The following is a 71938-nucleotide window of genomic DNA, read 5'->3' on the forward strand; positions in this document are numbered from 1 at the left end:
ATCCTCTGTTTGACTCTCTGGAGCTGTGATGATGACCAAGACCAAGCATTCTGGTCACGACCCTTTAGTCACTGAAGACAGCATGATGCAATTAGTTTGAACCAGTGGCAACAACGTACGGCCCAAGTGGGACCGATCAGTTCAAGTGCTTTATTGATGAATACCAGTTACTTAAGAGTCACTAAACTACACGTCAGGCTTTTAGATGTGACTCTCAACATTGTAAGTTCTTTCAAAACAAAAACTCTGTTCCCACTTGTATCAGAATTACTCAAAGGCTGTAAAGAAAACTTGCTCTCAAGCCATAACACATGAATAAATGAGAGTAAGACTCTGCTGTGTTTGAGCTAAATGCTAATGTCAGTGTCACTACATTCACTTTCTTAGATGAGTGCGTGAGGAACTAACACCCAATATGATTGTACCTTTTTGACCTGATGATGGTGTAGGGTGGAAAGTTACAGGATCATCACAGTTATTACAGTTCATCATGAGGGGGACATGAATGTCTCACCCACATTTCATAGCAATCCATCCAATAGTTGACGAGACATTTCACTCAAAACGACAAATGTTAACAACATGGTGGTGCCAGAGGAAGGGTGAGTCAGAAGAATTAATCTCCCGGGAGCCGTTAACATTTGTACAAAATTTTGTGCCAATTAATTTTGTAGACGTTGACATGTTTCACTGCATGACTGAAAACTTTGATTAGGTGATGCTAAATGAATAGTCAGGGGACTGAACTCCTGACCGACACTGCCATACACACAGCACGCTGGTGTGGCTGGAAAGTGACTATTTTATTGAGGTCATTTTCTATCTGATCTACAAAAACGACACGAATTAGATATTACAAATGCTTTTCCAAGTAATGAAATCCGCTGGAACACCACCACCACAAAGTACAGCCTCAAAACATACCACAGAACTGAGCCAACACACAAGCATCTGAAATAATAATCTCAGCTACTCAACAGGTGGTACACTGCAGAGAGTTACACCATGCAGGTGTTTCTAGTTACTTTTTGGTCACTGAATTAGCTCTTTACTGCTCATTCTTTTGGATGTGACTGTGAAAACGTGATGGGATTTAGAGTACGGGAGGTGTGGGGTAAGCTCGGCCAGACAATTGTGCCGGCGGAGATGAGCTTTATCGCTGTTGTTGTTGTTGTTGTGAGTCCTCCTGATCATTGTCAGAGATGATATGGTAATAAAGTATTTAGTGGCAAATCAATCTCAAAACACACTGTTGCCCACAAAGTTGGAATAATTGTTCAATACCCCCAATTTAGTTAAAGCCTGAATACACAGTTTGCAAAGGTTCATTGTGGTTTAAGTTTCACTGTGATATGTTTGGAAGAGGTTGATCAATAAAGTTGAGAAGATATAAACTTTATTTATCAAGAATAAATCACATTGTCACGATCATTTCATGAGAAGAGGTAAAAAACATTATTATTATTCCAACTTTATGGGAATATCAGTCTTGTAGCCTCATCCGCAGGCCTCGGTCCTAACAGTTGTGGTTCTAGTAATACAAACTATAATTTGGAAGTTTAGATTTTAACGTACCTCATGTTCAAGTAATTGTGAAAATTAAGTAAATATTAATTAAGAACCTATAAAGGAAACTTGGTTATAACTGATGGAGCCAATATCCTGTGTCTGTCATGCAAAGCAGTGGTGGTGTGTGTCTTCAGTGACCACAGACGTGTTGTTGTGTGTAAGTGTATTGTAATGCCGAGTATGACTCTGCAGAGATGGTCTCTGTGTGTGTGTGTGTGTGCTGTGGTGGTCTGAACCCTGAGCTGGCTCCCTCCCAGCAGCTCTGAGGCAGAGGCGAGCCCCACTGCCAGGCCTGGCCCCACTGTGGGAAACAGCCTCTGTGTTATTGTACGCGCAATGAATTGCTGATGACGCATTTGTTTATGCATTCGCTCAAATAATGGGAACATTAAATATTTGGCCCAAATAATAATAATCCATTTCCTTGCCACCACAGAAATATGACTGATCACATGGAAATTAAAAATAAGCAAACAGGCAGTCAAACAATTGTAGTTTGTGGATATGATGAAGATTTGTCTGCACACACCCTTCATGGTGAACATTACCTCAGATTTGTGTACACCATTATGGGGATCCGCCCTTTACATTCGGGCAGCAGCACAATCTTTCAGAAAATCATTATGATGTGAGAATGATTAGAAATTCAGCAATGCTGTTTTGGGTTTCAAACAATATATTGAAGACTCTATAGCTATGTTTGTTGTATCTTCAGTAGAAGTATGGAAATTCTGATCAAAATTCTGAATCTTCGTTTGGCAACACTGTTGATTAAAGGATGAATCAAACTGCGCTGCATGTGGACCCTCAAAGTCAGCATCTCTGGTGGAAACTCCAAACTCCCATGCAAATCCTTCCATCTTATTCGGAGAACTTTCCTCTCACTGCGAATCTGACCACAGAGCTGTTATTCCCTTGTGACAGATATTCCTCTGTCAAGAACTATTAGACTCTCCCACAGTCATTCTCACACGCTCCTCGCCTCACAAATGCAGTGGGAGAAAAGAGTGAAGAAAAAAAAACAAAAAACTGAAAGCCAGGACATGTGAGGATCAAACACAGGAATATAACACTATAAACATCACACGCATACGAAGGCCTCTTTATGGGCCAGCAGCCCTTGACTGACAGACAGCATGGAGGTTGGCATGTAAAACGGAGGGAGGTCAGGTCTATTCACTGACTTTCCTGTTTATATGTGCCGTGATTTGTCTTGGGCTGCGTTCGTCGGCTGAGCAGAAGGAGTGTTTATAAATGGCTGACTGGCAGAGAGGAGAGTGAAGGGTGTGAGAAGTCTAGGGGAGAGGAGAGGAGAGGAGAGGAGAGGAGAGGAGAGGAGAGGAGAGGAGAGGAGAGGAGAGGAGAGGAATTTGTGAAGGTCATGTGTATCTGTGTGCTTGAAGAATAGCAAGATGTGAAGCATGCTGGGAATTGCAAAGATCTGCAAGACGGTAGGGCAGCCGAGCAGACAAAAGTTGTTTGAATTAAAAGTATTTTTTTGACATGTCAGCAAAACTAAATGTGAATCAGCGCTCGTTTTCATCAATGCCTTTCGTGTACAAGAATTCGAACATACTGAGGTCATGAGTCCCAGATGCACAACGCAACCACCACCACAGAAAATGTTTGATCTGACGTCCAAATGACTGATGAAGTTATTCTGAGCTGAATGATTTCAGTTTTGACGGAAATTAAAATTCAATTTAAAATTTATATGTAAATAGTTTTCTTTAAACTCTCTCAGTGGTCTCTCTTGGTTTACAAAAAAAGGGATGGAATTAAAAACAGATTAAATAGTATCATTTTTTCACCAATTTAATTCTAAATTTAAGAAAAATAACATAATGCATTGGAAAAAAACTCTATTTGGTGCACATCACACATTACGTTAGCGTTATAAACTATTTGGCACATAATATTAAAAAATAATCATTCAAAAGTGCCATTCTTTTCATTGATAACGGCTTAGTGGCTGCTTTTGTTGGCCTGAAAGTATTTTTTAAAATTAAATATATTAAGTGTAAACTGTGGAATCAGCCCACAAAATACTCACTCCATACAGGTTGTTATGCATCCACAGTCAAACTATTTCCCACAAACCTTGTTGTGAAAGTAGCAATGCTTAAAACAACTCCGTAACAGATGTAGAGTATTTGTTTTCTTCTCTACAGCTGTTATTTATCAGTAGATGGGAGTGAAAGTCATCCTGCCTGAGTATCTTTCTCATACATCACTACTGATCAGCCTCGATCATTTCGCAGACCAGACTGTGATGAAATATTGTAAGTCGCATACAACATCCGCAGGGACAAGATCATATTCGTAGTTCATGCAGCCTGGAGAAATAACCAACCTGATGCATTGCGAAAAAACAAAGAAGTGCTTGATTCATCATGCTTGGCCCTCTTTACAAAAAAAAAAAACTTTTCCCCACTTTCCCTCCTTGGCTTTTACTGTTAAGTAATAAATGCACTGCAGTTTTTACTCTTCTGCCCCAGAGAGAAAAAAAAAGAAGGGGACTTTAAGAGAAGAGGACTCAGGTTAAGACCTATCTCGCCAGACATTACTAATGAAATCAGTTGTCTGGGGACTTGCAATGTCAGCCTGCCTTCCAGCATTCTTATCATCACCCACAAAACCTCCCCACCAATCAAACTGGATTCTGGAAAGGAAGTTGAAAGTGTCAAAGGCTATTAATTCTGCTGTGGCCCTCTTTGCCTGCCTCAGAATACTAATCGAGGAGTAAGAGAGTGCCAACCCTCTTTTTTTTAATGTCTTTTTTAGTTGTTTTTGTGAGGAAGCAGGACGTCGATTACAAGGAAAGCGAAAATCTTTGAAAGACAAGTGTGGCTACAACTCACTGCCTAGGGGAGTGAGAACCATGTAAAACCCTGTTATTTTAAGATTCAGCCTTAGACCACCAACACAATAAGGTATTCACATTCTTAATAGCAGGTTGTTGGCGCTGGTTAAGCCTTGTTTCCTCTTTAATAGTAATGATATCCTGTTCTGCACACTTTCTTTCAATGGGACTCAGGTAAAGCATGGGTGGGACCTTCCGTTTCATGACATATTTTGTCGAAGTGATGGCTTTTCTTTGTGCCTGTGCATATAAAGGAGCTAAAGTATACTCTTTCATGCACTTCCTACAGACACAGAGCCCTTTAAAGAAACTCTATATATGTTTTACTTGAGACAGTCACACTGTGTCTAAATAGTTATCCTTGCTTGAAGCTACAGTACTTTAGGAGCACATGTGCCCTGCTATTATCATATTACTTTGTCATTTTGCTCCAAAAAGAACTAAAGCCTTACACGCTGGGGTTAGAGTCATTTAGGGCATTTTGTTATCTCAATGTAGCATGCCTTTCATGACATTAAGCATATTGCTGGGCTTTTCTCAAAGCAATTGTTACCATACCACTCACATACTGCAAGCAAGCATATTTGTTAGATATAGCATGTTTTGAACGCGCTCCAAAGTGGGCCCTATCTATGTCAAGAGCAATTTTGCTTTGTTACTTCTACAAAGCCAATGAGGGACTCTGCAAAACATATGTGATGAACAGCCTGCAGTACTTTCTCAACCACAGTATTTAAGAGTTCAATCTACATCACAGAGGGTATCTGCATTATATCTACACTGACCATTTTTTGGCATTTTCATCGATTGTGTGTATACTTTAAAGCCGATACTTTTAAATTAAATTAGTTCCTGCAATGTGAACTGATTTCTAGTACTACCAATCCCACTGAGAATGAACCCTCCTGCAGCTTTTTACTGTTTTCGGCCACTTTCATTTTCGGGAATTGCCAACACCAACTTCACAACTTAATGGGCCATATATATTTGAAAAATGGTAAGTTAAAGAAACCAGATTTATTTTTCTGAAGTTTTTAGACTAAACCGAAGTTAAATCAAGTGATTATTGGACCCACATTTGCCAGGTGGTGAGAAAGATGGGATACACATGTTGCTCGGTGTCTGCTGAATATGTAGGTAACTGATTGCTAACATGCTAGCAAGAACTTACAGTAATAAGAAAACACTTTTTTTTTTTGAAAATCAAATTAGTCCCTGCAAGATGAATCAATTACTATTACTGCCAATTCCACTGAGAATGAACAACCAACTCTACAGCTTTTCACAGTTTTTCGCCAGTTTATTTCGATATTTCAGCTCACCACACTTTAGGATTAGTATTTGAAGAAGTTTAAATAGTATAAGCCATAGGATCCAGTTTTTTTCAGGCATTTTTAGACCATTTTTGACCAAACCATAGCTAAAAGTCAATTATTGGACTCCAGGTCGTCGAGGGATGAGAAGCCTGCATTGTTCTGTGTCTATGGATCTTCTATAACTGACTGCTGATTACATACAAAGGCTCTATTGCTATGAGTTTTTCTGCCCCTTAGTGCATTAGTGTAACATGATGAAATAAAAGGGGAAAAAGGTGACCCTTATCTTTTTTTTAGGTTTTGTTCTGTGAGGTTTCTTCAGCAGTAAAGACCAAATGATGAGGGACCTTGCCGTCAAATGGAGTACATTTGTGTATAACATTTTCCTTTCAGTGAGAGAGCACAAACCACCAGATTTCACTGCCAGTCCTAATTAAAGAAAAACATTTCTGTCTCCAAAATGTTCTCATTGCCATTGTAATTCAGCCGTACCCATTGCCAGATCATAATGCATATTGAAAAAACTGGCAAAACAACAAAGCCCAATGATAGTGAAAGAATACTGTTGATGCTGACTTGGAAAACAAACACACAAATAAATGATGAAACAGGAAATCCATGTGTATGTGTGTTCTTTCAGCAGTTTTTGATCTGAAATCTGACGTCCTCATGCCATTTGAAAGTTGTTTTTTTTCCCCTGCAGTTTCTGTGGTTGTGTTGAAAACAAAAATCATCTGTTTAAGTGGCTGTCCTCCTTTGGGCCATGTGGCCAAATGTAGCCAAGACTAAAGACTCACGGGTTGGTGACTAAGGCAAGACGTAATTCTTGGCATCAAGACACGAGCTCTCTTTACCCTTCCTCCAAATTCCCTCACTCTGGGGTGTGCTGGAGGATCAACAGGATAAGGTGCAAACGGTTTTGTGTGATGTAAAATGTTGGATCTTGGGTTGTGAGCTTTTTTCCTTATTTTTCTTTTTCTCAGTCCTCTTCCCTGATGCTCTCTGCTCTGTCCTGAGTAATAAAAAAACAAAGCGCATATAAACCACACTTGTTCTTCTTTTCTCCCAGCCATCCCTCTTCATTGAGCTTGTTGTCTGGAAGCTGGACAGACTGAGGGTGATGGGAGCGTGCTCACCAGACCTTAGAGCGTCTTAAAATGGCCATATGTGTAAAAGCTTTGTTTGAGCTTGAGACCACTGGCGGGGTGCGTCCATGGTGGCGTAGGCGTTCAAAGACAACCAGGAGGTATATCTATGAAGTCATCTCCAACAGTAAAAATTGAGTTCCATTTGAAAGGAATAACAGGTCAAATGCAGAGGCGAAAGAGTTGGATCGGCATGGTTTACTTCATTTACTCCACACAGTCTGTTCCGATGACCTCATTTCCTCCAGGGCATCCCGCTGGACGTACCCTCTTGGATGCCGATCAACCATTCAGTACTGAATGATAGAGTGTGATCTGAATGGGCAGATCCATGAATGCTTTGCACATCATTGTCCTGCAGACAGGACCATTATCCATGTTACCTGCACCTTCTTCCTTCCAGTCCAGTCCAAGCAGACCTGACCACACTGGACCTGACCAAGTCTTCTGTGCCTGGGTGAGGGATCTGTTTTTCGGCCAGGTTGTTGAGTGAAATGTCCTTAGAGGGTGATATTGGCTCTATGCCACTAGTATGAGGACTTTTGAAGTTTCAGTTCGCTCTTAAAGCTGAAATCTGCAAGTTATTTTAGTTGAAATATCACAAATTGACATCAGCATGGTGGACCGATGTTACACTGGCACATTTACCATGGTGATGATGGCATTTGCCGTCTATGTGATGCTTTAGTCTCATTATTCTGCCTAGTAGCTCACTATTAGCATTCACTTGGAGTCACGTCTCTGGCAACCATATGCTAAGTCCAGTTTTCACCCTCCTCCTCCTCCTCCTCCTCCTAGTTTTTCATCTTAACCAACTCCTGAGAAAGATATCTGGCTTATTATCAACTAAATTTCCTACTCTCATCACCAGCTAGTTGCTAACTTTGTCTGTTTGATGGATTGCGCTGGCTAGATCGTGTACATTGTGTTTATCAGGGCCAGATGTGTCTGAAAACAAGGTTGATGACAACTGAGGTTGTGGGCTGAAAACCAAAGTAAAGTTAAAAGTGCCTCTAAAGCACCGTAGAGCTGAGTGTGACTTCAGATCTGACACCTTTTACATTTGTCATTTGATCCATTGTTAATATTAAAAAACCCCATTTGATTTAGAGGAGTAAGTTAATTTAATATTAACATTGGCATTCAAAGACATATTCCTTATATGTAAAGTTACCCAATCTACTTAAAAGGAGGTGAAGTGGAGGAAGAGGGGGGTTGTTGTCATGTGCTGAGCCAATGGTGTGTGGTGTTTTTTCTGGGCATTGTGGGATTGTTTCCAGAGCTCTTGAATGCTTCGTTGCAGTCCAGTGTATGGAGGTATCATACCACTGTGACAGGCCTTTTGTAAGCCAGTGGAACAGATTAAACCCTGCTCCACCCAAGTTGAAGAGCAATCAAAATAAATTAAAAAAAAAAGGAACAGAAAAAAAAAACAGGTTAACACCTCTGTCTCCTCCTCACTCTCTCTTTCTTTCTGTTTCTCATATCCCTGTATCTCCACTGATCTTCACCACCTGTTACCTGACACACATTGGCCCTCAGCCACAAAGCACTGCTTTTGGGACCAGGACAATAGTTTGCCCTATGAAGAGTTGCTAAATCCATAGGGTGGTGTGGCTGTGAGTTTACAGTCAGCTATTGTTGGCCAACACAATACAGAAGCACATCCCCTCCTTTACAGTATTATGGCAATTGTGCTCTGAACAGCCATTCTGGGGCTATTCCATGTGCCGAGGTGATTTCCGCTTGCAAAGTATCCTTTTTCAGCTTATTGATGTCTCGTTTTGTTATTGGAGGCTTTCACGCAGAAGGTCAGTGGCTTTCTTGGAACAGGTTGTCCTGTGTGTGTGTGTGTGTGTGTGTGTGTGTGTGTGTGTGTGAGTGTGAGAATGTGTCTGGGGAGGAAATTCTACAGAAACATAGGATGTAGTCAGCTTTTCACCTTTATCCTCTTGCCCATTTCTCTTTTACCTCCTTTGTTTTTGTTGTCTGCCTGTGGGAAGATAGTGCATGTGTTTGCAAAGGAGAAACTTTAGGGGCTTATTCCAGCTCTTAATTCTACTCACAAGTAAATATAACACACACACCAAGAGGTTAAAAGGAATCTTAGGAATATTTTAAATATAAGTGAAAGTTACACATTTTTCCCCAGAACTATTTTTAACTGCTTCTCAATCAAGCTTCTATTGTGAGTGAATGTGAACTTCATTTTAAGAAAGTTCATTAAGTCTCACCATGTCATTTAGTGTCTTTGACATGGTGCATGTGTGCTTGTGAGCTGGTGATTGATGGGTGGATTGTCAGGTCAAATAGCTGCATCGTCAATATGTTTGAACACTGAGACCTTTTGACCTGTGATCATCTGTTCCCACCAACCTACTGCTACTGGTGTCACTCATGCCAAGTTGTGCTTAATTGGTATCAAACGCACCACGTCTGAAAGGATAAAGGCCAAATCACACACATTTAAAGGGTGTCTTACAGAAGTTTGGCCATTAGTTATTCTGGTATTCATCAACACCCTTCTTTACGTTTAAGCTGCTCTGATCTGTGTGCTAACCTGCAACAGAACCATCTTCTCACCGCTCTCCTCATCAAACCTGTTTCCAGAAACAGTAGCATTTCTGAGGTTAGTAACTAGCTGGACCTGTGGAGACCAAACCAGAGCTGAAAGGATAGTTAATATTGGATGTATATTCATTAGACTAGATCATAACACAAGAAACATGTATATTTTTTTGGACAATATCTCAGATGTCATCTTGTTCCTCTGCACCCTCAAATGATGTCATGCAGGTCAAAGACTTCAGTCCTCATTGGTTTGGTAACACAAGTGGTAAATGGTGTTGACTGCAAGTGTGTTTTCTGACTACATGTCCCACACTTACTGAAAAGACAAATGTATCGACCCGCTGGTGGAGGCAATCGCAGAACAAGTGCACGAGGACAACACACTTTAATCAACATTTCTGTCAGAGTTTCAGTGTTAGTCCACTGACTGAAGTCCTTCTCCAAGAGGCTCTAAAACCAATGAAACTATCAGAGATAAAAGAGAAGAAGAACATTTCATCTATGTGCTTGCAGAATAAGCATCCTGGATTCTACCATCAACACTGAAAACTAATGTAAGACAACTGAATGGCTATTTCTGAGAAAATGCCAATCATGAATAGTTCCAAAAATGGGGCTTTACATAATGAAAACCTTACTGGTTATAAATTTAATTGGTAGTAATGCAACAGCACTTTTCTACTAATTGCCTTTGAGCAAAACATTTGGGGGGATTTGGGTTTATGTGGAGTTTATGATGATTAATACTAATTCATGTTCGCGAGGTTGGGGGGTTCTAACCTATGTCTTTCTGGTTTCTGGTTCCTAACTTTTACGTAGCTGCAGCAGTGGTAGAAATAGGTAGAACATGCCTCTAACTGCACTTAATGTTGTGAAATGGTCGTTACGTTTTTATTTTCCCACTTCAACATCATTATAAGTAACTTTTGGAATCCATGGGTCAGAGACATGCGACATCAACTGAAAGCCATTCTTGCACAATGAGAAGCTCATTGCCATATGTGTTTGTGGTTATATCTGTTCTTGTAAAATAAGCCATTCATGTCCATATAACTCTTGGATTACAGGCCACACTAAACCAAAGCCTCTCTCTTCAATTAGATCAAAGTTAGCATTTGAATCCGGGGAATGACTTCTAATCTGTGACATGGCTAAATAGTTTTTGGTGTTTACTCGGGCGGTGGCATAAACATACAAGAGCTGGACCATACTGGAAAAATATGTTTGAAAATATTTGGAAATTCATGTGGAATCGCTCATTTGACTAATCTCGCAGGGGCTCACTCAGCTTTTCGGCTCCTCGACTGATTTGGTAGTCAACCTTTCATGTCTGGTTGTTCAAATATTTGAAGCCATTTAGGTTTACAAATATTTTGAAAATATGTTTTGAACAGGCCTATAGCATGCCATCCACTGAAAAGAGTATATTATAGAGAGAATATTGGACTTGGCACGCACACACACATGCACACACACCCTGTCTGAGAACCAGCTGGCCCTGGTAACCTCTGGCAGCATGGCACTATGACTTGGGCCTTGTAGCATTGACCCCCAACCAGCTACAGACAGCCCGGGGAGCCATGGGGACCAGTAATTAAAAATGGGGGGCTTCCCATGAGCCCACTCGTGGTCCCTAATTAAACAGGATCACATTCCTTCAGCTGGGATAGGGGGAGTATTTGGGAGAACCAAATTCATCCGTTTGAGTTTGTTTTCCTACAGAAAAAGTTGATAAGAAGCCGGAAGGCGATTCCATCTTCGTCTCGGCAAACAAAATATTTACAAGTCTTTTAAAGCGTGGACAAGACCATTATCTGCTTCGGCTGCAGTGTTGTTGAATCATTAATAATCTGAATTCATAATTTGGCCATGTATCTGAGCGCAGAGCAAGGCTGACTTAAGCCATGTGGTTTGTTTGGTTAATAAACACAATGGAGGAGAGGTTGTTTTCTCCCTTTAATCTTGCTTTAACAGGGGCTCAATGTCTTGACATTACTGAGCTTCTGAGAGACGCAGCCATCAATTAAGATTTATGGACACTAAGCTTTGGATGACCTCCTAAGTGAGTCAACAGAGGATCTGTCAGTAGAATATAAAGAGATGAGATACTTTCTCTTCTCAGAACAAGACGTCTGTGATGTTGAGAATAATGACTCCTCTGTGGTGCAGTATGAGAAGTCTCTCTTTTTTTATAGAATTTAATCATTACATCATTTCAGTGACATTTTGTCTTTAGCGAGGCTGTAAAAAAATTATGTCATGGTCATCAATTAGTTCTACTTAAACAAGAGCCAAAGCCAGCCATGATTTGTGATAATTTGCATACAAATTAAAAAAGCTTTTTCTTGGCATCTGCCATGATTTCATGGGAAATCACTTGAGAGGTCTAGTCCAAAGGTGAAACTGCAGTGTGGAATATTTTCTGTATAAGATGGAAATGGGCTCAAGATTTAGTAATGCTCACATCCAGCATTTCAAATGAGGCAAAACATCACCAGGGATCGACTGAGTGGCTGAGAAGGTGAAAACTATTGTACCATTTACTCAATTAGAGGCTGGAGTTGCACCAACGTAAACACGAGCTTGATGAAAAAGTGATCACAGATTCTTGACAAAAGAACTTCCAGGGTATGAACTGTATATGGATTTGTTCTGGCTGATGTTCATGGCTAGATGCCACTCAAAAGCACAGGGATCTCTAAATCCTTTTTTCTTATACGACTATAGACTACTATGAAGAGGAGGCCGTTCAGAGAGAGCTGGAATCAGTGGTTATCAGGACAAACTAAATGCTCTGATTTCTAACAGTGACAATGCTAACGTGCTGTTTCACCATGTACACAATGATCACCATCTTAATGAGTACTGTATCTTACCTTTAATGTGGTGGTGTGTTAATATTTACTAAACACAAAGTACATCTGATTCTGATGGGAATGTCGTTTCTTAGGGTATTTTGGTAATAAACCAAAGTCCTGAATAATAAGTCAGAGGAAGTTAATACATGTTATCCACTAGGAAACATGAATGTATGTCAGACAGTTGTTGAGACCTTTCAATGAAATTCAGCACAAAGAATATCAGCACCACTGCTTCCATTGCTGCATGTCCCACAAGCACTTATTCCAAGCATCACAGTAATATGATGTAGTCTGTGCCTCGTCTGCCTTTTTAATGACAACTATCCCAGTTTATAAAATACAAAGGGCCTCATCCTTCTTATGAGAAGCTACACTACACAGATTGAAACTCTTAACAATCGCCCTGCATCTAAGTTTTCCAAATAGTTGTAGTGGATCTGCACTCTTTTGATGAGATTTTACAAAGTAAGGCACATTTCCAAAGCCACTCATTAAGGACACATGCACACACACATTCAAACATGTGTTCACACATAAGTGAATGTAAACACATACACACATGGATAAAGAAGCAGAGGAAATCATCAGGCAAGGACGCCTAACCCAGGGCAGGGACGGTAGACTGTTTATTCATCACCAGGGCGGGTCAAGGAGAACAAACAACCTCAAACACAGGAAAATGTGAATCAGGTGTGTGGGAAGTGAAGATACACAAAGTGCAGCACAACAGACATATGAACTGAGCTGTGGAAACAGTTGTAATTCTATGAGTGGGTGGGAAACAAATTAGGCATCATGTCCTTTGTGTTGTCTTGAAGAATGATGGGAAACAGAATAGAAGAGGAATAAATGGCATTTAAATTTCATTCGGCAACATGGTCAACAGATTCTTCTGTAATATATAAAGAAGTCAGTCTCAGAGGTTTTGTGCACAGACCAGAGGCGTTGTTCGGGTATTTAGTCGACATCAGTGAGTGTGAAGTGACATTGACTTGTGTGTAATGTTGTGTGGCATGACATCAGCTGCGTCTCTAAGAGCTGGCTTTGTGCAGCCCTGATTACAAAAATTAATGCGGAGCATGAGCAGCGTCAACTGATGTGCCAGACTCCCACAGCGTGAAGCCATGTGCCATTTTCCTGGGAGGCCTTCTGCACCCCCTCCAGTCCTACTTCTGATGTTAAAGGGCCTCTTTAACCCCAGTAATCATTTTAAGATGTCAAAAAAGAGCACAGCCTTTCTGGGAAGAGTATCTATCACAATTGATGTCTGTGGCATTCTAATGGATGTTAAGCTGAAATGATAAAGGGGCTAGTTCAAAGCAAAACACCCCCTTGTACCTTGAATTCTTTAAAAGCCCTCCTCAAAGCCTGTGCAAGCATCTCGACTGGGCACCACCCTTAAATAAATTTGGCTCCACTGCCGGCGACTGCCAAGAATGTAATTGATGGGGGCTGACCAGTAATACTTTGAATGCAAACACTTTGGGAGGATTGTGATGGTTCAACAGCATTTCAAGGAAGGGCCCTCAGTCTCTGGGCAGTTTACTGGCTCTCTGCGACCAATGGGAGAGGTGAAGCAGAAGGCTGACATGTAATGCACACTGACAATAGGCCCTGGTTTTCATTTAGACCTGCATTTACTACATTTTCTGCCATTAGGTCTCGGAATAACAGAGAATCAACCTAAAGCCTCTACTGAAGCAGGGGACTGAGCATCCTACTCATTCACATAAAGCACTGCATTCAGATGATGCATGGATGAGGCGAGAGCGTATACTGGCATGCACAAGGGATGGACGGTAAAGCTAACGCAGCTTGAATTTATTAACCCAGAGCACCTTAAAAACGGAACTAAAAGCTCCATCTGTCAGAATGGAATAATTCTCGGCACACATAAACCCTGCAGGTATGCGTTCACACAGGCAGTGACCAGTGTGACAGCCACTCCAAATATTTAGGCTGAACGTCTATATACTGTAATCTACCGTAGGTGCGTGCTCGTGCTCCATCTATGTATGTGCATGAATGTATTAAAACATGTTTGTGTCTGCATCTGTGTCTTCTGCTTCCAGGTCTGTGTGGGTCAGTTTCATGTTGCTATGGTAGCAGAGGGTGGCAGCTGAAGTATTTGGCCGCATCATTTATCTGCCTCCCACCTTTCTCTCCATCCATCAATCAACTGTCTAAACTACAAACCTTAAACTGCCACTCCCAAGCTCTCCCTCCCCTGCACACCTCCTGTGTTACTGTTCAGAAGCCTGAGAGATGGACGTGCACTATTGTTCCTCTTCAGCATATTGATTAAGAAATATTGATGAAGTCTCTGTGGATCAACACAGCAATCTATTTCATATAAATATATTTTGGTAAGTAATATACCGTGTAATGATATGCTGCTTCTAGCTTCTAAAATACAAGGTTTGCATATTTTCTCACAATTTTCTAATTGTAACTTGAAGGTTTTTGAGTTTTTGACTGTTGGTCAATGTGTGACGATATCATTTTGGGCTTATTTTGGGATACTTTTAGTGCGGAGTAATGGGAATAAGGACAAAAACTAGAAGGATTTTTCTGGTTAAAAAAGAGACCAGGCAGTTCATTATGGTAATTGGAACACATGTACGGACACAGATGTGAACGAATTCTGCCAAAAATGTTTATAACGGGTACAAGACAAATCTAAAAACAACCAATGTGGAATTTTTGCAACACTCGGCTTTTATCAGATGAAAACTTTCTTTTCCCTTAACTTAACCCCCTCCTGATTTATAAGCAGAGGGGCTACTCTATGCTTCCAAGCACTGATAGACTCAACATGCCCTTATTTAGAGAGCCAGGGGATGGTGAGTGTGTGTAAATAAGTGATGGAGGGATGAAGGTGGATGGTGGGACAGGGTATGAGGGAGGTATAGATAGTTAAGGTTTATTAGTTTGGCCGCGACCCCATGGCTATCCCGGGCCGTAAGACTGTCCCAAGGGATGTCGGCACTGCAGAACACATGGAGAAAAAGATGGAGTCCTGCGATAAGGCCTTTCACACCCTGCCCCTCCTTGCTATCTTCATCAATAACAACCACGAGGGGGGTAAAAAGGGGCCCGTACTCTCCACCCCCACCTTCTCTCCTCTCCATTGTACACCATCTGCATTCCCCTAATGCCCACGGGATGGAATGGGATGGGATGGGATGGGTTTATTCTTTACTCTCACAATGTTGCGTATGTTTCGCACATGTATGCTACAGAGCTCAGTACACAGAGACACCTTGACGCACACACAAACACAGACACACTAGCAGGCACAATCACACTCTGATCTCAGATTTGATAGATGTAAGAGGCCCTCTGTAAGTGTGTAACATGTGTGCCATATGAAGCTACGGCCCCAAAGAGAGATGACTCAATCACTTTTTGAGTATATACTGACAATCCTTATGTCGCTGTCCATTTAGAATAACTATCCGACATCAGCTTTTTACTGCAGTGATGAGGTTAGGGCCCTCTGTGGACAGCCGAGATGTATTTCCCCACATCTGACTTGCATTTGTTTACATTCATTTATCAAAGCATTTGATGTAGCCTGATTTATTTGCATGAGCATTTTTGTTTGTCCCAGAGGAGATTTTGAACTGAAAGTTTGGAGTTCATCAAGAAAAACTTAAGCCAAGCAACATTTATATGAGATGTCCACTGAGGCTGGTAGAAAACATTGTGTTGGCTTGTCAGTGACGTTAATCTGAAAGGCTTTTAAAATGTTTGGGTTTCTTCTGGATTTCTATATTTTTAAATTGTGTTTTATATGTCAAGACATATAAAAACTTACACTTTGTCATGCTGATGTTTGGATGAGATTTTAAACTGAAGTTAATTTAGAAAGCATTTTGTAATGTGTAGATTCAAGTCATTCAAACTGATCCTCACGTACAATAAATGGAAAGTTGTTATATTAAAAAGTGTCCCATTTCCCAGATCTCAGGCACTTTGAGGTCTTTATATATCGTTTTGTTTTATTGGCAAAAATCTCCTCCCAACCTCAGAAAATGCACATAAACAGTGAAACAGTGATAATAATATTCCAAAGGTAAAGACAGAACCTTTAAGTCAATCCATCAATTGTCTATATCTCTTATCCTTAAGGGTCGTGGGGGGTGTGGAGCCAGTTCCAGCTGACTTTGGGTGAGAGGCAAGGTACACTATGGACTGGTCACCAGTCAACCACAGGGCCGACACACTCACACTCACACCTACGAGCAATTTAGAGTCATCAGTTAACCTAACCTGCAGGTCTTTGGACTGTGGGAGAAGCTGGAGTACCGAGCAGCCAACAAGCAAGAGATTTTGAATCATTTATTCTCATTTACTTACAAAATTAGGTGAGTGTTGTTAGCAAGCAGTTACTTTACTCATCCAGTAAACACGGAGCAATATTACTACTCATTCAGAGCACTTTGTTTCAGGTCGACTGATGAGTCCAATGTTTGTTAGCTAGCTCTTTAGCTGCTAAATGCTAGATTTGTACTTGTTTGCAAACTAGTCTGCTGTTTGGTGCTGGATCGGTGGGTTTATCAGAGTTTTTTCAATGAGTGATTGATGAGGATTGTGAGACTGAACCAAAACATTAAAGCTGCAGAGTTGAAAATGAGTTGAAAGACACTTAAAAAAGTTTAATTTCCTGTGTTTCCTGTTTGCCATCAGAGGTGGTTTCCATCAAATTTAATTCCTTAATGGATCCATTTTTAATTTAGAAATAATGGTTAGGGCAGCTTTATTTTTTTTTTCAGGACAGGATAATATCCCAATAGATAATATCCCAAAGTTGCTTTCAGAGCATGCTACACAACAGCTTCAGGTGCCTGTAGGAGGTACGGCACAGAGCAGTGGATCTGCTGTAGGCCATGCAGTGCTGGAGGGGCAGGAAGGGATGATGCTGCCGATGATAACTCAATTCTTCCATGGAAAAGCCTGAGTCACAGGGTGAACATCCTCTGTTACATGTGTCTGTTGGAGTGGGCTGCACATTCAGGGTTATTAGATTATGGCTGTACCTGCTCGCCTTGCATCCCCCAGATGAAAGTGGTTAGGACAGTCCAATTTGGAAATTATGCTTGATGTTTCTAATCAGGCACTCGGCTAGAACAAAGAGAAAGAGACTCACCCAGGCCCATGGGGATAGAACGCACGGATGTGGCCATGGGTATGTGTGTGTGTTTGTATGCACGTGAAATCTGGATGAGCCCCAGTCCTTTACCGAAATTAGTTTATTAGTTCAATCACTCGACTTGTACAGATATACAACATTACTCCCCAGTGCATTCCTATTTTTCCCAACAATAATTACGATTCTTAAGATAAATATGGCATTTATTAACTATCTACAGATTCCACTTAAAGCATGACTGAATATCATGGTTATGGTTGTTGTTAAGTTGTCCGTAAGGACCTCTCCACAGGTTTACATTACTAAAATGCTCTAATGAAATAGAAACTATCATATTCAACCACAAACATTTTGCATAAATTGCATTGCTATGAGCTGCAGTACTTTTATGGACTAAAGTTCAACCATGGTGTGCCACAGTTTTCTTTTGACCCGAGTTCAAGTGAGAGAAAGGAGTGATTTAAAAAAACCCACAAAACCCAACTGTTGCTTTAACCATCTAAGAGATTTTGACCACAAGCCAGTGTGCTGTAACAGCATCCACTTTTATGTGCTCGTAAAGCCACTTTTTCACACCACTGCACTGCCTGTATGTGAAAACACTGGCAGAGCAAAAGCTTTTGAAGTATTTTTATCAATAGATTAATTACAAGCGGTGCTTACTGTAATGTATGTCTGGAGGAATGATCATTTATGCCGTGAATGATGGTTACTTTATGAGGAGATGTGATCTGTTTAGATTGTTTTACAGATGACAAATGCAGCTTACAGTCAAAATCAAAAGCTATGGGCTAAACATTTTTCTCCTTACATTGTGCTTTAGCTTAATGCAGAATCATGACCATTACACCAACATTTCCACGGTACATTGAAACACTAATAAACAGGATTATGGACTCGGACTACGATTCCATGCTCTTGAATGCACATACATCTACATAAATAGTATTGCCTCCAGGCACTTGGCCTGTGACATTATCACAATGTAAATGACTTTTTGGGTTCATGCTATCATAACCACATTGGGAAACCTTGAATAAATTGACTTGGGTGTACAGAGTTGGAACAAACTAAGCAGACAGAGCAGCAAGGTTGTGCATGGGTCACATTATGAACATGAGGGGTCACTGTTAATATCCTCTGTGGGGGAGATCACATCACTCCAGAGGGGGGAAAGTTTGGCGAAGAGCCAGTAGGTGTCAGTTTGTCATTGTTTCACCTCTCGGCTCACTTTTCCAAAGAAGAGAGGTGTGAGGAAGAAGCTAAAAGCCAAGTTAACTGCATTTAACACAACTGTGCTGTCAAGTTGGGTGAAATACCGAACCAATTCAGTCTTTACCTCCTTTTCTTCTACCCCCCTCCTGGCTGCTTTTTCATCCTTTTATCATCAGTTCCTGCTTTTTTCATCCCTGTCAGCTGTCTCCCGATCTGTCTCCCAGGACAGCAAAGTGCTGTTCTAATGAAATTGTTCAACTTGACTTTGGAAGCACATTAAAAGAAAGGGGTGGACAACTGTTAAAACTGCTTCTGCCAAGACGAACAAAAAGGGCCAAAATAAGTAGACTGCCCCTTTAAAGCTGAGCTCAGACACATTCACTTCAGGAAACACACAGTCCATCTCCTCTCTGCCGACATGCAGCATTTATCTTTCTTCTCTCCTTGTTTTCACACAGTTTCACTTTTGGCGTGGATCTAGGAATGTTGTACGCTGCTCCATCACTTCGGTCGAGACTAAGATATCTCAACAAGTATTGGTTGGATTGCCATGGAATTTTTGTACAAATATTTATGGTTTACAGATGATAAATCTTAATGAATTTGCTGACCCTCTGACACTGCCTCTAGTACTGCTATGAGTTTGGATGAAATGTCTTAACTATTGGATGGATTGCCATGAAATTTGATACACACACACATTCATGGCCCACTTAAGAATAAACTGAATTGCATTTGTTCTTAGTGCCACATCAGTCAACATTTTATGTTTGATTTTTGACCAAATACCTGCAAAACTAATGGGATTCCCATTAGCCTGTGCTTTCTGTTTAGTGCTGATTAGAAAATATCAGCATGCTAACACACTGAACTAAGACCAGCATAGAAAATGTTCTACCTGTTTAACCTCAGCAAGTTAGTATTGGCATTGTGAGAGAGTCTTAGTCCTGAGCACAGCTACACATCTGCATGTTTGGATTATCAAGATCTGTGTTCCCTTTTATTAGTATGGTTCTCTCTTTCTTGCAAAGTTTTCTTCACATAGAATAGAGGAGGTCCAGTGAATGAAGTCTGAGTCATGAGGCTTAAAGGCCAGTCAACCTCTCCCAGCTGCCTTGTATGAATGCTGCGAGCTATGGGGTGAGTGTGATGATGTTATGGGATTATTTTTATAGAACTGCAGCATGAGGACACTTTGCCTGTGTTGCCATGAATTATTCAACCCCCATCTGCGTTGTTGGAGGATGCAGTGTTTTTTTTGGGAACTCGGCAAAAGAGGGAGCTGCTCTTTTTCAAGGAGAAGGAGATTAAACGCTCATTGCCTTTTTTATATGACGCGTCACCTCAGATGTACATTCGGCTGCCAGTGGTTTGTCCTTAGTGAGCTGTTTAAATTCATGACAGAGCTGCCTGCTCCCACACTAGACGACCCCCCCCCCCCCCCCCCCCCCCCCCCCCCTTCTAGCACCACCACTATGAACACACTCAAGTACCAGCATGCGATGTGCCACACACACTCCTCTCTCTCATGCATGAAAGACTTTGCCAGGTTTGTCTCCCTGCCAAGTCTTTCTCCGAGCACTTAGAAGGCTGAATGCATTGAATTGGTAGGTTGAAGACCACCACGAAAGTGGATGATGAAAACTGCCAAAGAAGCACAAAAGTTGCCAGATTTGCTGGCTTGTCATCTCACTGCCAAAGTACTAAAAACCCCTTAGTGACAGCACACCCACATACAGGTATTTCAATGCCTCAGTTGAGACTGAAGTCATTTTTTCCCAGTTTTCCACAACAAATCTGAAAGCCCTAAAAGACATCAATGTCACGCTTCAACAGAACATCATTTTGCCATCCGAGGCCAGCTGTGGACAGATGAAATTGTTTGAAAAATAGGAATAATCAAAAAGGAGGCTCAAGGGAAAGCCCTCTTTTTTCTTGCATCATTAAATTGAAATACGTCTTGGGAAACATAAATGCTTTCACTACCACAGAGCAGCACGTCTACCGTGTCTGGCATGGGACTCAAATTGTGCATCACTTTTTTCCAGCACATCAATAGTGAAAGTGGTCTGATTGGGTGAGAATTAAAATGGCAGTCATAGCCAATCATCAATCTGCATTAAGTTGAACAGATGAGGGCTTCTGTTATGACTCCGTAGTCCTGTCTTCTCAGTCAGTCAACATCCCACAAATAACACTCAGAAAATATAAGGTTACCTCCGACTAAAGCTCTATGAGATGGAACAAATTTGCTCGCATATGTATTCACTCACTGGCATTAGGTGCTTTTATGTCGCACTACATTAGAGAAGATATTTGGTAGGAACACAGACTTCTTGCCAACGAGTCCATATAATTCAAAACATTAGATTTGTGGCAGTAGGACTTATTATAATAAGCACTCTCTTAAAGGTCCAATAATCTGATTCGTGAAGATTGACGACTGCAGTGGTCGACCAGCTAAGCAAAACGCTTACTAGAAAAATCAACGTTTCCATTTGTGTGTCTAAGATGCCACAGACTGAAGTGATGGGGGCATTTGGGTTGGAGTTTGGCTCGCAAACAAGAACAACAACGCAACGTAAATTAGGCCCACTTTGAAATAACTGACCCAGGACTGTAATTTAGTCAAAAATAATTGTGTGCTGACAGATCAGTTGTTACTTTCAAATATTTTGCCATCCTAATTTGTAATTAAACAAAAATAAAGGCCCAAATAATACAAATTAGTCAGTTAAAAATATGAATAAACCTGAGTAATATGAACTTCACTTGACTTTTCTAGCTAATTGTCCTAAAGACAAATAAATAGTCCGATAGATGACTAAGGAAACCAGAAAAGAAAAAGCAGATATCTCTTCACTCAGATGAAGTAATGAAATAAAATGTACAACTTACAGTTCTCTTTCAGTCCTGGACACGGAGGTTATCCAGCCTCAGTTAAAATCTTCAGATGCCTCTTCATCATTAATGGCACCTGAACAGTCTAATAAGCTCTTCATCAGAGGACCTGCACAGTTTTCCCACTCACTGCAGCCTCGGGTCCAGCTCACACACAATCCACAATCTACTTATATAGCTAGTAGTTCAGAGACAAGCTAATGGCAGCCATTATTACCAATATACTTAATGCTAATTAGCATCCTAGGTGTGTGCTAATCACACACTGAGTCAATGTTTCCACTTGCTCAGCAGCCACTTTAACTAACATTAGGCTGCAAAAAGTGCATGATAGGATCTGAACTACTTTTTCCTTGCTGTCAGTTTCTTTGTCAAAATAAATAATAATTATTTTTATAAATAATAATACATTTTTAATTTTAAGCCTTTAAGTTTTAGCATTTTAGTCACTAGCTTAATTATGTCCATTTTACTTAAATCCTACAACAAAAATTATACTGTTCATAATTAATTATTAATATTATTAGTCAAATGTTTTATTATTGTGTAGCAGTGAATAGAGCAAATGCTGCCAACTTTTTTGCAGCCATAACTTCACTGACCATTATCTTTATATGTCAGCAAATGTCACCAGGAGATTTCTCAACGCTCTAAACACCCTGTAAAACCATTATCACTCTTCTGTAATATGTTAACCACAGACACTGGTGGTTATCGAGTTTCCCAACATATTCATCTTATCTGATAATGTTTTTCACAGGTTGTTGGTTCTGTGGTGGTTCTACATGTGTATGGCTGGTTGTCTCTGGTGATAAACTGAAGCCCGTTCGTCTCACAGTACAGTTGTTACTACATGTGTTACCGGATTGACTGTTACCTCAGATTCTCAGATTCTTTTTGATTATAAACCATTTTACATTGTTGTAAATTAAGTCTAACCTGAGGTCCCAGGTGGTTTTTATTGCACAGAGCCATGTTAGAGTTGTCTTTGAAAACTCTAACAAAACTCTGAAAAAAAGTAGGCACTTTCAAAATACACTTACAAAATACACAGATCAAGGAGCCATATGACCATAATACTGTCCAGGTGAGATATAACCAATGCTAACCTCTTTAGAAGCAGCCCACATTGTTTTCAAACGGACACTTCTCGCTGCCAATAGCTGCAAGTAGTTCCTCTTAAGACGCTGATTGGTCTGAACCACTGTGGTTTGGCTACAAGCACATAACTTGAAGCCTGGCAAGATGGATCCTTGCAGGGTGGTGATCTCATGAATCCAGCTGCCCTCGCAATAGTAAATCCCTCTCCACTCAAAAATATGTTGCTTATAGTTATTTGATTTAAATGTTTGACCTTCACTGTGCAGACTAGAAGTTTGTTTTCACATTATTCTCCTGTTCTCACCTTACATCTGAGTTTCAAGTGTGCGTGCACAGGCTAGTCTGTGACTTCACAACTAGTTTGAGTGCCAGTCATGGCATAACAATAATAATATGGCTCTTACGCAAGTTTGATGTGGAAACTTCCTCCACACTGTTGTCACTAAAGGTTTGTGGTTATATTTAATACATTGACATTTACAGTGGATGTTGACACTGCAGGAAGATTTTTGTTATTTTTGCTCGTTTATTAATTGCAACTGCCTGTGTACTAATGTGCAAATATTACTTTTCTTTATCGTTACAAAAGCATCAAACTAGTGCTCACACATGCAAACAGACTGTAATAGCATGATGTGAACACTGAGCTTAAACTAATCCACACACAGGCAACATGAAACTCTCAGGACTCAGCTGGAAAAAGGCTACATAGACGAAAATCAGATTGAATTAATTATTAACTCGTTCCCATAAACACAGTCAGCCATCGATCACATATCATGAAATCTTATTGTATTGCATTTTGTATTGGCAATACTTTTAAGCATTTCTCGTTTCATGAAACAGTTGTGTTACGATCACACTCTCTTTTCCTCTCCATCTCTCTCTGTCATCCAGTTTGAGCTTGTGTTCCACAACTGTCCCAAAATGTGCAAAAGCTTGGCTGATTTACTGAGTGTCAGACAAGTCATGATCTCTGGACTTTACAGACAGCCAGTGGCAGTAAAACACACTCTCCATATGTAACCCTCCTCCTCCACTAATGAAGCCCGTAAAGCAGACTGTTTGACAAGCAGCAAACACAGCTGAGAGAGCAGGCCGTTTTAATCGGGCCTCTGGAGGGAGATCCACACCTACGGGGAGAGGACCCCAGGACACGACATACATCAGGCACGACAGGGAGGCCTGAGGCCCCATGCATGGTTTGAACCGGGACCGTCCCTGAGGTCCTCGTCTGCACAGGTGCATGATGGAGTCACGGGGAAAGAGGTCAGAGTCAGGCTTCACTGCAACTGACGGCAGGATTGGAAATGGTTTCGGCTCTTTTATTTTTTCTTCTGAGTCAGGTTGTGGAAGTGAAAAGAGTTATGTCATACCCAATTTTGATCACTGACCGGTGCAGCTACGATGGCCTGGGAAGTTCTGTGGTTGGATCTTTATGTCTGTTCATGTCTTATTTAGTAAGGTAGCTTTTTTTTTTAAGAAAAAAAAGGTGTGTAGACTAAATTTAGAGGATCGCACAGCTTGGTAGCAGTATTTGCACTAGTTTCAGATGCATCTAGAGGCCAGCTGTGATATATTAATGCCCTCAGTAAATTTGTCTCTTCTCTCTATTTTATTACCGAGTTTCATCATTTTCTGTTTTACGACTCCTGCCTTTAATTGCCATGGTACTAAACTAAATTTTACAACCAAAACATAGCACGAACAGACCATTTCAGGCCAGAGGAGAACCAGCCATTATCCATGTTTATTTAAACAAACTCATTCAGTTTAATACGTTCTAACCCTATTACACTGATAGCGTTTTTTTTTTTTTTACTGTTGCCAAAGTATTTTACAAACTGGACTCAAGATGGGAGACATTGTCAAAATTAAGGCTAGTGCTGCTATTCTGAAAGATTAATCAATTTCACGTGGTGCAAGAAATCATTTAGGCAAAGAGGGGGAAAAAAAAAAGGGTTCCATCGGAAAATAAAGCAACAGATGCAGAACCACTCCGAGACAGAGCCTGCCAACCGAGGGTTTAGCAGAATGATTCCCTGGCCGTTTTTTTCCCCTGATCTTGCAAGGAAAATAAAATCTCTCCTTGGCTGCAGATTAAGCATAGATGGAGGGGGGGGTCAACCTTGCTGATGCCTTTTCGTCATAATTTATACTCCATCTGCCGGCTCAATCAGCACCTCAGAGATACCCAGCTCTATTTGTCCACAGAACTGTTAGACCTAATGGATATCACAGCACCTTTCGATGACCACCGCAAGAACACGTCCACTTATCTGCTTTGCTCTTTAACCGGTGCTGCAGATACAAGAGGAGTCGGATGGCACCGTATTTCTCAAGACGCAGATACACGTGTGATACTGCTTCCAAAAGGAAGACATTAACTCGCAAAACAGTTTTCTTTTTCCCTCCGGTGGTCTTAGGTTTCGACACAACAGCCCATTTGGACGGTTCTGTTGTTATTCACAGGAGGACGCATGTTTTCAATGGCGCAAACATCAAGTGGAGTCTTACAGCATTTTACTTTCTCCCTCACTTGTTGAACTTGTATAGTGAAATCAAATGTTTGCTGTACTGTATGTTTTCTATGGTTTTGCACCATTCAGGGCAATACGTAATGCAAAAATGTGTAATTACAGCTAAGATTTGTTAAATTGTGCTAATTCAGTCCTTTGGGGTTTCATGATTTAGCAGAAATATGCCTCTAGGCGATGAAATCTCTCAGAAAATATTTGGATTGCTGCTGGCTTGAAAGCAAAATATCCTCCCAGAAGAGAAGCATGAGACACATTTCAAATGCAGACCATGCTCGAGAAATCTCGCAAGCTGTTTCTTATACTAGAAACACATATCCGTCAACTGATCAATTTTTATTTCACTCTTTATTTGAAAATAGATAATAATAAAAACTGAAAACAATAAATTGGACGATGCTTGCAGAGCCACAAAATAGTAAATCATTGTCAAGACTATAGCAATGACTTAAAAGTGGAGGCTGAAGCTGTGACTTAGACAACCAACTTTAACAATAATAACAATAATAACTTTATACAGCACACAAACAATGTTACAAAGTGCTTTAAATGCTCAAAACAGGATTAAAAACAGGACATGAGGTAAATCAAATCAGACATTTAGGACGATACAAAGTAAAAGAATAAAATAGCCAATAATAAAGATAAGAACAGTAACAATAAAACCAATTAGACCTGTTGGAAAAAGGGTGTGCAGCATTAGTAAAAGGCATTTTTTAAAAACAAGTTTTAAGAGGTGATTTAAATCCTCAGCAGGGAGTTCCAGGACTGAAGGGCGAAAGTCTGGTCGCTTCAGTTTTGAGTTTTTCGGAAGAGCCAGCAGAGCCCTGCCCGTGGATCTAAGAGTGGACTCAGGCTCATTAGGGAGCAGTAATTCAGCAGTGTAGCTGGGAGATGAACCATTGAAGTGCTTTAAAAGTGATCAGTAAAACTGTCTGCCTGCTAACCTGTGAAGAGGCTAAAACAGGGCTCATATGATCTCATCTTCTACTATTTGTAAAAAGCCAAGCAGCTGCGTTTTGTATCAGCTGAAGGCATGAGATAGTTTCTTGGCTTAACCGTGAGTATGGTGAGCGACAACAGTCTAACTAGTTGTAGTCTAAAGCAGTGTTTCCCACTGCCCTGCATGTTTCACGTTTGTGTGCTCCAACACTCCCGACTTCAATGGTCTCTGCTCGTCATCGAGGTGTGCTGTCCTGCCCCCACAAATAAGGTTCTGTCAGAAATCCAGTTCAGTGTCATATGTTATTGCTGTAACCATAGCAACCTATAAACAGGAAGCAGGAAACGGGAAGCAGGAAATAGGAAACAGGAAGTAGGAAGCAGGAAATAAGTTCACCATGTGGTGATTGGATGTCATCGTGATTGGACATTGATCGTGAGCAGTTGTCAGCTCCTCGGTTTACAAGTTATTCTTGATTTTCCGTCTGTGCTAAAGCAACGTCTGTGAGTATTCTTCTGATGACATGACGACGTCGAGTTATTTTGTGTTTGCATGATTATAAGTGCGGCCGGATGCTAAGTTAGTGAATCGCTGGTTGTCTTTTTGACCACGTTAGCAGTGCCTTTATTATATTAGCTAAGTGGCTAAGCTAGTTACGATCTGCTAAATGCCTGGATACTGTTGTGATATGTGTGTTTGACCAACAATGCTGTTTATTAATGCAGATACTTTTTACTGTATTGTAATTGCAGTTTCACGAGATTCCAAGTAAACTTTAATTTGAATTTCATCATAAGTATCTTGAGGTTGTTTGGGAGTGTTTAAACTGATTGGAAACAGTCCATGACTTGTGCAGAAGCCTGATAACCAACGTTTGAATCAGGGATGTTGCAGGAAACATCTGAAACATGCAAGGCAGTGAGCAGGATTGGGAAACATTGGTCTGTGGCATGGATGACCTTTTCAACATCAGGCCGGGAAAGAAAATTCAATTCAACAAGAATAAACAACTTTTGTTAATTGTTGATCAAATTGAAGGCAACTATCAAATATCACACTGTGGTTTCTGGCTGCAAGTGTAACATTAGTGTGCAGGGAGCCGTGGTGTTTTTGGACCGGACGGGGAGGGAGAGGTGCCAGTTCACCTTCCGGGCACAACCGAAGTGCCCTTGAACAAGTCACCGACCCCCTCTGACATCTCTCCAGTAATATGTACAGGTCCTGTCTGTGCATGAGTGTTTGTCACACCTGTGTGAATAATATAACAACCAAGTAGAAAAAATGTCTTTGTAGGATTAATCAAGAAGAGTTTTCAGCCTCTCAGCACATTTCCATCAGGACATCAACATTATGTGTAATAGCTCTTAGCATTGACTGTCCTGTTACACTCCTGCCGTGTACAGTAGGTCCCCAGAACCCCTTTATGTTTGCAGACTTTTTTTGAAAAGCTGTAATTTTCTGTTAACATTCAGCGTAGGTCTTTACAGACTCAGTGGGACATTTTCCCTTTCGTCTGCTGAGTGCTTGGTCTGTTTCCAAACAAACCAAATTGTACAACCTGAGCCCAACTGGCCCAAACAGACACACGCCATGCCAATGCCTTTATAAGAACTGTGTGTTCGTGTGTGTGTACAAGCCTATGTCTGGTGTTTGGAAGGCCGTGAAATGCACTAATAGTGTGTTGAGTTATTTACTTTTAATCGCAACCCTCTTGTTTTTGACAGATCACAGCTGTGGAGGCATCAAGTGAAGGAGTAATCATTTTTGTGTTGGACAGCTGCTCGACTGCAGTAAAGAAAGAGCACATCAAATCCTCAGCAGAGCGCCTGTCCGTGCCAGGTGATCAAACACAAATCAAATAATGGAAGAGGAGATGGCGAGTGGGTCACAGGCCAAACTCATGAAGGGGGAAGGAAAACCAATACGTAACAGAAGTGATTAGTTATATTTTGCCTTTTGCATTTGATCAGAGTCATTGTTTCATTGTCATCACTGCTGTTAGTGTATCTAAAACTAGTGTCTCTTTTGCTTGTAGGAATAGTTTGATATCTGTCTTCTAGCTGAGAGTTTGAGAAGGAGATCAACACTCTCATGCCAGTTAGCTTAACTTAGCTTGGCTTTGCAGGTGCAACACAATCAGCGCTAAAAACTCAAGGAAATCAGTGCCTGCAAAGAAATAGTCCGACACAACCCCCACAAAACCACAACTTGTTGCTTTTATGCTTTGGTTTTTGCACTGATTTAAGTGGTCAGCTGTTCCCGCTACTTGCGGTCTGTTAAGTCTGTTATATTAAGCTAAGCTAAACAGCTGCTAGCTCCAACTCCATATTGACCCAACATATGTGAGAGTGGTATCAGGCTATTTATCCAGCTCTGGGCAAGAAAGCAGGCAAGCATGCTTTCCAAAATGTCAATCAATTAGGTTGATGACAATAATGCATTTTACAGGAGACCACCGACCAGTTTTCAAATCTTGCATGTTTTACAAGTACATCTCTGCTGTAGCAGTGGATTATTGATGTTGTTCGGCCACCAGAGTGTAAGTTAGCTCTAGCATGCCTTTCTCTTTGATCCTTCACCATCTCACTCACACACATGTGCTGCTCCTCTCTCTAGTTGTTGTCAGATGTGACATTTGATACTGCGTACAGCCCGGCTCGCAAGATCTCTCGCTCACTAATGACTAAACATGGCGTCGTACACTAAGCCCCTCCATGGCTGTGGAACATCTTACTAAGTGACGTGATGGGGCTCAGCTTAAAGAGGATGTGAGATGGAGAAGGAGAGCCATTTAGGGTCTGACTGGCTGGCGACTCCGGCAGGAACACGAGGCACCTGCACAGAGTCATGAGACAGCATGCTTGGGGCCCCAATGGAGACTTATGGGTGCTGTCACTGGTCCAGGGCCGTGTCCTTACTGTCACGTTGCATGATGGAGCCCAGAGAGATGCTTTATAATCTTGCAGTATATCCCACAGACAGGCACACTCCCTCACAGGGCAGACACACACACAGTCTTTTCCTTTCAGTCTCTCGAAATGAGTGATTATACAGGAAGAAAAGTTCAAAATACTGAAGAGGATAGAAGATGAGAACTTTTGTAAGTTGTAACTCTTGACTAATAACCTCATTAATGGTTAATAAATAATTTGCTAATACTGAATATCAATTATTAATCATTAATAGGAACAACACTTGGGTTTCCAGATTATGAACAACTCCTCCAGAATCTCATTCATATTTTTAGCTCTTTAGTTCATTAGGATGTCCCGTCCACTGGACCGTTTGAACCCCGACCTTCTGGGAAAGAGCTGCAGAGCATCTGGACAAATTAAAACTTGTTAAGAACTCATTAACACTTACATATGCAGAGTTAGATTACTGACAGAGGAACCCTTTATGAATGACTAACACTTCCAAGTACGACTTACAATTTTTTGTTGGCCTATTAGAAGTAGAGACACTGTTTATCTGTATTAATAACTTTAAACACACAACATTATATAATGTTTACTGTCATTCTTTAATGACTGAACATTTACAACTATTAATCTGATTTGTATTACCCATTATTAATGCCTCATTTAGAAATATTTCTGCAAACTAGAGCTTTACAACCTATACTAATTACTTATCAAGCATGAATGACTGCATGTTTGATTTCTATTTATCATTACTAAAGGCTTATTAACATTCATAAATACAGACTTTATTTGCAGTAACCATGACAGACAAACAGACAGACAGACAGACAGACACTTCTTACTCATAGCTTTTTACAAACTCTACAACTTCATAGCCTAATGCTGAGGGATAAAACCACTGCTAATAAATGTCACTAAGTTCAAAGACACTGCAGTTGTTTGATGGAGAAAACACTCCTAACGAAGCCTATTCATCAATCAAGCATCTGCTTCTGCCCAGTTGTGTGGTCAGAAGGAATCCGTGGCATGTGGAGTGTGGTTTTAAGGAGTGCTGGAAGCAGCCACCTCTTCAGTCTTGCTCAACAACACAATGCAGCCGACTCCACGAAGGATCCGACTTGACTCTTTGTGATGGCTGTGTGAAACCCATGGAGACAGTGAGAGTCTGTGGCATTCCCCTTTAATTAATCAGAGAGAGAGAGGTGAGATCAAACGGCCCGCAATACTCCCACGACAGGGTGGGGAAAGATACTCCATCTCGGGAATTTAACTGTTTTTGGGGATTTTGGAGTGAAATGTTTGTGTCTTTTTGCTTATGATCATGTTTTTCATTTTGATTTTTAACAAAGTGATAAGTGATGATAGCCAAACACATACATATCTGGGTCCTGCCCTCTCTTTATTAATGGAAGGCTTTATTAGCCCAGATGCGGGCTTTTAAAAAGCTTGGGAATCTACAGCGCAGTCTGTCAATTTCAACACCTGCGTTCCACTCACTCATAAAAACCAACTTGTTTCACTCCCAAGGGTGACTTAAGGGCATGTCAGATGCTATTGCCTCCCCTTAGACTTCAACTGCTGGTTTCTCCAGCTTGTTGACATCCCGAAAGTCATTTGTGTTTATCGGAGGATCATCATAGATGCTGAGGACTTTGTGATGACCTCACGATTAAAGATGAAAAAGGCCCAAAGTAGTCGAACAGAACTGCTCATTATGTAACGCTTCATCGAGGAGATTTGAATTTAATGAGATAAATATTTGCACATTTGATCTGCTGTAAAGCAGTTCCACATTGAACTGTTAAAAGCTGTCAATTCACATTCAGTGCACAATGAGTTCAAACAGCCATCAGAGTTGATTTCGGATCATTTTGAACTCCTGCACTAAAGTCATATCAGCTGTGCTGTAATTCTCCTAAATAGCTTCATTATAGCACAGCTGTAATAATTGTGAGCACTTACTGACAATCTAAAATTTGCTGTATGTGGAAAAAGTTTTTCCTGTTACTGTGAGCAGCATTTCTACTGACCTTTCATTGTGTTTCACATCCTACATTAACACCCGTGTGACTCTCCGCAAGACGAAGGATGTATGTGCCTCCATTTCTCCTATATCAGCAGACTTATGTGCCCGAGATGTGCACTAAAACTTTAAATGAAAAACCTGTTGACATGTCCACGGGGACGAGAGGAGAGCTTGTGGGACTGCAGTTCTCTCTTCGGCTCAGCTGGTCCAATAGCTAACAGGCTGCCATGAGGTGTTTAATGGCTGTGTGAAGTTCCCACAGGGGAATGGTTGCTGGGAACATGGATGAATCTGGCCCCCTCGCTCCCTCCTGCTCTACAAACACAGCTCCAGCCCAGTGATGGATGAAACAGGCCGGAGCCTACCTCGGCCTTATTTATGGGAGTAGAAAGCGCTCTCCCCGTCTGTCCGCACACGGCACAGTGAATGCCATTACATGGTGGGGGGAAAAGGAGGAAAAAAAAGACATCTGACATTGAAATGAACTACATGCTTGTAACAGTTCTTCTGGAGATAGGAAGTGATTGCCGTTTGTGATATGGACATTCCAGAGGTGGAAGCGTGGCAGACCCCCAAAACTATCCTGAGCTAGCCTGCTCTTCTAATTATGCTCATAATCATCCTTGGATTGTTGATCCAGAGACGTGGAGACGTTACTGTTCTCTGTGGTGGCACTGAGTGGGCTGATAGGAAAAAGTCAGTGCAATCATTGGGAGCTTTTATGTAAAGAAAAAAAAAAAGGATGCCAGCAAAGTATAAGGACACCTGGACAGGTGAGCTACTGATGGTGGGACCACGCCAGCGTTAGTCCGTCTCACCAGCTCCCTGAGACTCTCTGCTGATTTACTGCCTCTGGCTCTTTGCTCTTGAGATTGTACATCATTTCATTCAGTTAAAGGTTATTGAACAGGTTATAAAATCTCTCCTAACAAGCTTGTTAGCTGACATTTAACACGCTCACTTATGGGACAATAATAATACAATAATTTGTCCGTATTTGTAGCACCGACTCACAGATGTGTTTAAATAGAATTGAAGGGTTCAACTCAGCTAAAAGGTCAGCACTGTCTACTTGGCTTGCTCTTGGTCGTGCAAATTTGTGCCTCAAAGTTCACCCAAGTTGAACTCGAACTTGCAAAGACTCTTCACTGATCCGCTGATCACAACAAATCTATTGAATCTCATATTTTTTGCCACAGAATTTATGGGGCAGGTTTTCCATTAGATTTTTGACGCAGGGATTTGCTTTCCACCAATGTTAGGTTGCAGTCAGCATTCCAGTTCATCCCAAAGGTGCTGGTTAGTGTTGAAGTCAGGGCTCTGTGCAGTTTCAGCATTGTCAGGAAAGAGCCTTCTCTGAACTGTTGCCACAAAGTTTGAAGCACACTTTTGTCCAAAATAGTATTGTGAGCTTAGCACTGAGAACAATTGTTAATAATTATTCCCGTAACTGGAACTAAGAGACCTAGGTGAAACAAAACATGGTGGCATTTTGGCAAGTGTGTGAATGGGTGGCATGCTGGTCCTGGGTGGGCTGTTGGTGCCTGTGAGCAGAGCTATTTAAGACCTGGAGTCTGGTCACAGAGCCTGACGGGGGTCTGGACTGGTTGGCTGCAACACAACTTTACAAGAGGGTCTGCATTTGTGTGACTTTAAAGGACTACAGTGCACAAGTGGCTCTCTAGGCTTGAAATTCCTTTCACACGTAAACAAGTTTTGTTTTTCACATTATATGGTGCAAGATTACAAAACACTTGAGGCTAATCAGAAAAGTATGATTGTTGAATTGAACTGAATTGAATTGTGCAGCACGCTGCACTTGCTTACGTGTTTTTTTTCTTTTAGTTTTAGAACAACTTCGGTAAGTGTTTCATCACTGTCCAGACTGAGAGAGACTGAGTCTGAACCAGACACAGAACACATCATTTATATCACATAGATTGGAGGGAAAACACAGTGTCAGTGCTGGGTGATTAACTGTTGACACCACAGCAATCAGGTTTTATTTATTGGATGTATTTCTGAATGTGCTTTAGTCTTGCCAAGCTGCTGCAAAATATGATCGATCATGTCATAAAAACCTCATCTCCACTGATGTAGCTATTTTTCAAGAAGGTGTTTGGCCTTGCTTTCTGGCAGGCGTATTTCATTTGGCGTTGAGCAGTGTTATTCAAATTTGTTGGAAAAAAAAAAAAAAAAGCTCGCTCGGTTTCTACAAAATAATGCAGCGACATGCAAGTTCCCCTCCAAAGTCAATGACACGCTATGGGTTTTCCTTTAAAGTGCTGTTTTTTTTTGACATTCATGATTGAGGCACCATGCACAGTAGTCTGAGATGGTTTTGTAATGCATTTAATTATCTATATTCTTCTAGGTCACTTGTCCGCAAAAGAGCCCAGAGGCATCTGCTGGGTGAATCAACTCTCTCACCATCCATTCCTCTTCAGTGGAGGTAGAAAACATACCGTTTGCCCCGTGCTCCTTCCTGCTGGGTCAGATATGCTGACTAAGGGAGCAATCTCAGCACACTGTGATAACAACATGACGCGGAGCAAGGCCCCTCCAAGCAACAGTGGAATTCAGGCATGTGAATTCGGCTGAACAAAACTGGGAAGGACAGAAAAGTGAAGAGATCGACGCCCGGAATATTTTGTTAAAGCATTAGCAGCACATCATTATAAATGTTGTCAAGAGCTGTGAGTTACATATAATCATAAACACCACACAGACAGACAGGGGATTTTTTTTGAGACCTATCCAAGGTTTCTACTGATCTCAGTGAGAATTTGGAGATGATGCAAATGCATAATGTTTTAAATGGAAAAGCTGTCCGCTGATAGACAGATGGTAGGCTGTGAGTCATGAAAAGAGACACTTTCTCATAGAACTATTTTATGAACAATTAGCTTTAGCTGTCATAACAGTAATAATCCAGCCCACGCCCCAGTATCAGACTACTCTGCTCTCACACCACAAATTTCCCTGAGAAGACTATATTCTGTGAGAAAACTGAATTTGATAGTCATGCCCAGCTATCAATTATGCTGTTGTTTGTCGAGCAGAGTGAGGGCTGATGAGCACAAATTACATTTTCCAAGGAAAATATGACTTTATAGCAGCATACGCATTGAATGATTCTCCCTAAATCATTTATTTAACAAAAAAAAAAAAGATTCAGAGATATTATGTTTGACCACCACGTTCTCCCAGGGACCCTCTATGAAACCTGGGTCAGGAGTGGGATGTTGAGTCAAGCATACAGTTCCAGGGGCTCTTTGACATCTGATAAGGGCTGGAGAGCTGAATTGATCCTGATCTTACTCTCCTAAGCTGGGAGATTGTGGAGATATCTGCCTTAGCCTCTCCTGGGTCGTGCACCCGTGGTCACACGGATAGGAAGCAATTTCCTCTGTACTTGGAGCTGATTGCACTGAGTGGGACCAAAGAGGTCAGAATAAATAAAAAATAAAAAAAGAAAGAAACTAAACTAAACCTAAACCTACCCACAGTGGGCCTGAAAAGTAAAACAGCTTCCACGTGTGGAAAATCTGAATTTACTGACTGTTTATATCTGTGTATTTATTAAAGGAATATTATCAATAAGATAAAGGGATGTAATGCTACACTTGTGCCCTAACATGGCCTCCTCAGCCCAGGAACTATGACATAAACATACAAACAAGCATTAAGGCACCGGCCTGTCTGTGGAAGTAGCCATAAGCCCTCAGGGAACAAACTCCAGTTTGTTGTTCTGGGAAGGAGAATACGCCACTGTTTACTTCTCAATCCCACGCAGCCTATTTTGCAATGCAAACGAGCTGCGCACGGTGTCTGTGGTTTTTCAAGATAGGATACGCTGGATACGATGCCCTCCTCGAGGGAGGGTAGAGCCACTAGCTGAGGGGAGCGAGCAGGCTCAGCTGTGCTAAGCCAGAGTGCTGAGTGGTGATATAATGATATAACGGGACAAAGATGCTGTTGTCATCGGCAAACTCTGGTCCAGAGAGCTTTGTCATGATCAGAATCGGCTGTAATGCGCCAAAAAACATTATGAGGGGAAGGGAAGGGAGGGTATAGGATCAGCAGTCATGGTCTGGTTGGCACCACCACCAATCAGCATCATTGTGGTTAGCAAAGATGACATCAAGAAAATTGGTTTGATTCACTCTCTACATTTATTTCTGTAAGGATTCAAAATGCACGGGGAGGTTTTGGTTAGAGACTGACTACTGCCTGTCATAAATCTGTTTCTCATGGGCTGCATAATCCCCAACTTGCCATGTCTACCACCCACACAAATACTTTGCTCCCGTTTAAAAATCATCCACAGCAGATTTAATTGTTTCTGCGTGCTCTTAAAGGAGGCGAGCTTTAACAATCCCTCTACTCATTTTATTTTTCAGAAATGCCTGCTGAATTAACTCGCTTTATTGAAAACATGCTTTCGCTCAAGTGCTTTGGGTGACCACCAGTTTTATGCGAGTGTGTGTGTGCGTGCGATTGTGTGAGCATGGGTGTGTATCTGTGAGCACAGGTTGAGCTCGTGTGCCAATGTGCATGCATGTGCGGCTAAAATTGAAAAGACAGCTCTGTCCATTACTCAATAAATGGATCCGGTTTGCTCAAACACCATCTGGAGAAGACGTGGTTGCTGATAGGAACTCCTGAATGCCACAGAATGAAACAGACATATTTTAGACATGATGAGAGGCAGCAATTACGGTTCTTTTTACCATTTCGTGCTCCACCCTGGGAGGGAGTGCTGGGCTGGGCTTGTCAAGACCTGGATCACTGTGTTTGGAAAATGACCGTCTGACAGCGAGGAGCGAAGTGAATCAGCTCATTTTGTATGAATTTAAGCAAATTCATTGAACACGTGGACGTCAAATGGCAAGCAGGAACTTCCTATCCTAACTAAACGTCCTATGCTGTCTGTGTTCTTCTGTCAGTGCCAATTTTATTTACATTTTATCCCATTTTTAAACCAGTTTGTTGCATTTTTTTCAGTTTCTTTATTTGACCAGGTCTCTGCTCAATACTAATGCTGCCAAGTGACTGTTTTTCTGTCCTCTAGTGGCCGAAAAAAACATTTAAAGCAGCTTTAACAGTAAATTTAATGATTTAATTTTCATTGTCCTATTTATACATCAAAAATAGTATAGAGGTCATGACATCACATCGCCTCTGCTCCACTAGTTTCTGTAACTCGGTCTAATCTGTCTGGGGCTTACCCTCAGTATTCGAAAACCAGTTATGGCATCCGAAACAACACTTGCTGTAATAAATTCAAATCTTTGTTATTTTCATAAAGTTTAACACAGATTAGTTAATGAGCACAACTACAACTCTCATTAGAACTTCCAACCACTCTTTTTGAAAGTAATTTTCCAGTTTTATAGAAAATCTTTCACAGCATTCGGCCCCTTCTGCCCTGCTGTTATTGTAGACATATCTGAGCAAAGCGTGACTCCTGAACTCACTCGTTACTCACCTCTTGTGTCAAGTTGTCCAAAAGTCAAGGGCTTGTGGGAAATTATGTTTGTTAAAGGGTGCAAAAACAAGTTTGATATTAATTAAACAACAATATTAGATCACTTCTAGACATATGAAGTGAGCCACTGATGCTGACAAAGGCTCTTTTCCATGGCTTAAGTTACCAGTGTTGTTATAAATGTCAATGAGATTTTGAATGAGGTTCTGGAGCTGAACCCAGAAGGCTCTCTATACTGACAGGAGATATCTTGTTTGACCTTATTATGCTTTTTAAATGAAGATTTACAGATACACATGAACGACATAACAGTTTGCAACGTGTCAAGTGTATCCAGACGTTTTAATTGCTTTTGTGTGTGGAGGAATTGACCGTGCTTACGTTAGTTTTCCTTGAGTCGTCAGTAACACTGACCTCAAGCTAATTACAGAATGACGGGTTGTGTAAACTCCCGATGCTACACGTGTTAGATTGGCCCTTACGTGCCCCCTGAATCGCACAGAATGATTTTTGACACAGTTGACGCAGAACTTTTGCAGAATTATGAGAGACATCCACAAGCAAAACATAAAGAGCTCTTTAATTCTAGAAGTGAAATATCTTATCTGTTTTCAGGGATGTTTTTGCAAGATACAAAGTCCATGAGGTGATGATTAAGCTAGGAAATGCATTCTGCCTCCAGAACCTTGGGGCTGGCTGTGGTTGTTTAGAATTGTTTGTTGACAGCCCTGTTTCCTATCCCCTGCACCTCCTGTTGTCCGGAGCACATATGGTTGGCTCGCCTCTCTACATGCCTGGGCTCAGCTGAGAGACTGAGGCTTACATGGCTGAGTGGAAGCCCCCGACCCGTATGGTGCTACTGTCCATCTCGTGGAAAAGTGTCACCCACTTCTACATCTTTCTACTGATGCAGTGTCTGCTTCGTCATAGGCAGGATTCACCCAGAACGGCAAATAACAACATGAATCACTTTCTAAGATGCAATCTGGGTGTTGAAGTTAAGATAGGAGGACATCTTTGGTCTCGCCTCTGTCTTGACCCCGGCTTCTCCCTTCCCTGCTGAGAATTACACTCTCAGCTTGCAGGAAACATTATCCACCTTCCAAAGCCTGCGTCGTCGGAGGAACACAAAATTAGTTGAACTTGTGCTTTCCGCGTTCCTCATCCCGTTAGGCAGCCAGACATCTCCTCTGGTTTCCATTTGTTTTAAGCTATTAACGCTCATGACCTGATAAGGGAGTGGTTGAAGGAGCACAAACATCCGTCTCCAAATACATCCGTCATCCTCCATATGTGTTTGACTTGAGCAATAATATCCGATCCTGGAAAGGTTTGACTGGAAGGCCTGGAGGTGAAACTACTGGGGTGTAGAAGCATTTTGACTTTATGTAATCCCTGACGAAGCTCCGAATGTTGCATGTTGGGTAAATATATTCCATCTCAATAAACGTCTTGGACAGCCTGCAACATTGTTAAGCAATTCAATTGCACAGGCAGCTGACCAGAAACACGGCACTTTGAGGACTTTTATAGGGGTTAGTTTTTGGCGTGTGAGAGAAAGTGCCTCACATGCTATGAATGTCACCTCAAGTCAGTTTCCACTGGTGCTTTTTGCAGTCAACAGAGGAGACGGACAACACTGGCAAAAACAGACCAGTCAAGCATCTCTTTGCAGATGATAAACAATCTATTTTATTTGACTGTCTCTTCTGCATTTGGCAGAACATCAGTTAAGTCTGTGTTGACAGTGTCTAAGCCATTCAAGTGGCTGCCTCCTTGAAAGCTTTCTGGCAGACCACTAAACAATAAGCTTGCACTGCACAACGCTGAAATAAGATATTTTACCGTTCCATTATGTGAGTTCAAGGGAGGAAACAGAAACATGCATTTATGAGCGGCATCTCAACATTAATCACACGTAGGCCCTTCTCTTCAGTCAGGTAAATTGAAGATGCGTTGATTCTTACTGCACTGAGAGCAGCTTAGAGTTTTGTTGGGGAACTGTGATTATGTTAAGAAACTGTTAGTTGACAGATAAGGTTAACAGAGAGTGTGCACAGAGAACTGAAGGCCTGTTCAACCACATGGCCACGGCTTAGTTCTTTTCCTATAGTGCAGCTCTTCTCATTTCTTCTCCGGCATTTGGACAAAAGAAGCCAGTTGTCATTTATCGTGGTCAGTATGTCAGTTCTATAAATATTCCTTACAGAGGCCGTGAGTCAACCAGAAACTGTTTGTGAACTCTTGCCGTTGCGTGCATTTAATCGAGTCCGGTTTCTCTCACTGAGTAGGGATCCTCAGGGACTCCTGCACCTGGTATTCAAAACGTCATTGGTGACACTTGCATTGGGGCCTGAACAAAGTGTCATAGACTTGTTACATTTGTTGGGAATAGATCATCCCTGACTTCTCGTGCACCTCAGTATCCCCCAGGTCTGTAAGGGTCACTTGCAGGTCTCTGTGTATGCAGGCAGTAACACAGGGCAGATGCTTTGTCAGCATCGATATAGTTATGGACCGTTCACGGACTGCCCTTAAGTATGTGTTCCTGACTTTCTTGGGAAACTTGTTCCATACTAGTTGCCTGAGTAAAAGCGTGGCATGTCTGTTCTCTCTTGGAAAGCAGGGCTTGAAAATGACATAATGGCTGTACATTATGGATGATGTAGTGAAATTTAATATCTACTGTTCTCCACTGGCACAACAAAAGACAAGCTCTCTGCCACAGTTGCCACAGTGATTTTCTGTTTTGCGTTTACACTAATTATATTTGCCCTCTAAGGGAGCTCTTGTCCCGGTAATTAAAAATTACATTTGCAGATAAAACTTTGCATAAACACCTCATTTAGTTGAGTACTTTTCCTGTGCCTGGATTGCATAACTCCAGTTTGACTACATGTCCAAAGCGTCAGTGAGCGCTGGTGCTGCTGGCAAGTGTGCTCCAGATATGACAAGCTTCCACAAAGCGCTCAAATAAAGCAAAGAGGGATGAACTCTCAAACTCGCAGTGTATCAAGCCTGAAGCCTTGAGGGAGGAGAGGCGCAGAGGAGTGATGTTGAACAATGGCTACGGCTCATATCCACTGTCATAAATAAAGAAATGTTGGTGTTGTGACTGAACAGAGATCTCAACAGTGAGATTCTTCTTGTCTTGAAAAGCTTTGCAGACATTCCGAACGATGGAAAATATTTATTTCCTATGCGAAGACATCATCCAAATTCAGATATTTCCCAAGAATGTATGTACAAATAAAGGCAACACGGTAACACTTTACTTTAACCCCGTATTTCAGCATTTTCTAAATAAAGGGAAGGTTTATAACACACTATGATGTAGTTCTAAGCCGATATGAGGATGTTTTAAGTGTTTATTAAGGTAATAAATTTGGCAAAAATTATAACTACTATGAAGACATATTTTGTATTATAACAGTGTTTCATGTGTTTATACATCCACCTCCTCTAATAATTATTGATAAATACATTAGTAAATGCTTATATCTGCTGACAACTATCATTAATTTAATATTTATGTGTGGCTCATAAATGCTACATGGGGGGAGTTAAGATAAACTGTTAACGGCACCACGTTCAAATAAGAATAATAACAAATAAGCCAGCAATTTCAAATATATCTGCCTTTACTTTATTCATGTACTGTACAGTATTTCATTTCCAAAGTCTCTATCATACTATATGACAATAATGGCTATCATTTACTACAAAAGGTTGCATAAATAATTTAAATGTGGAAATAAAAAATAAATATGCAGTTCATTCTTTATAACAGTCCTTCTTTGTGTCTGTAGGAAACAGCCCTCCCTCCCCGCTTCCCTTTAACGCCCCGTCAAGCGAGGCGACCACTGCAGAAGACCACACAGGTATGATATGTACAATCACGTTATGCATCACAGATCTCAGCTTACGCGACAAACCCCTTCCAGTTGCTATTTCAAACATACGATCGGAAAAAGAAGCAAACATTGTCAGTACAGTTTAGACAACCGAAATCAGGAAGCAATATGAGCGGAAAAACAACGGGGAGCTGACAATATGTGGAAACATTGTGAATATTCTTCGTGAAGTACAGTCCCTTCGGAGGCATAGCTGAGGGAGGAAGGAGGTTGTGTTGTCTGCAGAGGCAGACTGGGTATTCCTCTTCCTGCCGGATTTTATCAGTCAATACAATGATAGAAACTGAATTATTGTTTTCATTATGTTGTTTTTTGTTCCTATCTTTCCTGTTTGAGCTATTTACAGAGTAGGAGCAGAGAGTGAATGGGAGTGGAGCTGTCTTGAATCCTGCAGGCTAACACAACGGATGGATTTTGGCTGTGGATGGTTGATCGCTGCTCTATTTGGCCCGTTACAAAAGAATTCCGGTGTGGGCGTGCTGGAGAACGGTCTGCCCCTAGGTAACAACACAACCACGCACAATTTTCTGATGCCTCCTACACACATGTGCACTTTTTTGTGTGTGATTCCAGCAAACAGGAACTGGCTATGTCTAGAGGAAATGGCTTTTTATGACTCAAATAACACAGGAATGGACTCATTTAGTAATTAAGAGGAGTCACAGGACTGCCCAGTGCTCCCGTGGTGTTAGTGCTGACAAAACTGCTTCCTCCCTCCATTTCTCTTTCTCCGTCTCTCATGACTCTCTGTATCTAGTCGTGGGAAAGCGCTACTGTAACAGACAGGCCTGGTTGGGGCTGCTGCAGCGTGGAGAGGGCTGTAGGGCTGTCTTGATGACTGAGGCCTTTAGTGAGCTGTCAGAGAGCTGCCTGGACCGCGGTGCAGGCCAGAGTCTCTCAAAACCTGTCAACATCCCACAGTCAGAGCCCCCAGAGGTGCCACCATCTCCTCCACACACAGCCAAAAGGAGATGGATTACAACCACTTTGGAGCGAAGATACACCTTTTCAGCTTTAAACAGGGCTGTGGTGCGGCGTAGTTCTGCATCCGCTGGATGTTTGTACAGATGGGCTCGAAGCCTCTGGGAGAACTTCTCATTATGCTTAAATGAAATCTGTTTGTGTGGAGGACAGACCCAAGTTCAGGGAGGTTTTAAAGCTGTTTTGGTGATCAGATACTGGTTTCATATTATCCAACATGGTGCTACATCTCCTGACCGGTCACAGCAAGCCCTGGCACTGACTCATTTTGTCATGCAAATACGCAAAGTTCACAAATACGCTGACAAGTGGCTGAAAAATAAAGACTGATGACTTAAAACCAGCCCAGCAATTAGCTTATGAATTCGCTCTCTTTGAAATTTCCTTTGCATCTCCTCCCTATTTGAAGGAGATGTGTTTGTTGGTGTGTTGTGTAACATGTGCGTGTGTATGAGTGTGCTTTGGAGTCTGTCCTTGGATGCTGAAGAGGAGCATCAGTACGAGTTGCCCATCAGTGGCGTGTTGTTCTTGCTCCTGTCTTCGGGCAAACGACTGTGCTTCTTGTTGCGTTGCCTCTTTGGGATCTCCTTGGGCACTGACTGGTTGTGGTGAGGCCTGAAGCGTTTGCACTTGCAGGAGGTGACCACGCGGATTTTGTACGTCCGAGTGTTGCCGTTAGGACAATGCAGCTGGACCCTCCTCGTCCGGGAGTGGGCTGGGATGCAGCGGTAGTCCGAAGCGCTGCTCCTCCACCACTTGCCGCGAGCGATGGAGTTCGGCATGAGGTGCGCGGGCATGCACTGGCCCGAACACACCAGCTCCTTGACGGGCTTGGCACTGCGGCAAGAACCGTCGGTGATGTAACGGGTGGAACGCAGCTCCCTACAGCTCAGCTCCGAGGCACCTGGGTTGAAGAGCAGGATATCACAGTTACATTCATGGCCTCAACCCAAAACAAACACTTTGAAGTGCTGCAGTGGAATGGACGTTCTGCAGGTTAACTGCTTCAGTGCTGCAGCTGTGTCCAATTCCAATATGTGCTAATTACTCTGATTCTGCTCATGCCAACTTCAACTCACCTATTGTGTTATTTTTGTAAAAACACAAAAGTGCAGCCGAAAAATGCACTTTTATAAAGTTGACATAATGCAACAATTTGTACATTTAAGTAAAGATTTGAGCCGGTGAGATCAGATCAGAATCTCTGAATTTGATTCATGGCCTGATCATTAACTGACGATGAGGCTTGACAAAGAAATTCCAGCTGGCAGCAATCAGCTGATAGCAAATCCAGACCAGAGGGCCATTAAACTGCTCAATCAAACCTAATGGAGGTTTGGGCTGGAAGGAAAAGCTGGCATACAGCATTGGCCCTCAGGAAACGTATGTGGTGATGGAGGAGTAAATAGCTGTCTGGTTATTTTAAGGCAGCGCTGCAACTGTACAATTCTGAACAAACTGGACATCTGCCAGACTGATTTGAGAAAACGCACTCAGCCTGTAATACTATGTTTCAGCCGCAGCTTTTTAACAGCGGCATGCATGAGTTATTGTCCCGTGTTTTTTTACAAGCAGTGTGTAAAAAAGGGGCAAAGGAACCGTCGGTTAAGAAATGATACACACAGAGAGGGATCTGTTTTCCTCTGTGGCTTTCTTTGCAAAAAGGGCTGAACAAAGGATTTATGTGAGGTGACTTCCTTTTTTTCCTCCCCATGAGAACCTGATCTAGCGTTATTCTGTGGCCGCCGCTGAAGAGACCACAGCAGCGTGCAATGTCTACAGCACGCACTGGACAGTGGGTCGCACCAATTACCACCAAAAGAAAGTCAGGTTGTCCTGTTAAGTGAGCGTTGGTGCTTGTTTTGTTCCAATCTTGCACTCCAGTCTTGCCACTTGAACCGTGTATAGTTTTTCTTGTAATAGTTACTGTTTATGTATCTCTCTTTTTCCATTTATCTATTTATCCATCTATTCTTTTCATCTGGAAGTGGCACTGAAGGCAAAAGGGAAAAGCGAGAATTTAATTGTGTGGTGAAACTTGTTTTTATCTGTACGTATGACAATAAAACGGTTGAATTGAATTTCCCAACATTTACAGTTCTCTTCTCTACTGTCAGCCTGAAAGAATCATTACTAATGATGGTGGCTTGGACACAAAAAGCAAAAAAAAAAAAAAAAATCACACACTAGACTACTGTACGGTTGTATGAGCTGTTCTTCGGCGAGGGTGAGAGACAAGTCTTGGGAGAGGACTGGAGGGAGGCCAGGCAGTGGTCAGAGCCTCTGCTGTGACCCCGCAGGGACCCGGAGAAGCCGTCCCAGGACGAAAGCTGAGAGATGGATGAAGGAAATAATCCAGGGGATTTCTGTCTCTCTGTGTGAAACTCAACTCACATGCTGCTTATCCACTTTAAAACAAGATGATGCGTTTTTCCACCCTTTTTTAGGGACCAATATGAGTAAAATGAACGTATAGCATGATCTCGCTTAATGTGTGGAGGTGGTAATATCCTCAGCAGACTAAACTCAGTCACATTAACGGATCTTGATTTGCTAATTCCGCCCTTCAGCTGTGGTTCCTCTATAATCCAATCAATCATCTTCCTCTCTGATCTCCGACGTGTGAGCGAGCGTCCATGATTAAACGAAGGCTAAACTCTGAGGTTACTGCACCACCCATCTTGAATCCATGGGAGCAAGCGTGAGATTGTTCTATATGCACGGCTCAATCAGAACATACAACCTTTACTGGCCACAGGTGGGAATCATTCTCAAAGGCAGTGTTGCATTTAAAAAGCAATTTCCAAAGCCCCCAAAAGACATCCCCTGAAGAACAAACTGTGAGGTTTTTCTATTTGGGAGACATGTTGTTGCAATCAAATAGTTATAGCGTAAGTAGAGCTTGACTAATAGTATAAAGAGAGAAGGAAATAACCTGGAAGACAACGTGAAAAAAGCCCTGATGTCTCTTTGAATGCTCCACTTCAGATTGTGTAGGGGAAGAAACCACAAGAATGTGCGTCTGCGCCGCTCTCATCACCCTCAACTCTGGCAAGGGATTAAGCAAGAAAACACCATTCCCTTACAGAGGAGCTGCCCTTAATCAGGGAATCAGTGTGAAAATGAAGTCAAATGTAAAGGCAGGTTGTTTTTGTGTGTTTATAGAAGTCAGAGCCATGAATTGGGACGTCCTGGATTCCAACTCGAATGAATCCATTTCTTTTAAAACGTCATTAAACCATTTAGTCCTTCAGAGCAAAACCACAAGACACAAAATGTTACAACATGTAGACTTATCTCACATTTCTGAGGTATCAGGCGAAGATCCTTTTAAACATTTGTGGGCTCAACGGGACAGTCTGAGCGCACAGATACTCTACATTTATTTTAATGTCACAAGTGTTTTAGTTTAAATCTATTTATTTAAGATGAAAAAGAAAATATATTTCTTGTAAAAGAAACATTTTTTTAAAAAGATGATAGACTTAAGCATAAAGTTTTTCTATCTATACATATAGCCTGTAATTTGCAGTTGGACTAGTTAAATGATACATGTTCATCCTCTGCTCTCTTGTAGACATGCGGTCGTTTGCAGTGAGGTTTGGCTGATACACAGCTCGAGGTCTAAATGCATAATTTTACATGTATAATTTATTTCTTTTTATGTGAATTTCTTCACTTTTAGGCACCAGGCCTTTTCAGATTGACCACCATAATAATTGTTGTATTGTGAATTCATTATTAGGCGTTTGCTTCTATCTTATTCATGTCTTTCACGTGTGTACTCAACTTAAAGGGAATACTTACTGTAAGAGACTGTGTTTGCTGATCTTCCACCGTTTTTCGCCCTGTTATTCATAGAGTTGCTGTGGTTGTTATTGCTGCCGTTGGACGCCTGTAATGTTGCCTCCTGTGGTGTCCGAGTATTTTCTCTGTACTCCGGTAAAATCTCCGTAGCATCATTTCTAAGAACCTTCCATCCCTTCACAGCGGTGCAGCATCCCTGGAGCAGCAGGAGCGCCGAGCTGGAGACGAGGAGGGCCACAGACACCTGCATGCTTGTCGGTCGGCGGCAGAAACGCAGCGAAGCGCACCAGCAGGAAAAAAAAAGCCAAACGCAGGAGATGCCCGCTTGGACAAGTTGGTCAGATCCACCCTCAGTGCGAGAGGCGCTCCCGGTATTTAAGCCTACGCAAGTTTCCGTCAAGGCTGACAATTAAGCGCTTACACGAAGTGGGAGGGGTTGAACCTGGGCGAGAGATTCATTGAGAAACTAGGAGGGGAGAGTTTTGGATGCGTGCGTAATAGGAGGAGAGGAGAGGAAGAAAGGGGAGAGGAGAAGAAAATAGAGTGTGTGTGTGTGGGGGGGGTGAAGATGAGGGGAAGAAAGAGGAGAGGAAGGGAGAGGAAAATACAGGTATGGAGAGGAAAATAAAAAAGGGGAAAGGAAAGAAAAATTGAAGGAAAGTGTGAGGGGAAGGGAGAAGAGGAGAAGGTAAAGGGGTAAGACAGAGGAGAGGTGAAAGGTAAGAGGGGAGATGAGGAGTGAGGTGAGAGGAGGGGGGGGAAACTGAGGAGAGGAAATGAAGAAGTGGGCTATAGAGGAGAAGACTTTTTTTGGGGGGGGGGGGGAAAGGAGGTGTGAGGGGAGGGAAAGAGTGAGAGAAGAGTAAAAATGAGAGGAGAGGAAATGGGAGACAGGAGGTGGTGAAACGACGGAGGGGGGAGGGAGGAGAGGAGCACACTTATGTCGGAGTGTGTTCATTGAGGCGGCGGATCTGCTCATCTCACTGTGCTGTTGTTGTTGTTGGAATTAAGTGTACAGATGCATCTTCTCCTCCCCCCCTCCCCCCCCCCCTCCCTTTAATGACTTCCGCAGCATTACGTGTCTCAAAAGCATTTCTGAGGTGGTTTATTTTGGACGCAGAAGTGAAGTTGTTCCACTGCTGCAACATGCGCCTCGCACTCCTCCTAAGAGGCCTCACCCTGCCTGTGTGGTACAAGGCTATAATGAAGTTAATCATTCATTTCTCACATTAATTATCCATTATTAGATCTCTCAGCGGAGGCATTCAGACTAAAGAGAGGTTCGATTCAAAAGATCCCAGCCTGGCCTCCAGCTTTTCTCGCAATTTTGAGACCTCCACTGACCTCCTTCGACTACTTCCTCCTGCAGTAAGATACACTTCAGCCACCACGTGTTGTGGACATGATTTGAATCTATCTAATGTTTTACATGGGAATCCAATGTCCTATATCCTCTGTATCTGCTTTGAATAAAATAATATTTACTAAGGACTGCATGTACGCTCTTCTCCAAGTTCTTGGCATCCCTCATATCCCGGTGATTTGATGAGTGCTGACAGATGGAGGCTCTTTCATTCAAACACTGCCCTCTTGAGGGAGGATAAACAAGTCTAGTGAAGGGGGACAGATAGGATTAGGGTTCATTAGCATCACACTGCTCTTTCGGTGGACATGCGGAGGCAAATCAAAAGAATAGCCTTAAAGATAAAGCCAGAGATATGAAGGGGAATATCCCTCATACTTTGGTCAATATCCCTGCTTTGACACATCTTGTACCCATTCATTTGAGGCTCAGAGCAGCTTCCATAATCATACATGCTCTCCTCATGGTCCATCTACTTTTATACAAGCCTTAAATCAGGGTTTGTAGAGCTGTGGCCAACCGGCTGTCTGTTGCAATTTAAAATGGTGGACGTAAACGGGGATAACACTGAATTAAAATAATGACATTGTGAGGTGATGCTTAATATAACGTTGGTCAGTCAACATCTTTCTTTTCTTCTGAAGGACCAGTGACAACAAGCCTTCCAGCATATGTGAAAATCTCATGAAGTCACACAACTCTTTTTGAGTGTCACCTTCGATTACCTTCGAAGTCCTTCGACAGCAATAATTTGCATTCACAACAGAGTGCTGCAGGAATGAGTCCTAAACACCAAGACATGACTCAGCATTTATGCATTTGCGGTTCCCTCTGTCTTGAAGTCAATGAGTTTTTTGTTTGATGCCTGAAATAAGACATGCTGTCAACACAAATACATCAGTAAACAACCCCCTCGCTTTTACGTTTCTTAATTAAGGCGGCTGCGAACAAGTGGCCAAGTGAGACAACAGAGGTTGTCGGGGGACGTTATGCTCATCTCCATCTTTACAGCCTCTAGTTATGTTTTATACTCACTCCTGAAAACTTTCCAACTTGTAGATTTATCAATTTATAGTATTTTCCTATTATATTTTTTTCAAATTGTACTATGTGACTTGCATGCAGCTGTGGTGTAGTTCTTTATAGCCTAATCTAAATAGCATTTACGCTTCAAAACTCATTTGAGAAGATGATTAACGCACATAAGTATCACAGCAGTTTTAGAGACAAGGCTCCAAGATGAGGAAGTGACTGAAGTACAGGAGGGAAGCTAGTTTTGAGCTAACACGAGGGTTTGCTGCACTGACGTAAAAAAAAACAAGCTTAAGCCGAGAACTGGATGTTCACCTTCAGTCTTCTTTGCGACGAGGATGAACTGGAATCACGCCAGACGAGAGCTTTTGACAAGACGTCAACGTTTTAATGTGTGAATTTGGTCCTGGAGCCCAAAATGTGATTTGTCCACAGTGAGAAGCTATTCCACTGGTGTCTGAGTCTAGGAACAGGTTGTTCATGTTCAGGAGTATTAATGGGGCTGTTGTAACATTTCCGATCTCTGAAGTCAAACATGATTCTCGTTTCATATGCCAAGAGGTCTTGAAGTAACTCGAGCAGACAGCTATGTCGTCCTATTGTGTGTAAGCCTACAGCTACGAGGCCGTGCCAGAAATGTTTTAGTGAGCAATGGATGGTCCCAATGTCTACACAAAGCCAGCTCTGATTACAGCCTTCTCGCCGACATCGCGACCAATGTCAGTCACAGTCTCAATTTAGACCTCTCTGGGTTTCTTTAAAGAGCCCTTGGGCCCCAGCACAGTGTTTTTTATCATGATAACAGTACAATGAGACCCAAATAACAATCAGATGCTCACCAGATTGCGAGAAAGCCTCCAGCGCTGCAGAGGACGGCGAAGCATAATTTTTATGGAAATTGAGGAAAACAGTGTTTTCAGTCAATAAACAAACCATTCCAGCTCCTCATGCTGCTTGTTTGTTAGTGTGATTCAGTGTGCAAGTTTGTTAACTACTTGATCACACAGGTTAGAAACAAATCACCCCTTTTTCCAACACAATTACAGGCCAATGAAAGTAAATGAGGAGATATTGTTACAGTGCTGTGTGTTCGAAAGTCTGCAGTGTTTGAGAGGGTGAATTATTCATAATGTGTCTACAACAATTATGCAGAGTAGGTTCAAGTTCAGCTTTCCGGCTTTCCGCATCAATCCCTAGAAAGATATTACAGTAAAAAGATTAGGAATGTGAATGAGAGAGAACTGTGGAGGTTTCCTTTTATTCTGAGCAAATGGCGACACATTGCTGTGACCCTGTCGTGTGTTACGAAGCCAGATTCATCATGTTCGCTTCTTATTAACAGGTCTGAATCTAATCTTTGCCAAGTTTTCAAACAATACCCAGTGTAAGGGCTGGAAAATGTCTGCGCAAGTGGCCATTTTTTCATCCAAAGAGAGCCCATGTTTCAAATGAATTTCCAGAAAATTGCTTCCATCCTCTACCTTTATTTTAGATATCAGGGGATGAGCGCATTAAGATAAACAGTTGGTGCGATACTTCTCCAGTCAGGAGCCTTTCAACCTCTGCAGAAGAAGAGGCCACAGTAAGATGGCATGATTAAATGAGCGCCAGAATAAGCTGGCTTAAGCTTTAGTGGACATTTAAGCCACATGGCTCATGATTTATTTTCTAATTCATTATTTTTTTACGCGCCAACTGAAAATGTGCAACAACATGTGACACTCATTACAAGATCTAGATGTGGTGTGGAGTCTGCTGCAATGTGTAGAAACATGTAAGATGGACAAAGCCACATGCTGTATTTCTATGCCCTCTGGACTGGAAGATACTGTAAAACATGTTAAATACAGGCATAGTTTGAAAATGAGCTGCATATACTCTCTAGATGTGGATCAGCGATAAATACCCTGATGTCCGAGTGTGGTTTGAAAAATTCCTCTTATTCCGTCTGAAAAGCTGTCATATAAGAACAAATTGGACCGATTCCCACGCACGACTTGGGCTTCAAACGTGGAAGAATGCATCACTTGTGACGGGACAAATCTAAGTTAAAGACCACAGATAAAGTAACAATAGGCCATTATGGAAAACCTGTGGTCATGTGTATGCATGCAGATAGTTATCAGTGTTTGTGCACTTGAAATGTAAATTGTATCATATCTACATCTCAAGTAGCTGCACATCTGGATATATTTAGCTCCATTTATAAATTTGGCAGGTTCCATTTCCACTTTCAAATCTGGAAGCAGCTTCTTCTTCCACGAGCAAATATCTAGTCATGACTGAACTTTTACATTTATCTATGTCTTTTTACCTTCCCAACAAAACTCCCTCACTGTATTTTTAAATGCAAGGACATTAGTAAAAATGTTGCTGTTGGTCTGAAATGACCTGACTGAAATCTTATCCTTACATTTTCATTGCACTCAGGCTTCATACATGTGTAAAGAATCTAAAAATCGGCAGTGACTACAAAGGGTGCTGTAATGTTGATCAATTGCTGTGCATCGACCCTGGACATATTTGAAAGTGTTTCATTATCGACAGTGGCTCTGCTCTGCATCACTTTGTATATTCCACTGTAGAGAACACCAGCTGACTCTCTCTGCGTTTTTCCAATAGAGAATTGATTTATCAACTGTTCATATACACACAATTCTTTCCAAACCATATCTGTGTATTGGCATGTAATGAAAATAATTTATCACTGTTCAGCTGAACAATATTGCAAAAGAATAAAGTAACACTCCCACGTCTTCATGCAGCGAATTAAACACAGATTTGAGAATGTGGACAGAAAGAGAAAAGAAAGACTGATGATTGTAAAGTAGATTATAGCTAAGGATGCTGACAGTGATTTGTATTTTCCTTATTTTGACTTCTAACTGAAAGTACAATTTGTTTGTCTGTTGGCAGCCGTGATGGGTTTCTTTCGTAGAGCAGGAGGTCACTGGGAGGTGGCTGACTGCTCCAGCCGAGCTGAAGCCGAGACATGATAAGCCCTAAAATCCAGAGCGGGATTCTTCCTCCGCTCTGATCTTTTATGTGGTTTCCACGCGGGAAAACAGGAGATTTAACCCTGGCTGTTATAAATCAGACTCCAGCCATTTCCATTGTTTGTCTTTGGGCTTTTCAGAGAATCATCAAAATAGCAAGTACGCCCATTGAAAGAGCCTTGCAGCCAAGTAGTAGGAACTGTGGGAACTAGCCTGGCCGGACCTCAGAGACCACACTAAGCTGTTTGCTAACCACCCCGAGCCTCTCCGCACACCGCTCACCACCAGCACACTGCCTGCCTGCCAGCCGGCCACAGGTGCTATTCATAGCAGTGAGAGAAATTACTCACCAAATTATTCACCACACAAAGTAGACTGCTACGTCTCTGTGTGTGACTCTCGTTGTCTGAAATACATGCACACGTGTGTTTTGTCTGCTGATTTTCTACGAGCATCTAGAAGCCTACTGTGTGTGCTATCAACGTCATGTCTGTCCTTCTGCTCTCTTGATGGACTAACATGGCCAGTTTTTGATCGAGCAAGCAGATACTGTATGTGATTACATTATTAAACCATATAAAATATGAGTAAAAGACAAACTTAAAAGGAATCAAAAGATAAATCGTCTTTGCGGGATGAATTAGATAAATCAAAATCATGATTTACAACATCAACAATGTTGTATTAAAGTTGCAGGTTTACAAGACTGTACTGCGCTCTCCCTTAGTGTCTCTCTTGGGATGCCTCAGGCTAACAGAAGCATTCTGCTGACTCAGGAAGTCACTCACATCTACCCATACTTCACATACTATACCTTCCCTACAATCTAAACTGTGTATTGTCAACCACCAGCATGATAAAATGCCTAAATATAACCTGTGTAGCAGACACGGAGGCAAAGAGGATAATTAACACTGCTGCAAAGGCCTGGCAGATGAACTACTGCTTTTTTGTCATAGGCTCAACATACAATTTGTAGCCAAACTTCCCAACCAGAAACATCATATACCCTTCATGTACTATATTCACTATAAGAGCCTCGCTGTGGTTTGTGCTCTTCTGCGCACGTGTGTTTTGTGTTCAGGATTCAGTAACAGTAAAAGTCACATCTCAGTAGTTTGTCATTTTTGGAAATATGATTATCCGCATTGTTGCAGTTAGAAGAGAAGATTGAGACAACTTTCATGTCTGTGCCCATGTAACATTGTTAGCCTAGCTTAGCTCAAAGACTGGAAGTGAGGGAACAGCAAGCCTGGCTGACATCTCTAAAGCTTTAAAGTTCCATATAGAAACAAAAATATTAAAATAACAAGAATAAGTAGTGGTTTTGATGATTTTCTGATGCCTGGATGTTAAACTTAAAAGATGTTGATCTTCTCTTCTCTTCTCACCATTAAACAAATGAGTGCACTTGAGAATATGTGGAAAGATTCCTTTAATAGCCCTGTAAATTGCACATGGTAAGAATCCAGTCAGGTTAAACCTTTTAACTTCACTCTATACAGAGCTCAAGTCATCAATCATGTGTGCTTATTAGTATGCTTATTATAATATATATTATTTTGCACATCAGATGCCAAGTAATGGCAGAGCAAATGTTTTTGTAAGCTGAAAAAAAAAACCTTACCAAAGCCCAACTTATGTAAATATGAGCTGGAGCGTGCTGTGATATATGTAGGTGGTGAATGAAAAATCTGGTGCTGCTTCAGCACGAAGGCTGCACATTCTTCCTCACTGTCAAAAATCTCCCAGAATACTTTGCAAGGTGTGCTAATTAAGCATGAAAGTACAAACAGGCTCAGCTGCCGTGCCCGCGAGAACTCATAGTCGGCTCTCTGAGCACAGTTAGTTTCAGGGCTTGGAGAATCGCTTACAACTTTGATTTTTTTTTTTTTTTACAAGATTAATAAAACAAGATAACAAGCATGTGAGAATAATCCACCACGCTTGTATTTAATCCAATAAAGGCTAATTAAAAGCAGAAGTATTAAAAGAGGTCATGCCTCAGCTCGTCATGTGAAGGTGCTGCAGCTTGCTGTCAGTTCCAAGCCCACCCACTGTGCAGCTTCCTGAGAAAGTCCAGCTTTTGTTTTATGCACAAATGTTGCTTTCCTGCACCTTTTCACAAAGTATAACCACACATGGGATTGCTGGGACAGACAAAGTTGCATGCTTTGTAGATATGATCACTGTCATGGTGCAGCTGAAAGAATATTAAGGGGAAAAAACTGAATCATGGAAGTATGATTCTGAGACACAGGGTGGATCCCTCCCTCGTCACAGTGTGCTAATACTGAATGTGATGTAAGAATACATAAAGGTGTATTTTGCAACTGTGTGCATACATTTAAAAAAAACAAAACCAATTTATGATTTCTCATGAACAGGATGTCAGTTCACTTCCTTTAAAAAACATAAAAAGTGCTTTTCTGAACTCAGATGAACTTACCCAAAGACTAACCCATGCCTTAAAAAAGCACAAACCTGTGACACTCTTATTAATGAAGTCTACACTGCTGTAGTATAAAGCTTGAGTAGTTTCTGTGTTATGAATATGAGCCCGTTAACTTTAAGCAGGTGATGCTAATTAAGTGGTACAGCCCATCTGGAGCTGATTAAATAAAATCACTCAAATGTAATTCCTGTAACAGGACAAGCACAACTGCAGGGACACAGAAACAGACCTCAAACCATGTCTATTGTATTTGCATGCTTATAATGCACAGATACTTTATGGTAATGGTTTTCAGAGTTCTTAATTTTGTTTTTGAGGCAGGCGCCTGTGCTTGTGCAGTCATTCGTGCTACTTCTGGTGACAAAGGCTTGATAATGTACAGCCCTGTACAATGAGTGTGGCTGCAAACTCTGTTTACGCTGCAAACAGGGCCTGAGTTTCAACAACGCCACTGACTGACTGCTTTCTGCGACTATTAAATGTCACACTGTACAAGGGTGTTTCAATTTATGGATAAGTTGAGGCCACTGCTCCTCTCACAGCAATCATGTGGTTCCCATCATTATTACAAAAGAGTGTCTTGTCTCTGTATTTATCACTATAACATAAAGCAGCATTATCGATTGATGATTAACGATTCCTGTCACTGTTTCAAAAAGAAGACCGTCAAAAGTACTTGTTAACTGCCTTTTGTTAGGTCTGACATGGCAGCTTTATCTTCATATCTGTGTGTGGGTTTCATGTATAAACACTGGACCCACAGGATCAACACACAGCACAACAAGTGCAGTAAAACAGCGCTCGAGGCAGAGATGAAACAAGAAAAACTACCACGGGCACAGGCACTTGGAAGAGGATCTGAGGACTGCTCAGCTCCAAAGCCCATTCTCTCTTTCTCCCTTTTTCCCTTGTTCTCAATATTTCCTAATAATTAGCGCTGCGCCGCAGATGTGCATTTCTCCCTCTTCACCCTGCTGCCTTTCCACCCTCTCCATCCTCTGAACATGAATGTGGTATATTAGGATGAGGATTTAAAGAGAGCATCATATGCTTTCTATTTGATAAAGCCATTAAAATTGAGGACAAAGATGAAAGCTGAATGGCTCATATGAGAGGAAAAAAGCTGTGGAGAATTATAAGCTAGAGTATTTAAGGACTGTAATCATATTTTAGATAGTCTAATGAGCCCGAACATGTGGGAGAAAAGAAAAGAAAAATGCAAGTGACTTTGGAAGTTTGAAAATCAACTCACTGGACTTCATAAAGCCTGAGGGGAAGAGGATAAATGAGTCAACTAGCAGTAAAACATTTTCAAAGCCGACTGATAAATTCATTAAGTGAGATTATGGGAGAAAAATTCAAGTTCATCAAGGCAAAAAATATCTGCAGCTGATTGGGTATCCTCTTTCTCCCAAATGAATCATTTCCCCCATAAACAAGTATAAAACACAAGCTTCCACCCATATTATTCAAACGTGATGTGTGACTCTGAGCTCTGGTATAAGACAGTGATTCAGTGCACACTTTCATCTTTGAAAAAACAAAAAAAGGCTTTTCAGCTAAAACGTGACATTCAAATTCCCTTTTATTTGAAATGTAATAATGTCTAAAACAAACCTGAAACCAAATCCATCTTGAATTTAAACATATCATTCCTTTGAGCCACTAATTAAAGTGTCACCAGCATGTGACTGCACTGTTGCTGAACGCAGGAACTTGTCTGCTTTGATTCCGGCTTTTCGCTATAAACATTTCCACGCTGCAGAAAACCGCCGCTGCGCATAGCTGAAATAAATGGCACTTCATCACACAGGGGCCAGCGCTGTTATTGATGAGATTCTGGAAAAAAAGCATCCTGGATTCCTTCAAATGAGCAGCAGAGAGGGACCTATAACCTGCTGCAACACATAATCCCTCCACTTTGCTCGAGCTACTTCCTGACCCATAGTTCTCCCTTGTGAATGCTGTACCTGGCATATTTCTCCATCAGACATCCTGGACGTGGAGTTATGGATTTAAGCTAATAGGGATCCTTTTATTTAATTCATCTGCCTAGCCTTTCTAAAGCTGCAACAGTGAATAAATGGCTGCTGGCGCGCTCCTTCTATTGAAATTCTCAACCTGTGCTGATAGTCTGAATTCAGCCAGAGTGGGGAGGAGGCCCCTGGTTCACTGGGGCCCATGAGGGACCACACAGCTGGTCTGCAATAATTGCTTGTGCAAGGGACCGTGGAGAGAAAAGACCAGTGCAGAAGGGTAGAGAGAGTGACTCCAATTGGTCTGAGCCCTCTCAGTAACCCTGCTGTGTGACTAGTCCATCCCAGGTGTGTCGGTCCGGTCTTCTGAAACATAAAATAGCATTTGCATCAACACTTGGAGACTCGGACTTGGAAGGCTCTCTCTTTCTCCCTCTGTCATCTCATTCCCACTCCTGATGTCATCTCCCCTCTGACTTTCACGCTTTCTCTCACTTTCTCTCAGTTGCTCTATTTTTGTCATTTGTCCTCACTGCTGTGTGTGTTCAGCAGGAGAGTTTGGACAGAGGTCTGCCTCCACCTAGTGGGAAAGCTGTGCAGCCGCCACAGACACATTGATACTGTGCAGCAGACTGGTTGGACTGGTCAGACTGGTTTTGTCTCCATGGTTTCTGGCCTCAGTGTTGCTGTTAAACACAGAATTTGTGACCAATTTACACAACTGACACTTTTACAAAGTGCCAAAGCTTTAGGTATGTGCTTGAGTATTTGTTATACTTTAACTATTTAGCTCCACTGTGTCATAGGAGGTCATTATTCTACTATATCGATCAGATTTCTGCAGATTAGATGAGCTTTAACTCAATATTGCACCAAATGTGTTTTAAATCCGCCACTGAAAGTAAAGTACCCAAACACATGCAGTCTCTATTCCTCTTTAAGCAGCGTTAAAATACAGTACCCAGCTGTTATAAGAAATTAGTAATATTCTAAAAAAATATTATTTGTGACCCGTTTTTAAAGGTTTACGTGTTTCGAGGGAATAAATGGGTTTGCGGATGGAAGCTGCTGACAGGGCAGGGAAGTCAGACAGTTGACTAACAAGGTGTTGGTTTTGGTCTTCTTTTATACAGTTCTTTGGTCTTCACCAGCTTAATAACATTTCCTCCACTGGAACAGTTAAAGCAAATACATGCCATGGTGACACCTGAATTCATTAGCAAGCAATTAATTGATTTTGCCAATGAAAATGTAACCTTTTTAAATCCTGATGTAATCGGGCCCAAGTTATTTCAGCTCCTGCCAATCAACTGACCCCGCCCCTCTCTGCAAACCTGTTCATCACTCCCAGATTGAGCCACACTTGTCCCCAACATTACTATCAGCCACTCCCCCTCCTCCTGGACAGGAAGCAGCATTTTAGAAATGCTGACCCCAAAGTAACAACCTGTCCTTCAAATTAGTTTTTTCCACATGTTCACATTTTAAAATGGATAATTTGTTAGAATAATTAAAGCAAACATGGAAGTTTTGCCTTGTTCATCTTCACTCCTTTAAACTTTGCTTTACCTTTGAGGTTATATACCTGATATATTGACATTTACTCTCCATAGTGGTTATATATATATATAAGATGGGCTCATATACATTAATTGATTTAAAATATATCTTCATTTCATCAGTATCCAGTGTACTCCTACACTAATTCAAAGCAGCATATGATATAAAAATAATCAGCACAGTAAAGGATGAACACTGTTCCCATGCTCTGCAGCACTGACCATGACATGAAAACACTGACAGGAGAAATTACATATACTGTACATGAATGAACATCTAGGGTTGTCAAAATAACAAGCCACTCATGATAAGATGTTAATACCTCAGCCATTTATTTCTTAAACATAAGAAAGAAGGGACTTCTCCAAGGTAAGAAAAATAACATTGCAATTTAAAATCAAGTGCACTTCAACAATGTCTCATTCTGCAAGGGTGCTGCCCCTTCCTACTGTGTGAAGTGAGATACACAAACTCAAAAACAATCTAAAGAATCGATCTTTACTGTAAGGCTTTGGGTGGGGTGCTGTGTCGTTGCTGTTGTGGTGTGTTTGTTGAGACGCCGGTGACAAATATATGCGTGGATATACCCATAAACAGTCGATCCAACATCACAACAATGTCCTCTGCGACGTGTACATGAGCAGAAATGCAACTACGTGACAAGACGTCGACTGTGTAATGGACTCTAGGAGGAGTCGGGCAGTGGGCTCATTTGTGCTAAAACTCCTGCTTTAAGCCAAACAGAATCAGAATGGGAGCAAGAAGAAGATGACAGCTCTGGTGTCGGCGCCTTACCTGGGCCAAACAGTATTTGTAAGTCATTTCTGGTGTTTGTTTGAACGCTCTCTCTCTCAAGAGCACCAGATGGATGGAGTTTATTGCATCATGGGACAATTCAGATAAGTTCAGCCAGATGAGTTTCCATGATGTCAGGTATCAGCTGTCAGTCACAGGGGATTTAAATATCTCAGGTTTTTGCCTACTTCTGCGCAGATGGCTGAGATGTGCCGCATGGGACTGCAAATTTGAACTAAAGTCAATTTAATGTACTTACTACCTGGCTCTCTCTGAATGATTTAACAATCTTCTCTGGTAACTTGCACGGTCTTCAACAAGCACTATAAATGAGTTACAATTACCGTCTGGTCCAGGTCTGACTACCATTATAGGTGACTCACCCAAAAACAACATGGAAAATGACATACTGTGTTTAGGTTAATGGTTAAGTCGGAGAAGTAGGTCGCAATCTCATTTTCATGAACTTTTTGGAGCTTCCTACTGTACAAATAAAACGCCTTCTTTATTAGCAAAAGCAAAAAAATTAATTATCTAGAATCAATCAACTTGCATCCTTGGAACAGGACAAATTCAAATGAAATAAAAAAATCAACTAAACTGCTAATTTGAGAAATAAACAAAATCACTAACAATGTTTCATTTGCAGTTTCAACTCTCTGGATCCAATATTAACCAGTATCCTTTCTATACAGTAGGCCAGTTATGACAGTAAAATACAGCAATTCACAATTGCCTTAGTGCGCGTTACATACTCAGTATATATAACAGTATACATAAATGGCATTTCACATTTGACATTCTCGATAATACATAATGCACTGTACCTGAAGTACAACCCACATAATGATGCTGGTACCTTGTTAAACAGAACAAAATAAACTGCTTTAACTTGACAGTACAAGGTTTCACGTTAGGAAGAAACAAACTGTCTTTTTAGTGGCATTTGACAGAAAAACATGTGGTCGACCTGTAACTGTCATGAACTACAAACACCATGAATTACTAACAGTTAAAAAAAGAACTTGATTTGAACGGGATTTGTTGAACAGCAGGTGGCAGTGTTTATCTGTTACTAAATGCATAAAAGAGTGTGAAGCCAGCTGTACAGCCATCATAGAAGCTTTCTTTGTATGCATACTTTGCTTCACCCAAAGAGGAACAGTTGTACAATTTCGTTGTGTAAATCGTGACTACAAAATGTGACAGAAAGCTTCTACCATAGCTGGTTCAGCTACCACAGGGAGTTTATCAGACCCTATCTTGTGTGGATGGTTTAATAAATAAGCAGGCTGGTGTAGGCAGTAGATGCTATAAGGTACATACCCTCATCCTGGACCGTTTTGCAGAATTTCAACCCCAATAATTCCCAAATTTAAAGATATACTGTATGTTAAGCTCAACAAGAAATACTGAACTGTGTAGTTGTTTCTTTTTGTGTATTCAGAAGGAGGGCAGTATTGAAGAGCAGATGTGAGTATTTGTATGAGTATGTATTTGTTTGTACCCCAGTTTACTTAAATGACAAAAGAAGCCAATCATAAACATTTAGAAATGGCTTTTGTCCACTACAGTTGGTCACTTGGCACAGACAATCTTGGTGTATAGTGTGTTTGGGGACAGAGGTCCTCTCTGTGTACAGGCTAAAGTATACTCTGTTATATAATCCAGACTTCATTGTTGTGGGCTTTGGGGTTCATGATGACGGGATGGGAAAATGCAGTGTGACACATGCGTTTATTACACTTGAAATTGGTGTCAGATTTGAACTGCTTCACCTGATTTATCTCACTTCAGGGATCAAAACCGGTGCAGAAGCAGTGCTTGCAATATGAAGTCAAGTGTGTTGCTTCACAGATCTGAAACGTTGTCAAGCGCATGAGATGACCAAATGACAGGAACAACCTGCGTGTGAGACCTTCACAGGGAGCCAGAAATTAGTGCGACCTTGTGACGTCCCCCACGAGAGACATCACAACCGTATTCATGTTCTCACTCCGCTAAAGTTTGAGACAGTTTGCCCTCATTTCTAACTCCCTGTGATAATATTCCCCTCGCTGACTTGTTCTCCTGGCCAATAATGAGTCAGAGGCTTCAGCAACACTTGACATTTCAGTGCATGTTTTGAGATTTTACTTAAAGATTAGATTTTATGAGATCGACATGGCTTGAAAATAGCTCCTCCGGCTGTATTGATTTAAATTTGTCTCTTGAACCTTTTCCCACTGACCCTCTAAATCTTCATTGCTTATACACACATTTGGCTGGATTACTTCCAAACTATGTAAGGCTGAAATCATAGTACTCTGGATTAGGGAAGCAACTAATCTAATAGCCAGTGTCACAATCACTTGATGTGATGACTATTTTCTTAAATACTCCAAAAGATGTCTGATCTCCAAAAACCTCAGATAATGGTGAAAATCATAACTGATGATCATAACTTCCCAGGTCGAAAGGTGAGAAACAAAGAGTCTAAAACCCAAAGATATTTAGTTTAAGGCAGCAAATCTACTTCATACTACTACTACTATCATTTCTCAATAGTTGCAGATTAATTTTCTGTCAATTAACCAACTAATTCATCAACCATGATCAATTTTATTCTGCATCCAGGTCTTTAAAATCAAACTAGCAAATATAAGTTGGTAACACTGGCTTTGCAGCTAAAACACTGCATTGGAATGAAAAGTGTCGCTGGAGGATGAATTAATTGTCAACCAAGGAAACAAAGACTTTGATCTTAACAATAACCTCCAGCTCCTGTCGATAAAGAAACAGCTGTAAATGTCTTGAAGCGCCGAATGAATGAGTGATGAGATGAGTGCATTCATGGACATGTACATGTACGCAGTGAGGTCATGTGCAGGATAATCCATATTCATCTTATGCTGCCACCCGCATCTTGCTGTGTATCATGATTAAAATTAGCATTACCATGGAAACTTAAAACAGCACAAAACACTAATAAAACACGATGATCACATGCCTCAGTATCCCAGCTAAGATTGGAAAAACCCTGCTATCATAAGCAAGTTTTGCACAATTGTGATAACAAATATCACAATTACACACATTTTTACATGTACATAATATCTGAATATTAATGTTCATGTAATCAACTGTGGAACAGAAAAAAAAAAGGAGGACCTATTCTGTGATGTCATATACAAATATAACATGATATATAAGGACTTAAGACATACTGACGATACCTACACGTTATAGACACATTGCTCATACATTCATATATGTCAACACTTAAATATGTATATACAGTATACATGTATATATTCATATGTATACAGATATATCAAAAGGAGGAATAAATAGTGCCATTAATGAGGTGAGACAACCTTTTCCATTTTGCCTTTCTAGTGAGACAACTACCCCTCTGGATTCATGCCAACATGCCTCGGGGCGTTCGTTCAGGAGAAATATGCAATCTGATGCGTGGGACGTAGTGGCTGAACCAAAGTCACTCCTTTGACTGCAAACTGAAGTGATGCCGGTGGTCATCCAGCTCAACACTTCTGACTTTCCGTCTCAAACCGCCTACACTCCCTCGTTCTCACAGCCTTCGTGGGAAATTTGTCTCAAAAACAACTCTCCTAAAGGAGTGACCTGGTGCAGGTTTTAAAAACACTCCGTCACTGTCCATCCTGGCACTAGGCCTAGTTTACAGTATTATGCCCAGTAATAAATACGGTGTCTTTAAAATTGTTGAACTACTGTTGCCTACCTGTATATGTAACAACTACAGCCTGGATAGTCATATTTAGATGTGATTACATTCTATATATCTGATGGGGTATTGACATATATTGCAATGCTTTAGTACATACAACTAAAAAAAGGCTTTGTGATTTGAACCTGTGTGTGTGCATAAAGTCAGGCATAATAAATTACTGCAGGAAACACACACACACACACACACACACACACACACTTGAGTGAGACAAGTGACATGTTGTGTATGGACCTCTGACAAACCGTGTTGATGAAACAGTGGAACTGGATCCTGGCCGAATGGCTGTGTCAGGGAATTGGCAGTGGACAACTCTCTGGCATGATGACTGGAACTTTCTGTTGAAAGAGGGTGGCATCCATGCCTGGTGATGCGTTTGACAGTTAAAACATAAGGCCTCTAGTTTGAAGGTGGTAAACTGGCAAAAATCCCCCCTATGCTACGGCTGATTTTGGTGTGGCTTTGCATGTTAGTGTTCAAAATTACAACGACTGACCACAATAACGTCCTGGTATGTCCACGCTAAGTCAGCTAAGTTTGAAAACACATCTCTCTCTTTCCATTTCAGCCTTCTGTCCACACTAACCTGGAGACGACCTAAACCTGCCTGCAGAGTTGGGGACTGTGTAGCAGTAAGGGTAAAGTTATCTTTACGTCATGTCGCCCAGGGTGATGCTCTGTTTTGCTGTTTGCCGACCAAAAGAGCTTTAGCAGTGTTCCTGCTGTCCAGGCCTTTTAGTGTGAGCAGAGATCTCCACAATAATAACCTGAAAACAGTTACAGTTAGCTGGCTTAGTGTGGCTGCGTCTAACTTGGCAAAATAAACTGCTATAAAAAACCAAAAGAATGCCACTATATAGTAAACTGATGAAAATATATAACTTTTGATGAAGCAACTAAGTATTTGCACTGTAATGAGTGTCAGAAATAACATAATATTATAGTGAGTGCATGAAGATTAAAAGGAGATTTGATTTAGGAACTAAGCGTCGGTGCTCAGTGTCTACACAGGGTGTGAGTGTAGGTCATCTGTGTTTTGGCCTCAGAGTCCAACACACAGTCACTATAGTTACACGTATAAAATCGTAGAAAATAGATTTGAAGTGGAAAAAATACGCTTGAGGTCACGTTTCTGCATGTACAGAATGTACCCCAAGCCGATACACAGCCTGTGTAGACAACTGGATTGTTTAAAATAGATTAGACTCTGTTCAACATACCAGATACTTTAAAAGTCCTTACAGGAATCACACAGGGCTTGAAAAAAGCTATGGAAAATTACCAACTAAGCTCTGTAAAATGTTGCAGTACCTATTTAAAAGTTGTTAAAAGTAGTTTTCCACCAGAATAAAACCAGTAGATTGCATTAAACTTATATTAAAGTCACTTTAAAAATGAAATACTGTGAGATTGAGCTCAATGACAAACTAAAATAACGTCAAACTTAATTCTAATGAACGCTTTTCGTATCAGCAGCTACACCAACAACCTCATTATTTTCCAATTCGCTCAACATTTGCTGTCGTTGGTGCCAACTTCAGTGATACAGCTGCACTGTGTTAACGGCCAACAAATTGAATGCTACCGCTATCAAACTAGAGGCCGGAGCGTTAAGGATGCCGACTGAAATGCTAGCTGGAGCTACAGCTTGCATTGGAGTGTGAAGAATTTGTGTTTGTGCATGAAACATCTGCCCCAACAGGTAGAAGAGAATTAAGGAATTTAAGGATTGAGCGGGCAAACCAAACTCTGAGGGGCTTTTTCAGTTTTCATGGAATGTTTGGGAATCACATATCACTTTCTGTGTAACATAACTGGCTTATTTTGTCTGCAGGTTGCATCATGTGTGGTCACCGACTTTTCATGTCTAAGAGCTCATCTGGAATTTTTAGAGTACTCCTGCTGGCTGAGACATCACTGACATTCCCGGCAGTAGAAAACTATGGAATGATTGTGCTATAATCTTCTATTTCGTACGACTTTTTACGGAAATCTTAAAAATCAAGGCGAAGTTTTCACCATCTCAACTTGTGGGAATTGAAGGAATGCTTTAAGTAGCTCAGCTCAAAAATGATTAAGAAATCCAGAGCTTTCGGGTACTAGCAGCGATTCGTCTGTACATCTGTGTGGTGCGGAGTTAAAAAAGGGGGCATGAGGGGTTTGTTTGTATTACGTATTTGCGATCACACCCTTTGTAGGAGCAGACGGAGGACTGACAGACGTCCCTGTACAGAACAGCAGTGACAGACGTGAGCTGAAGATTAGAAAGAAAACAGCATGTACGTGTGTGAGATTGTGTGTGCGCACATGAGGAAGAATTATCACACAGATAAATGCATGTATGTTTGTGTTTCAGAATACCCCTGTATGTCAGATGGGTGCTGGTTTGGTCAGTGTGGGGTCGGTCTCCGAGAGCAGCTGAAGCCTGTGCAGGGCATGATGGGAGGAGACAGGACAGAGGGTCTCTTCATATTTACGCCTCTCCTGCTTTTATTTGGTCTTTAGTTTGCCCACCTCCCCGTTGAGCTTGCCCTCCTTGGCCAGCTTCTCGTTAAGTTGGCACAGTTGGCGAAGGAAGCCGTCGTTAGGACCTATTTCTCTCTTGTGCCTCACTGTGGCCACTGCCAGCCGCGCATCCATTTTATGGCGCAGCATGAGGTAAGCGACTACCATGGTAGGGGAGCGGCTATAGCCTTCTCTGCAGTGTACGTACACCTTCCCTGGAGGATACAAACAGAGAAATAGAATAATAAGCTGGTTTCAGAATCAGAATCAGAATCATTTAGGGTTGATACAGTTGATACCTGACATCATTTAGAGTAACCCTAACCCTTTAATAATCCCCAGGGGGAAATTGCTTTTGGTTACATACAGCTCCAAAAGAATAAGAATAAACTTCAAACACAAAATTAATAATAATAATAATAATAATAATAATAATGATACAAATAATACCACTACTACTACTAATAATATATAACAACGTGTACACTCAGAGTGAGGAGCTGTATTATATAATTATAATAATAATAATAATCAGGTGAGTCCAGAGTCCAGGGTCCTCTCCTCTCTGGTGAAACACAATCACAAAGAGCATATGCCTTAGAGAAATGCTGGATCTTTTCATAAGTCACTTTAAAGTTAGCAGTATTCTACAGTATCTATATTTCACCATCAAGAAGAAAGTCTCACATAAAGACCAACAATGTTAGTCCATCTCTAAATACTGTCTGGCTTCCCTTCCCTGTCTGTGGCTCTCAGCTCTGAACCCTCTGGTTCCTTCTCTGGATGGAATTCTTCATATGTTCATCTAAGAAGGTTAAATGATTTCCTACAGCAGCTGGGCTCTGTAGTTTTTAGCAAATATTACTCAAACAGGAGTTAATTGTGAATTTGTTGGGGACTATTTTCAGCTGCGGATTAATACAGATTTGGTGCTCCAGTGTGTGTTTGCGGCAGCAGGACTGCGCATGTGGGATGAAGTCAAAATGAACCAAAGTGGCTTTGTTCATGGTAATGAAGGAACATGTCACTCAATACAACAGTGTGGCTCATTTACTTGTTTTTGACAGAGACTGTGACACAGAAGAACAAGCTGCAGGAGAGCTGAACAAACCACATTTGACAGCAAAGCCAACAACAAAGGACTGACAACCAGAACTAAAATACAAAGTGAACTAACGAGGGAATGGGGAGCAGGTGACAGGACATGACGAGCAGAGGAGCTGATAGGTCAGGGAGACCCTGTGAACAAGGCAGCGCTAACGAAGATGATGCAGGCCGGGTGTGGAGGGAGAAAAGGGAGAGACAAAGAGCAGACACACACTAGCAACACAGACTGGGGGGGAAAACTAAACACAAGCTTAATAATCAAAAGCATAACGTAAACTAAACAGGCACACAGAGAACTAATGTAATCCAGTGCAAAGTCCAAAAATCTGTGACAGTTATATCAGGCTTAGTATTTACTTAAGGGTTTTACTTTGTTTCATTTGTACTGGGATCCATTAACTGTTTGTTTTGTTGACAATAAGAAAAATATAGAATATCAATAAGACATAAAACATCAGTACTTTCAAAAGTGATAATTGTCATGCATTCTTTCACTAAGCACAACAAATAATGTATATTTTACATGATATAGCCATACTATCATATAACTGTAATGTACACAGATATGGAGCTGCATGGATGTTAGCATCACTCTCACATGTGTTGCTAGATAACTTAAATTACAATGGTGTAATCAAAGTCTTTGCCGACTGAAATCCGAACACCTCTGACCCCTAATACTGCTCTGCTAGCTACCAAACACTACACACTAATGATTAAGCGTTGTCCTCAAGAAGAGTCACGAACAATATTAAATGTATTTACATATATTTGACAGAAACTAAGACAATTAACGTACACAAACATGATTAGAACTTCGAAAATCTGTGTTTCCTTTCAGCGCCTTTAAAGGGCCGTGCAGAAATTTTTAATGTAAAGATTAACGTGAAAAAAGACATACAAGGCTTTCTGGTTTATGGTGGCTTTTTACACTAAGACTCTGGCTGAAGAACAAAAAGAAGAAGAAGAAGAAAAATGAGGAGAGGAAGAAGAAACTAAATAATAATAAATAGAAAACAAAAACAGAGTGTTAGGGGAACATAAACTATGACCAAACTTGCCTAGCGAAGCATCTTCTGTGCCAGGAGATGCAAATACAAGACCTGACCTCTGCTGCAGGCTCGACAAAGTCAATCATCCTCATGGCCGCCACATCCTATAGACCTGCAAAGAATCTGCGCTGCCCGTGTGTGTGTGTGTGTGTGTGTGTGTGTGTGCACAGAATACATGTATGTCCTTTGTGCTGCATTGTATTTTCATTGCTGCGTATCCGTCTGTTTGCTTATATGCGTAAATCACAGCTTGTTTGTGTTTGCCTTGTAATTCTGTCTCTCTCCGACTTACACTTATATTACTGACAAGTCAAAACCCCCAAGAGGAATCTAACTTGGCAACCTCCACAGAGCAGCTGATGTGCCGGGCTCACGTTAGATCTGCAGATTCTGCATTTTATTTGAAACCCAACACCTCCCTGTGTCCCTCTCCCAGTATCCTCTGTTGTATAACCATCTTCTATCTGTGCTCCACCCAGAAGAGCCTGCTGCCAATGAAACAGCCTCCTCAATCCCAAATCACCCTGCCTGCCACAGATCAATGTTGATTCTACTGTATCCTCTTGTTAGACATGCAGGATTCTCCGGCTCAGGGCTTCACTCATTTTCTCACTCCATCACTCACTCGCTAGTGGCGCTGTCATTTCTTACGTAAAGGTTACACATTTTGTGGGTCCTACCAGAACAGAGTTACATGGTTTAATATTGAAAAAAAAAAAACACTCTGCTGCAGCTGTCTACACGCTCCGTTTAAAAGAACAGAACAAGTGTGCTTTGGTCTCGCCTTCGACGTCTTCCTGTTACCGGGAGCTGGCATTAGTGAAGAAAAAACAATAGCAGCATCAAGGCAGATTCAATCAAAAGATCCCTCTCATGACATCAGGAAGGGAGCCAAACCTTTTACTGAGAGATGGAGCAGGAGACAAAGAGAGAGGAGGGTCCTTTCTCATAGTTTGACTCTCTCTAGGCAAACAAGGCACACGTATTTATGCAGAAAGGATATTAAAAAAGTGGCCTTTAAGATTTAGATTTTCATTCAAACATGAACAAAAAAATAAATACTCAAACCGTAATGACCTACTAAAATTCAGAATTTGCAGTTCACAACCAGCAGAGGATATTCTTTAACTGTCCGGTTGATCTATCAGTAAACTAAGCAGATAAATAAAAATGGAGGTTGCAAGCAAGCAAAGCCGTAACCTCAAATCACGCAGGCTGGTTAGACATTACTGTGTGAATTATGACTGAATTTGCAGCTGTAATTATTTTAAAACTGCAAGTTGAAATAGATATTTTAAAAGAACCTGTGTGGAGCCGTGGAAAACTGCAGTGTCAGGTGATAACTCTCTGCGGGGTCATCGCTAAGACCAACACCTTTAACCTTACACACACTGATCCATTATTGATGTAAAAAATATTGATTCATGCAGTGTGCTGGTAATTTTCTTGACAGCGTCCACTTATACTTGGATGAAAGTATGCAGCGTGAGTTTGGAAACAGTAACCTCATGCCTTCATTACGGCACACATAGAGGAGCAATGCATCCGCGCAGCTCCTCATTAAAATCCCAGACCTATGACCTTTTCAGAGCTCACAGCTAGGGGTCACAGAACATCAGAGATAATGTGGCGCATAGCACAATGTCAGACTACAGCAATAGCAGGCCACAGGCATGGGTGAGGCCCTTTCTCCTGTTTCTGCTGCTTTATTCCTCATCCCCTCCTCATCCTCTCCTCTCCTCTCCTCCACAGTCCTTGTTTCAGTGGCTTTTCACTCCTCATTTACCACAGTGTTGGTGCACCTTTGGAATTAAGATGCTTTTCTGTGTCAAAGCTGACAATAAATCCATGCCATAAAATACAGAGTTCAGCACACTAATTAAACACATCCCTCATGTGCGGTGACAAATTAACTAAATTTAGTTGCAGCTTTGGGAGAGCAAGGGAAAGATTTTTTTCGGTGGGGGAGGGCGGAGGCCTCCTGGGATTGATTGTTTCTTCAGTCTAAATTTTGTGCCACATTTATGTCATTTATTTGTGTACACACATGTGAAATGTTACAGCACAGTCCACCTGACCTGCTAGGTATATCAAAAGGCTAATTTAAGTCTTTTGACTACTTGTTATACATTGTTTTATCCTCAGTCTAAAGGTGTCAGATCACCTGTCTAACTGATGGGATGGATTGGGCTTTGGTGCTACAGGTGTGTGTCATGCGTGGAACATTTTGACAATGATGATGTCCAGGGACATGATCTGATAATAGAATATGGAGCAGGGCTCAGGAGTGTGTCAGATTTAGCCTAAGATGCTCAGGGCCGTCGTGATTATCTCCTGTCTTCCCTGATAGGATTGAGTCATTAAAAAGATGCTTTAAATCTTGTATCCTTTGTTAGACAAGAAACAAGAGGAGCTTGTTCTCATGACAACTCAATCATTTGTCAACGGGACACAAATTACTTTCAAGTGGGAGCAACTGAAGACAAAAAGACACTGTGCTCCCCTTTGATCTGCTTTACCGTTAAGACATAAACTCTCTATTCTCTTTGGGTTTCAGGTGCATCTTCATGCACTGATAACACCATGTTAACATGTTTCATAACCAATATTAATACAATTTAACGATCATTTTGGCCATACCGATGCTGACATTATTACTGCAATTACAGCCGCAACAATTAATTCGTTAATCAATTAGTTGTCAACTATTAAATTAATGACCAACTATTTTGGCTTTGAGTCCATTTTTAAGAAACAAATGTGCAAATTCTCTGATTTTAGCTTCTCAAATGTGAATGTCTTCTGGTTTCTCTCCTCTGTGACAGTAAACTGAATATCATTGGGTTGTGGACAAAACAAGACATTTCAGGACGTCATCTTGGGTTTAGGAAACACTGATCGACCTATTCAACATTTTCACATGTTTTGGACCAAACAACTGATCAGTTAGTCAAGAAAATGATCAACAGATTAATCGATGATGAAAATAACCATTAGTTGTTGACCTGACTGCAGTACTTTCATTAGTTTAGCAGTCAAAAAGGTCCTTTTTTAGGACCTTTCCTGCTTTATTTTTAAGTCTGAAGTCTCAGTGCAGGAAAACAAAACCCTAACTGCTGTCAGGTGATAATTCTGCAGTCATGTGATGCAATTCTAATATAAAAACATTGATCATATACATCTTAGCATTTAGCCCGTTATCCCGATTAACTGACCAATCAGGCCGCCCCAAACAGAGAAGGACCGAATGCAGCACAATATGGAGCCTCAGCCGAAGTTAAAACATCCTATCACACCTCACAGCTCAAGATAAACTCACCTTTGCCATTATTGTGTGCGAGGGCCTTGTCGATAAAATCTGCCCCCTCCTCAAAGAAGGCACTGAGGTCGAACTGCTCGGTGTCGTTGGCCTGGATACCGTGGTACGTGATGCCTGTGCCCGTGTAGAAATCCACACTGGTGTTGACGTGCATGAAGGAAGTGCCCTCCGCCACGTTGAGGACATGAGTCACTCCAAGTTTCTGCAGACGCATGGCATTCTGGGCCACAAACCTGAATAAGCGGGATGAGATTCAGGATCAGAGTGGAAAAACACATTAATTTTATCACTTTAGCAAGTTGCTGATGTCTGTGACAAGTCTGCTGCATTGAAACAAAGTTTGAACTCTAGTAAAACCATAGAGAGGGGCCTCTGTCAGTGGTGAAATAAAACTTTTGTTCTCCCACAACACAAAATGATGAGTCTACAGCTGCAGAACAAGACATCTAAGACAAATAACCGCACTAATAATAATACCTGACAGATCCAGCAAAGGAGAGAGTCAGCATAATTTATTCTAAAGTGATATTTTGACAATGTAGGTTGCATCTTTCACGACAAGTCTGCATGCGTTTTAATGAACACTGTGCTGGCAGCCTCAGAGCATCTCTGACAAACAGCCAAACACTGGATATCTGCTGGGAGGAAAAATCTGTTCTGCATGTAGTTGTTTTAAAACAGTACCCGCATGTGTCTTTTCATACACACTATCTCAAATTGTGGACTACTAAAAGTCTGTGAGTAAGAATTCACTTGTTGATAATTGCTTTTGTTAAGAATTTAATCTAGAAAATGTAAAATTTTGTAAAAACAATGTCCATGACGAGTTCCCTGCCCACACAGGTGATTTCACTCATTCTGGATGATTAGACCTCTGCTCAGGCTGAAGTTTAGCAGAGCTAATTAGTTTCATTATGTACACCTGTTCTTTTCCTACTCTGACATGTCAAAATGCCTGCATGGACTTTCTCCTGCCTTAACATGTGCAAGAAAACTAAAGCGAGGGAGCCCGTCCACTACAGCTGACACCATTAGCTGATGAATCGATATTTCATTTAATCTTAAACTTTTCAAGCAGAAATGCCAAAACATTTCTGGTTCCAGCTCCTTAAATGTGAGGATTTGCTGTTTTCCTGTTTTACATCATACTGAATTGAATATGTTTGGGTTTTGGATTGGCTGATGACATCACCCTGAGCTCTGGGAAGCATTTTGTAGACCAAAAGTAGAGTAATGCCCATTTTTGGCAAGTCATGTTTAATATAATAATCCATGTGTACACATACTTTTTTTTTTGTAGCTGTCTTGCATGTTGTGGCCATGTTCGATTGGTAGAATTGTCCAGCCATGTGAGTGGATCACAGTGATATGTCGGGGAATAACACAACATACGGAGCTGCACTATGACAGCAAAACGGACACTACAAGTCCAGCTGTGTACAGAGAAAAGCATGGTGCTCTAAAGCAAAGTAACAATGTTCAGGAACAGGCTGGAGGTATGAATATGGAGGCAGGAGGAGAAGCGTTTGATGAATGCAAGCAAGAGAAAAGAGAGAGAGAGTGAAACAGACAGATTACAGAGGAGAAGAAACAGTGACATGCAAACCAGGAGCTTTATATCTCACTATTTCCGAGCAGCAGAGACAGAAAGAAAAGGCTACAGAGCTTCATCTCTTTATTCTCAGCCAGCTCCACTCCAGCACCAACGTCCAGGAAACAATGCATCAGCTCCCGTCCTGCTCTACTGTACAGTTTGTAACAACTACAATACACAGCAAATAAACCCATGCAGCTAACAAACCGTAACAAAGGCATACAGGGTTCTGGCTGCTCGGACCCGCCTGGCTCAGTGCCTGTGTCCACTGTTACGATCCAACCTGGCCAAAGGCACGGCCATTGATTCTGAATAAAAAGCCTCTTTTGTGTATGTTGTATTAAAGTTTTATGGAACATTTAGTGTCACTAATTAGCTGAACAGCATAATGTATGTTTAAACAACACAAATTGCACCATGTTGTTGTTTTATAGCTGATGGAGACAGTCAGACAAATCAAACTTGAGCATAACATTTGTCAGCCTGTTCTTCTTTTCTCCAGTGTGTCACCTCTTTTACTATTTAATCCATTAGGAAAAAAAAAAAAAAAAAAAGATGCACAAAATTGGAATTGCACCAAAACTGTGATAATGGTATAAGTGAAAAAATGTATCACTTTAAATTCTATAAATGCTAAAAGTGTTTCATCTATATTTGCTTCACTCACACTCAGAGGCAACAATCATAAATCTCCATGTAAACTGCTCACCCTGACAGCGCTGCGTGCTTACAGTCGATATGAGGCTGGCGAGGTGAGGCTAGGTGACCCTGGACGGCTCCCTAGAGGAGGTGACTGCAAAGCCCCTCTCTGCAAGAACTAATAAAAAAAAAAATCCTCCCTCCCTCCATTTTGCTTTACAGCCACAGGAGGAGGGATGAAGCAGGCCATCTGCTTGTGTGTAACCTGCAGGGCTCCTTCAGGGGCGAGGACTCAATTCAGCTATGCAGGTCATTCATATTGTTCCCCTTTTTGTCCAGAATTTGTCCGTGTGTATTTAATCATCAGCTTGTGTGCATAAATGATTGAGTGAATGCTTACAGTAAATTCTTCCGTGTACAGCATGTGCACTCACAATGCGACGTAAGTACAAGCTTCAATCATGTAAATCTGTGTGC

General features: G+C 41.4%; 2 protein-coding genes across 2 annotated transcripts in view; both read right to left on the bottom strand.

Annotated features, from left to right (window-relative positions):
- Nucleotides 1-40203: 40203 nt before the first annotated feature.
- On the bottom strand, nt 40204-45656 carry sost (sclerostin). Its single transcript, XM_070851879.1, has 2 exons — nt 45321-45656; nt 40204-42417 (listed from the first exon to the last, which is right to left on the bottom strand). Exons 1-2 carry the CDS (start codon nt 45568-45570, stop codon nt 42008-42010), a joined length of 660 nt encoding a protein of 219 aa, XP_070707980.1. The 5' UTR covers nt 45571-45656; the 3' UTR covers nt 40204-42007.
- An 18079-nt stretch (nt 45657-63735) lies between these two features.
- dusp3a (dual specificity phosphatase 3a) overlaps nt 63736-71938 on the bottom strand; it is a 13884-nt gene continuing 5681 nt past the window's right edge. Inside the window, exons 2-3 of the mRNA XM_070851913.1 lie at nt 69229-69461; nt 63736-63965 (exon numbers count right to left, since the gene is read on the bottom strand). Of these exons, the coding sequence (XP_070708014.1) occupies nt 63736-63965; nt 69229-69461 (463 nt within the window). The remainder of the gene's footprint in view (nt 63966-69228; nt 69462-71938) is intronic.

Source organism: Pempheris klunzingeri, chromosome 20, assembly GCF_042242105.1.
Source record: "Pempheris klunzingeri isolate RE-2024b chromosome 20, fPemKlu1.hap1, whole genome shotgun sequence".
In the NCBI taxonomy this organism is placed as follows: Eukaryota; Metazoa; Chordata; class Actinopteri; order Acropomatiformes; family Pempheridae; genus Pempheris; species Pempheris klunzingeri.

Bases quoted from the DNA above. Each gene is read 5' to 3' on its own strand.
- sost (XM_070851879.1), bottom strand. From the start codon at position 45,570: ATGCAGGTGTCTGTGGCCCTCCTCGTCTCCAGCTCGGCGCTCCTGCTG. The intron at 42,418-45,320 runs GTAAGTATTCCC...TCTTCAACCCAG, and splicing joins AGCAAACACAGTCTCTTACA to GTGCCTCGGAGCTGAGCTGT.